At 46.1% G+C, this 71855-nt stretch overlaps 1 protein-coding gene and 2 long non-coding RNA genes across 3 annotated transcripts; 1 reads left to right on the top strand and 2 right to left on the bottom strand.

Moving 5' to 3' along the window:
* Nucleotides 1–12902: 12902 nt before the first annotated feature.
* Nucleotides 12903–15418, bottom strand: LOC109284616 (uncharacterized). The gene is made up of 2 exons (XR_002092153.2): nt 15249–15418; nt 12903–13682 (listed from the first exon to the last, which is right to left on the bottom strand). It is a non-coding gene; the product is annotated as an uncharacterized LOC109284616 (long non-coding RNA).
* A 59-nt stretch (nt 15419–15477) lies between these two features.
* EREG (epiregulin) lies at nt 15478–25520 on the top strand. The gene is made up of 5 exons (XM_014611564.3): nt 15478–15585; nt 22163–22246; nt 22816–22939; nt 23631–23777; nt 25036–25520. Exons 1-5 carry the CDS (start codon nt 15549–15551, stop codon nt 25121–25123), a joined length of 480 nt encoding a protein of 159 aa, XP_014467050.1. The 5' UTR covers nt 15478–15548; the 3' UTR covers nt 25124–25520.
* LOC132248640 (uncharacterized) lies at nt 15719–43690 on the bottom strand. The gene is made up of 4 exons (XR_009459953.1): nt 43538–43690; nt 24636–24711; nt 22814–22869; nt 15719–17722 (listed from the first exon to the last, which is right to left on the bottom strand). It is a non-coding gene; the product is annotated as an uncharacterized LOC132248640 (long non-coding RNA).
* Nucleotides 43691–71855: the final 28165 nt, after the last annotated feature.

Here is a 71855-nt window from a genome sequence, read left to right as displayed (position 1 = left end):
ACCCCCATTAAGCTGGAGCCCCAGGGGGAGAAGTTAGCTGAGCACCTGCAGGCCACACTGCCCCCTAGGGATTTCGGTAGGAAACTGCTCTGTAACTTTGCTGGTCGCTGGGCCAAATTTGCCCCCAGATGTATGTGTCCAACTCCCATTTAAGAGAATCAGTGAGTGCGTCTACATAAGATGCTTTATCATGCAAAAGCACAGTAAAGCGCCACCATCTCCATGTGTACAACAGTTACTGTGCAGCACATTAATTTAATGTGCTGTTTTTCAATACCTGTACAGGTACTAGAAACACGGTGCATTAACTAATGTGCCATACCACATGTGTAGATACTGACCAGTCAGCCTAGGCAGCAGGGAGCCATAGGGGGTGATGAGATCTGTCCTGGCTGCCAGGCAGCTGCCTCCCTGTCCCAGGGAGACCGGGATGGGCCCCAATCTCCATGTGACTGGGAAGCAGATGCTCAACCAGCTGGGACAGCTCCCCAACTCAACTTTCTAGGAGCCAGCCTGATCTCCCCCTAGCTGGTACAGCTTCCCTCCACCACACTCCAGCGCTTTGGGCTAAGCCCCCATGTCCCCTGCCAGGCTGGCACTGGCACCTGGGGGGCCTGGAGCTCCCCCTAGACTGGGCTGCTCCTATTGGGCTCAATTTGCTCCTGATGGAGGTGCAAGTGTAGACATGGGCTGGGGAGAGCTTTAATGTTCCTAAATTTTCTGCACAGAAAATTCAGGCATATTAACTGCATGTGTAAACCCATACAGTATTATTGAAGATGTGCATTTGCTTCTGCAAATTGGCAGTGTGTGTATCCAGGGCCTCTGCACACTCTCTTTTTTGTTAGCTTTACTGAAGACTACTCTCAGGTTAAATACATTTGTGAGTACTGACTAGGAACCCAGAAGTGGTTAGGGCATATAGAGACATTTGCTTCACCTAAAAATCTTACCTTTGAGCTACTTGGATAATGGTAGATTATGGAATGCTAACATGCTCCTAGTGATCCCAGCACAGGGCTATTTGCACTTGAATTAGAAGTGAGTGTTTAATTCTTCTGTCAACTATTTATATCACAGCATTTGCTATTGCTTCCAGACTGGAGACGCCTGTTGAGCACAGGCAAAAATATACTTCTTATTTCATTGAAAGTTAATTAATTTACAAATATATTGATTTTCTCAATTTGAATAAATTGACTATAGGCATATATTTTGATTATAGGCATAAAATCAGTGTTTTATGAGCAGATAGCACTTATCAACATTTGGGAGCTTTAGGTGGTCACTCAGGGTGCATCTACACATTGCCCTACAGTGACGTTGTTACTGTGACGTGCTTTAGTACTTACTTTTGGAAGTACTAAAGCATGGTGCAGTAACTGCCCATACTGCGCCATACGTGTGGCACATGGTTATTCCACCCTTGCAGCAGGGGGCCTGTACAATAGTTTAAAATACTGATTTCAAACCATGCATGGGCAGGAGGCAGGGTTGTTCCACGGCCACTCAGGGTACATCTACACTTTGCGCTACAGCAATGTTGTTACTGCACCGTGCTTTAGTACTTCCAAAAAGCCTTCAAAAGTAACCACCCGTACTGCACTGTACATACAGTGCAGTTATTTTTAGCAGCTACTTTGTCATAGCAGTGCACTATAACGAGGGAGCATGCTGCTATGGCAAAGTATCTGCTGGTTGTGTAGGCACCCGTGGATGCTATGCTGCCATTGCTTACTATGGCAATGTAGTGTCATGTGTATACACACCCTCAGTTTCTTAAAACGGAATGTGTACCATGCACTGTGCATTGTCTTTTAGTAAACACAACAGGGATTGGGCCCTAAAGAAACTTTTACCTTTCATTTGCCATAATAAACTGTTATGTCATAGTACAGTATGATGCATCACAGTAGATTGTGCCAATAACAAATATTTTAAAATTTCTTATAGATGAACGGGTTTATTTATAGGCAGATGTATGATTATCCAGCCCAATAAAAGTCTATGCTGCATTGTTGAAAAAGAGAAGACTGAGCGGGAATTTAATAGCAGCCTTCAACTACCTGAAGGGTAGTTCCAAAGAGGATGGAGCTAGACTGTTTTCAGTGACTGCAGATGATAGAACAAGGAGCAATGGTCTCAAGTTGCAGCAAGGAAGGTTTGAGTTAGATATTAAGAAAAAACTCTCTCACTAGGAGGGTAGTAAAACACTAGAACAGGTTACCCAGAGAGGTTGTTGGAATCTCCATCTTTGGCAGTTTTTAAGACCCAGCTAGACAAAGCTTTGGCTGGGATGATATATTTGGGGACAGTTCTGCTTTGAGCAGGGGTTGGACTAAATGACCTCCTGAGATTCCTTCCAACCTTAATTTTCTATTATTCTACGTTTTACAAGTCGTAGCAAATTCTTGGTAGGAAATGAGTTAATAGGTCACTACATTCATGTACATGGAAGTGAAGCTTATAAACATCTTAGATCAAGTAGGACAAAAATTAACTCAGCAAAGCACAATTCAGATGCTTTCTGTAGGTAGGGATGACCAGAAATGGACTACAACTATGCAAATCCTTAGTTGTGATGATGTACTATTTCAGTTAACAAATAAACCCATGACTTATATTCCCATTGCAACATTGGAAAAGTCCGTCCTGTGACGCACATCACAGCCAACCTGTGTAATTCATAAAATAAAGGTTGGAATATATAAAACTGGAACAGATGTCATTGTTAGCAAGGATTGTGCAACTTTACTAATGATTTTTTAATAATAGATAGGCTACCTACAAACTGGCATATTTCAGTCTAGTCTATTTTGAGACTACAGATTCACAGCTGGTAAGTTTCTAGCACAATATTTACAAATTGTAAATATCCTGTTTAGTTAAACTGTGTAAACTACAGAAGATCATTACCCAAGGGGTTCTGTGTTCTTTAGAGCCATATAAAGGATACTTCCAGTGTTTGCAATACCGATGTCAATTCAGATGGTATCTCATATAGCTAATGAATATTATAATCAAATGATGCCATGGTGTAACTAAAATAATACTGCAATTTATTTGTATTACATAAAACTTATGTATACTAGTATAAGCAAATATACTGAAAGATTTAATTTTAAGTTAATTAAACATTTGCACCCATTGAAATGATTCATTTGAAATAGAAGGAAATGAATCTTGGATACTTGGATCAGAAGAACATTGGTCACTTGGGAAGAGAATGGAACATTATGAAAAACAAGAAGGAAGTGTTAGGAGGATGGGACATGAGATAGGTCTGACAAAAGAGATCTCTGTTTCAAAGCATTCTGCAAGACTTCAGGTTGCAGAATCCCTACCATGTTCTATCCATCTACTGGCCAATCAACTTACTAAGTACAAGAGTTTTGTTTTGATTTGGACCAAGGTTGCCTGTGTGTTTAGTTACGTGTGTCTTGGGCAGGGTAGATTAATATGGGTGTGGAACTGGAACAAGAGTGCATTATGTATTTAGGGATGACCTCTGCACTCACACGCATATGCTGAAAGTTGGTGGCCAAAAATGTCTTACCTGAGTGCCTAGAGTTAGATGCCTAAATCCAATATTTGGTCTCCTGAATAAAAGTTACACCATTTGCAGTGGTGTGGGGCCCGCACTGAAGTCCTCAAGAGTGTGTACATGGGAAAGATTGCTCAGCACTACTGAAAAATCAGGCTGCTTTTACTTAGGAGTCTAAATGGTACTTTTCAAGGCATAACCTTATGCTGCTAGGTTTGACAATTTGGGATAACATTTCCCTAATACAAGGACTAGATATCCTTCCCCCCTCTCCACACATTATGCAGGACATTCCAATTTTTATTTTATTAGTTCCTCTTACTACCTTTGCAGCCCTGTGGACAGCATCTTTCATATGTATAAAGGAGGCAGTATGTGTCCCCAGGAGTGTTACCAGTTAGTTTGTCTGTCCTGAGTTAGCAAAACTCTTTATGTAACAACTAATGCAAATCTGGTTAAAGGCTGATTGCAACTGCTGTACAATAGTTTAAAATACTGATTGATGTATTTAAGTGGCTGTCCTATCACTAACTTACACGGAGGACAAAAGAAAGTTATAACCACAGTATGGATGGCTCCCTTTCTCCCTTTTTTTTTAACAGTACAGATTTTCTGAGCAGCCCCTGCTCTGCTAGCATTCTCCCCCTCTTTCTGTTTGGGAAATAATAAGCCTTGCCTCCCACTACTGGCATCCAAAAGGAAGTCCCTTCATGTTCTCTTACCATAGCCTGAGTGAGCAACTTCAGAAAGCAGGAGGTTATCCCTTCAGGTGATGCCAGTCAAGAGACAGCCCCACCAGAGGCCTCTGAGAACCAACCAGCAGGGCTGACGGCAAAAAGGTGGTGGCCAGGGACCTGTGACCACCCCTTCTTCTTCCCATATGCATATACAGCCACCCTGGGCACAGGTAGGCTGGTTGAGGATGATCAAACTGGTTTCTTAGGAGTGAGGATTTAGGAAGAAGAAACCCCCATGTCCCCTTCAGAATACTGCAGGGATGGTCTGCAGAAGCTGTCAACCTAAAACTTTGTAGCCTGCCAGGACAGTCCTGGAGAGAGCAGAGGAAACAAGCAGTTTATCCAGCTCATCCCTCCCTAGGCCTACTCCAAGTAAAGGATTTGTCTCTTTCGAAGACTTAAGGGCTGGAAGAAGAGACTTAGCCCTGCTTTGATCGATATGCTGTCCTGGTGGCAGGGAGCTGCACCACAGGCAAAGGTCAGGAGGAGGGAGAGAAGTGACTCAGGGTCAATGGAGCTGATCTCCATGTGTGATAAAATTGGCCATGATCTTCCCAGGCCCCCTGCTGCAAGGGTGTTTGGCTTTTCCTCAGGGCCCATGTCACTGTTTTGGCCCATGGCAGCTGGTTGATCTTGCTTTGTAGCTCTTGGTCAAGCTACTGCTTCTGCAGAAACTAGATACTGTATTCTATCCCCTGCTTGCCTGGAGGGGAATCTCAGGAGCCTGTCACTTCTTCTACCAGCTGTCCTGGAGGATTCTAACTTCAGCAAGATTCACAATAAAATCACAAGAGCTATCTGTATTGGGCTATTGGGGGAAACTGCAGAACAAAAACTGTTTGTTTTCTGACTTTTTTCGAGGCTCTGTAGATCCAAAACTGAAAGCATGGGGAAGAACATGGGGGGCTACTAAAGAACAATGCTAATAAGGATATTGCAGGAGATTGGAGACTATTTATTCAAAACAGTGACCCATATAGGACTGATTATACAAGTATGTGATTGCAAGGAAGATGCTAAGATATGTACAAAATGGGTGCTAGCCAAGACTAACCTGGCACAGCTCTAACCCTTGGGTGCCACCTGAATAGAAAGGATTAATAATAGTTACAGGAGCATTAGGAGTGTCCTATAATGCTACCGGATTGGGGAATTCCACTAATTGGTTGAGGCTGCTCCAATACCTTGCCACTAGTTACTAGGCAAAACAAATACAATGTGAAGATGGAACTTCATGTATTACATACGTTTCATTTCCTGCTAATAATATATGTTGGCTATGCTGTTTGGACCCTGTAGTTTCAGGTGCATTTTTCCCTCCACCTATCATAACCTACTCACAGTTTCTACAATGTCCAACAAGAGGTAACTAGGAAGATCATTTTGAATTGGATGTTCAGGAAGAGAACAGGCATGCAATACTGCTAAAATCTGCCTGCTACATAGTCATATGGTACCCAGAGTCAATGCTCGCCATAATTAGCATGCAGTGGTGTTGCCTCAAATGGACCTACATAATTCAAAGACCAAACAGTGTTCATTCAATGATATACACCAGATAGTCTACTGTTCTGACTTACGTGTGCATTCTGGTGGCTTCACTTGGACCCCCTGCTTGAGTCAGGATGTCAGGACAAGGCCTAGAATGTACAAAGTACCACCAAACGTTTTTATAACACACTTCTAGCAAGCTGGATGAAGGCCTAAAATTTTGATCTGACCCTCAGTCATGGCAGCCTAGTAGGATCCCAAGCAAGATAATTTTAATGTGCCAGGGTCTCATCAGCATTAGAGCCAGCTGTTGAGATAGGAGAAGAAATCAGTTTAGGAGCGGGAGGGAGGACTCAGCCAAGGCAATGGGTTGTGGTGAGAACCAGACAGCCGGAACCAAAGAAGCCACCTTCTACAGTGAATATCCCCTTAGTCACCTCAAAATCCTCTGGCTGCTGCTGCTGTCATTTCACTACAGGGGGCAGTGTCACTCTCAGGGCTGTACCTCCAGTTGTCAGTGCTGCTGTACATGGCCAGCAGACAGGAATGCTGTTGCACTTTTATGCAATGATGTTTGCTTGTTCTTAAAAATAAATATGTGTCAATCATAAAACATATAATTTTTTAAAAATGATTATAGCATGTATATCAAAGCACTTAATGCAACCATCAACTAGGGCTTACATCTCTAAAGGAAAAAAATCCAAATGGGTTGTACAAAAGACCCACTGAAGTCAACAGCAAGGATCTCATTGATTTCAGTGCTACAGAATCAAGCTCAGTAGCAGGGGTGTTCAAACTTTCTGAGACTTATGGTTATGTCAAATACTTGTGAGGAGTCAAAAACACTGCACCCACATTTATGCAGTGCAAACACACATAATGTAAAACTGTTATCAAATGTGGTTATATCTTCTGGATTTAAAAAACAAAATTTAGATGGATTCTAGATTCAAATCTTTCTAGACCGATTCAGCAAAGGTGTGATCTGGAGCTAGTAGAAAAGATTTTCCTTGATTTTCCAAGTTCCAGATTCTGGATTCCACATTGCCAGGAAGATACTAAAAGAATTCAGAGACAGTCTATGAGAAACAATCAGCAGTGGGAAGGATTCATTTCGGAGCAAAGACTCGAAGATATAATGGTGAACAGTTGCCAGGTCCAGGAGAAACTGTTGGACTGAGAATCAAGGGCCAGGGGCTCTAAGCTTAGCTTTAGCACAGAACTTCTGAATGAGTGGGCAAATTACTTCCTTCCTCCTGTGCCTTCTTACCTCTTTACATTATAATATCTTTGCAGTAGGGACAGTCTACATGTATCCACAATGCCTAGCATGATGGGATCCCAATTTCTATTAGGGCTTCTAGTGGCTAATACAATGTAAGTAATAATAATAGGCATAGTTCAGCAAAGCAACAACTAAAGGCAGAAGGACATAAGAACAATCTACAAGTAATGGAAAGATGCAAATCTCTGCATAGGAGAGAAATATTTTGGTGTGGGATAAAGAAGTATAAATAACTAGCTGCAATAGGATGAGATTAAAAAGAGGACACATTCTGTGGTATGATGAAAAGCTTCCTGTCAAGAAGAAATATTATACTATTGAAGAGTCATCCAAGGAAAAAAGAGAAGAGATTTGTCACAACCAGACAGCCCAAACTCTAGAAAATGTCCTGTAAGGAGGAATCTGGCCTGAACCAGCTGATCTATCTGCACTTTCCATCTCTTGTCATCTGTTTTTTTCTGGGATGTACAGAAAATTGGTTTATTTTTGGCTTAATTGTAGGTTTACGCTGAACCTTCAACTTGGCTAAGAAAGTGGTGCAAACTTTTTTAAAATGACAAAAATCCCTGGAGTTGAATAGTTTTGTCTTCACTCTGCATTTACAGGAAGAGGTCAGCCATAGGCCACATTTGAGCCCGGGGTCACTCTGAAATTTCTGATTTACAGCAAGGACTATTGACCTAAGAATACTTGGCCTAATTTATCCCTAGTGCATGTATATCACCTTGAAGTCAATAATTTTTACTTGGAATAAATTTGACCAAATATATTCAACTCATCCATTCTCTTCATCAAGCTACATAGCCCCTTCTCTGGAATTCACACATGCGAGCCAGATTCCCATTCCCACTGAAGCTTGTTTACCCCAAAATGGCTTTAACAATGGTTTCCACACATTGACCAAAAGCACTCTCAACTGAAATATACAATGGTGGGTCCAACCCTATTCTTGCAGAACCCACATCACGGCTTGTTAGTTTACACGGGCCTTATGCTAAATTAGATTAAATTTGCACATGCACATGTATATATACACACATCCACACTGAACCTGCTCAAAATATGCCAATTAATTTTCAGAGGAATGTATAAAGATTGTTCATATTATAAAATCCCTCTAAAAGTTAGGCTGTTGCATGAAACACCCAAAATGAATCATTTTCACTTTTCAAAAACTTTTTTGAGGAAAAAATGTTTATTTTCCATTAAAAATAATCAGTTTTCAAAAACAAAATCCTGAAAACTATCCAGATTTTTTAAATATTTGGGTTTGGGATTCTTATTAAGAAAATTTCAACCAAAACAATTATGTTTGTACTAAAATCTTTGTGTTGATTGAAAAGCATTATTTAATGCAAAACAAGTTTCAGTTAAAGTATATCAACCAGATCCAAGTAAAAGCCACATCTAGATTGATAAAGAAAGGCTCTCTTCTCCCACTATCTATATACTACATGTTTCAAAATTCTCACTGAGATTTTCTGAAAATAGGTTTTAATACACCATTGAGTAATTCAAAGGAAAGTGCTATTACTTAAATAATGTGAAACCTTTGTTTTGCCAATAACAAATATTGCACATCCCAGGGCCCAGTTATTGTGGAGATGTTGAATCTTGCATATAGAATGGAAAATAAGTAAAACGGCCCTGTCACTGGCTGAAAAAATCCATTTTACCCATGTTTTCCTTTCTAAAGGCCTGACCCGACTCCCCTTAAAATCTGTGGAAGTCTTTCCATTGGCTTCAAAGGGAGCTGGAATAGAAAACTCTGAGGTTAAAAAATAACAATGCTTTAAGTTTCATGTTGGCTTCAGTGAGAACTGTATCTTATTCAAGAACAAAGGGACAGATCTGAAATTAAATACACTTGTTGTTACATCTACATGTGCAAGTAATGCAAATAAATAAATTCCAGCACAATTGGTGCTAGAGTTTATTGCTCCCAGGCATTCCCTTTGCACAAGCGCCCGGAACGGCAGCACATTGAGCCAAGTCAAAGCAGCCCCAGCTGGCAGGGAGTCCAGGGGGTCAGCCTGCTAGCCTGGGGCTGCTCTGACTCTGTTCAATGTACTGTAGAGGGGCTGGCTGGTAGGGGTATGCGAAGTGGGCCCTATTCGATTTGTATTTGGCCCAAATTAGGGACAGTGATTCGATTTGTTGATTCTGATCTCTGTCCCTGATTCAGTTCGACCAAATCTGAATCTGAAGATTCAGTGCTGATTTGGAGAACCAGCGATTTGGACATAAACACAGCTTTAAATGTTTTTTCTACATAGCTCGAGGTACCAGTAAAGCTTGTTAAAGCTGCGATGCTGGGGCACATGGAGCATCCTAAAGGAGTGCGGGGGGCCCCTCCACGTGCTCGGTGGCAAACCCGGAAGTGGAATGGAAATATTTCTGGTCCACTTCTGGGTCTGCTGGAGAGCATGCGGGGGGGCACCCCCGTGCCCTCTAGGCTTGGTGATCAGCCATGGGGGGACCCTGGGTGCCCCCCCCCCCCCCCCCCAGGCCCAGGAGGCACCAGTCGCTGAGCCAAGGGGGTGTGGGGTGGCCCCCCGGCACGCTCCCTGCCGGACTTGGAAGTTGACTGGAAGTGCTTCTGGTCCACTTCTGGGTCTGCTGCCAAGCACATTGGGAAGCCCCCCGCACTTCTGTGGGACACTCCATGTGCCCCAGCATCGCAGCACTCATGAGCCCCTGCTACCTAGAGGCATGTAGAAAAAACATTTAAAGCTGTGTCTATGTCCAAATCTCTGAATCTTTCCAAATCTCTCCAAATTGATTTGAAGGGTTCCGATTCGATTTGGGGAGATTAAAGGGTCCTCTGATTCAATTTGGATTCAAAGATTCGGCCACCGAATCGAGCCGAATCTCCCCCAAACTGAATCAGGGACCAAAGCTTTGCACAACCCTACTGGCTGGGGCACAAGGGTACTCCAGTGTGGAGCTAGCCTGCAGGCAGCCCTGACTCTGAAACACCCTCATGCTCTAGCCAGCCCCATCAGCATCTACACGTGGGTTGCGTTGCACTAAATAACACTGCCATAGGATAGATCTTGTGTTTACTAATCTACAGTGAAGTTAATTAGTTTACTGCAGTCGAATACCACAATGTATAGATGCTGAGGCCTTACTGCAGAGCTAATTAGGCAACTCCAAAGTAAACCTCTCATGTAGATGTGCCCTGTCTTAACATAACATACAACTAAAATGCATGTTTGACAAGTGCCTGTATTGCATTTAGTTGCTAAAAGTTCTGACGCAGAGCACATGTTCATAACCATACACCATCATCAGTATTTCAACTCTGCTAGACTTGTACAAGAAACAAGCACAAGAAAAACTACTTTTGAATATTTACTGATATGAACCTCCCTGATCTCTCTAAAAAGACACAGGCACTGTAAGCAGGGACAAATGTCTAACCTCATCAAATCAGTAGAGAGTTCTGGGATAGAAATGTGAATAGACATGTTTAAATGTACACAAACTGTCATCGGCCAATATACTTTTGTTTGCAAGTTTTCTTTAAAGACAGCTAGTTTGTTGATAATTAGATTTTCTGTCAGAGAAAGCACTTTGCAGTAGGGATTTCACTATAATCGTTAACCATGTTATATCCCACTGTCTGAAATGGGAGAGAGGGGAGCATAGTCCAAATTCTTTAGGTATTTGTAAGCACAGCATGGTAACGCAAGAGAAATTATGAAGAGAAAGACCTCTATCTTAAAATTGGCACTAGAATGCAAGGAACACTGGTTCAACTGCTGCAAATCAGAGTAGTTCCACCACTGACTTCAGTGAAACGTACCCATTTAACCTAGTTGGACATCTAGGACAGTAGCAGACATACACCCACAGAGCCCTGTTACCCAACCAGTGCCCCCCTTACCCAAATTGAATTGCACGTTCCTTTGTAACCCAGTTCCCAAGATTCCAATGAATCCACTCAAGTAGCCTGGTACTACTCACTGTCAGCCAGGGTGCCACAACGGCACTCTTTAATATTAAACATTTAAATTAACTGAGGCATTGAAATGTATGGTTTACACAAGACTGACTAGTTTGCTCAAAGAGGCAAGCTCCATGTGCAGAAAGTGTGTTGTAACAGAAATAGCAGCTAGGAGGCCTGATGAAAAATTATATGCCACAAGAGAAAGATGATTACAAGGGCATGAGACAGCAATGTTTATATAGATAGTTATTTCCCTTATATTTAAATCTGAAAGAGGAAATTCCAGTGAATTGTTCCAATCATGTCAGCATTAAATAGTATCTGGACATCTATACAAGATGTATACTGTAATTAAATGCTCTCCTACCAACCATAACTCATACAAGACTTTAAGAGAGAAATTAATTATATGGCCACAGGTTTGTGCAAGTGTTGTGGTGACGGTGCTCTTTAGGTAGGCTTATAAATCCCCCTATGAATAAATGGGTTACTAATCAGTCATACTATGATACTTGAAAAAGTAGGCAGTAAAACACTTAATAAAGGGGATCAACCCTATTCAGTATGTTCAACCAGAAACAGCAATGTGGCATCAGAAAAACTGCCATCTAGTAACAACAAAGCAGAAATTTGATCTTACTGGGATATGCAAGGTATCAAATTATGGGGAAGTGCAGTCACACTAGAGGATAGGCTGGCAATTCAGGCCAATCTGGGCAGGCTCACGAGGTGGGCGGATCAAAACCTGATGACATTCAATACAGAGAAATGCAAGGTGCTCCACCTCAGGTGAAAAAACCCACACCATGCTTATAGGCTCGGTAGTGCTACACTCACTAGCACCATGACCAAAAGAGATGTGGGGGTCATGACTGACCACAACATGAACATGAGCCACCAATGTGATGCAGCAGCTGGCAAAGCAAATAAAATTCTGGCTTGCATCTGCCAATGCATCTCAAGCAAGACCCAGGAAGTCATCCTCCTGCTTTACTCAGCCTTGGTGAAGCTGCAGCTGTAGTACTGCATCCAATTCTGGGCTCCACACTTTAGAAAGGATGTGGAGAAGCTTGGTAGAGTCCAGAGGAGAGTCACACGCATTATTAGAGGTCAAGAGAACAGGTCTTATGAGAAGAGGCTGAGAGGCATGGGACTCTTCCACCTAGAGAAGCAAAGGCTCAGGGATTACTTGGTGGCACCCTGTAAGTATATAAGGGATGTGCATCAGGATTTGGGAGAACATCAGTTCACCAGGGCACCCCAAGGGAAGACAGGGTCTAACAGTCACAAACTGTTGGAAGACTGTTTCAGACTGGACATAAGGAAAAACTTCTTTATCGTATGAGTCTCCAGTCTGGAATAGATGCCCTCCCCTCTTCCCTCCCGAGAAGTGGTGCAAGCACCTACTCTGGATACCTTTAAGAAACACTTGGATGCTTATCTTGGGCAAGGGGCTAGACCCAATGATCTCGCAAGGTCCCTTCCAGCCCTAATGTCTATGCAATCTATGTGATTACCCCAATGATGGCAAATAGAACACTTGGAGAAACTACCAGTCCCTATAATATCCCATTAACACAAATAGCATCTACTAGTGAATGATCTGTCTGATTAAAATAAATCCTATTAACATGATGAATGTTTGCCATGTTGCTCTCCCTAACCTCGCACAACTTTGATGAATAATAAACTTAGATGACATCAATGCTTGCAATGACACACTGCTTTTGCCTAATATCAACAGTCACTCTTCCTTACAGCTTTCCCACTTGGGGAAATTATTCTGCCATAAAGTACCGTGTGGATTTAAAGTACAATACCTATTCCAGAAAAGTGCCCTCTGCAAACACTCTTGCTTTGGAGTAACCACCCATGGAACTATTCTGGGCCAGCCATGGTTGAATACTTTACTTTGCAATTGTTATGGAAGTAGATTTCACTTGTGAAGACAACCCCTTACAAAATGGAGAAATCATCTAAGAATATTTGAATGATCTTCTATTCTGTTTTACTTTGCTGTCACCAATTCAAACTATCTCACACAGTGAGATAGGTTTATTGGATGTTCTGGATTAAACCAAGTGTGTCTTTTTCTGGTTAATGCACAAAGCAAACCAAAAAAAAGGCTTTTTTTCTCCCTGAAGTGGCAGCTGCTGCTGATGTGTAAAAGCACATTCTAATTTCTTAAAAAGTGCGGCATTTAAACAAATCCTTTGAATAGGAATTGCTCCAGATCTATACTGGTGAAAGTGAGAGAATGAGTACTACTCTGACTGGGAGGGCTTAGGGACTGCTAACAGAATTCAGTCTTTTAGTTCATGACTCAGTGCATTGTAGCCCAGTTCAGTAGTGATGGTAAAGTGCAGTCATCTCATGGCTGCTCAGTGGTATCATCATCTGAAGGTCTGGTTGGTACCTTGTTGATTGCCATCCACAGCATGAAACGTAGGCACTGGAACTAGTTATCAACTCCTCCCAACAGTCTTTGTACAGGACTGAAGAAACAGAGGCAGACCGAACTACCCTTTCTCCTTGAAAGGCAGTTCAACCCAGCAGAGAAGAGGGCATAAGGGCAGTTTAGTTGGCATTCCTCCCATCTGCGCTGTAATGTAACAGGGCTTTTGATGTTCACAGCTGACATTCTCTGGCATCTAGATACTCATGGAACTGTTGAGAACGGAGATAATCAAAGATTAGATGAGACAGCTCCCAGTCCAGCAATGTGCACTGCATTCTTTTCAAAATCATGTTTTATGCATGAGAAGTGCTTTTGGCAACCCTGGAGCCAAACAGCACCACCTCCATTGGTAGGTACCAGCAGTGAGCATCTGTTGGCCCTTCCTGCTTGAATGAGGTCTCATGCCATTAAGTTCAAGGAAGGCAAACTTAGAACAAATAAAAGGAAACCTTCACAGCAGCGCTCAGTCTGTCCCTGCAGTTTACTGCTGTGGGAAGCTGTGAGGATGAGGACTGTGACTGGGTGTCCTTAAAAGGTTGGAAAGTTTTATGATCCCCCATAACATTTAAAATAATGTGAGCTAAAAAAAATAAATAAAAGTTCATTCACCCACAGGCTTGCAGGCATCCTAGCAAGCAGGAAGGGCTTGGTTCTGCATTGCCCCTGCACACCAATGCCCGCTGTACAGGGTTTGGGCTGACCCCCGCAACAGGCAAGATCCCACTAGGAGTGGCAAGAGAATACGCAGGCCAGAAACAGCACTCCTGAAGGGCTCGTCCTTACTGGGACAAGGCAACCTCCAGGGGCAGGGGCTTCTCTGTCTATACATAGGGGCTGGCCTGCAGCCAGCCTTAAATGCTGGAGACTGCACCTGAGAGAAAAACAGTGGGACACCCTCCTTGTTCATATGCTGCTTGCTCTCCCTTTCAGCACCTGCTCTGGCCATGTGTGACACACAGCACTGGGCAACACAACCCTAGGGCCCAACCCAGTCAGCTGCAGATCCTAGGTCCGGAAGCGCAGGGTGCAGGCTGCTTGGCACCAGCTCCCCATGCCACAGCCCTGCCCCTACGGGCACTGGGGGCTTGCCTGCCCAGCCGCCCTCCAGCATTGCCGGGTCTTAAATATGAAATTATCATATTGGAAGTTAAAAATGATCGTAATTTGTGAAAAGCTATCGTACACTGAAAAAAAGTCTGCAAATAAGGACACTTAAGTGCCCAGTGGGCGAGTGAGAACTGGGTCATCAAAGCTGAAGCATTTCTTTATTTTAAACCACAAGGAAGTAGGGTGGCCATCACTGGCGACGCGTAGGGGGTGCACATGGGTGCGCGTGCACCCCCTGAGATTGGCCATGCACCCCTTGGAAATGCCAGCCGCGAAACTGGATGTGCCGGCAGCAGTGCACCGCTGGTGATTCTGGGCTCAGCGATCGGTGGGTCTCTAGGGGACCCCCGCTGGTGATCTGGTGCTCCCCCAGACGCGGGCGGCACCAGTCCCCCCTAGGGTGGCCATCACAGAGGACATGCCGGTTTTCTGCAACTCTGCCCTTTATTGATACGAAACCCCACGCCTTTATGCCCTCTGTTTTTCCCTTCAAGAGAAAACTAGAGGACATAAAGGCGCGGGGTTTCGCAGGGACAGAGGACAACCGGCCTGTCCTCCGCGGTGGCCCCTACCGGAAAGTGCTGCCGGCACACCCAAAGGCCACTCCCTGCGGGTGCCTGGGGTTTGACCAGCGCTGCCTCCATGAACTGCCTCAAAAAGCATCTTACATTTCGAGCACCTGTTGTCGCCGGGCTGGGCTTGTCCTGCCAGCGCAGGAGCTCTCGTGCACCCGCCTCCTCCGGCCCGGCGCCGGGCCACGGGCCAACGCGCCCCCCGGCGGGCCGGCCGGCCGGATGCGGGCTCCCCCGGGGTGGGGGTGGGGGTGGGGTGCGGGCCGCCCCGGGTTTCATCAGCGGGGAATTCCCGCCGCCCCGCCCCGCCGGCTCCTATAAGAGGCGCGACCCGCGCTGTCCTGGCCACAGGTCTCCCGTGACCAGGTCCTCCGCACCAGCGCCCGCCTCCCCGCCATGGACACCTGCCGGCCGAGGATCCTGCTGCTCCTGGGTAAGCGCCCGAGCTGCGCCCCTGGGCCACGGGGCGAGCGAGCGAGCGCGGCGGCCGCCTGCGGCTCCCGCCACCTCCGCGCCGGCGGGCTCCCCTGGGGCTGTGGCATCGCCCTGCCCTGCGGAGCCGCCGCCTCTAGCTCTTCCCCCGGGGAAGAAACCTGCGGTGGGGGACAGGCTGATCCCTGCCTCGTAACAGCCAGCTCATGGGCTTCATGCAGCACGAGGCTCCCCCCTGCTCGGGGCGACACTGTCTTTAAGAGGTTCCCTGCAGATGACCTGAGTCTGGCAGAGTCCTGGGAGCCCCAAGCGCACAGCCTGCTGCGCTGTGTGTAGTCCCCAAGCAGGGCCTGGTTAACAGGGATAGGGTGCAGAAGGGTGCAGGGGTGCTTATTTTACATGAGTGACGGGGGCCGCCTGAATCTGGAGGGGCACCCGCTGAGGGTGGCGGCCCTGTCAGCAGGGGCACCAGCCCTGCTGACAGCTTCAGTGTCGGCTGTCAGACCCCGGACCAGTCGCTTATGTTATTTTACATCGTTTTTTTCACTCCATTTTAATAACTTAAGTATACAGTATTAAGTAGGGGCCCATGAGTTTGTTTGCCTCGGGCTCACTGAAGGGTTAACGCAGCCCTGTCCCCGGGGACCAAGCAGACATTGATGTGGCAGTAAGAACTTCTTGCATGGCTCCTTCACTGGGCAGTGGTAACAATGGGAAATTGTTGCTGTAAACCGGCCCCAGAGGAAGGTGAGTTTCTCTTCCTATGAGATTGGGCCCAGTTCCCTCAGATACACAGGCAGGACTGCATTTCAGCCTGAATCCAAAGTGTGTGATTATAATTCACTGGTTTGATTTGCAATGCCAAGCGGACTGTGTCTGCCATGGGTTCTTAAATGAGCCCTGGAATAACACAAGGATTATATTATTTCCACATGCTTAGTGCTTGGGACCTTCTGTGCCAAATAAACCTTAATTGCGGTGCTTAATTACAGGACAGTCAGTGGTGTCATTACCTCCCTAGCCCATTTCAACACTAACTCACTGGGTTGTTTCCCTGTCCGCTCAGGTATTTCCATACTGTTGTAAATTCCAGTCACAGTATAAAAACCTGAAGTGCCAACAGCCTGGAAAAAAAAGAAAGCTATGACCTTTGGAGTCTCTTGAGGAACTCTCCTTATAGTACAAGGGTGACTTTGAAATGCGTTGGTGCAGCTGCCTGTAAATCTATTGTAGATGCACTCTTTGGGAAGGTGGGAAACGTGCCTAAGATCTACTAACTAAGGGCTAGATTCTGTTCCCCTTCTCTTGTGCTAGAAAGAAGGTGTATGTTGGTGGAGGTACAGGTAAGGTGCTTTTGCCTTTGTTTGGTTTAACCAGTTCTGATCACAGTGTAGAAGTGGCAAAGGAATCTTTCTGGATAATTTGGAGCACAAACATAAAGGGGAAAAGTTGTGTTACAGAAGTTAGGCTTGGGGAAAGAGTCTTGAGCTGCCTGGGCAGGGCTAAATCAAGGGCCTATTTCTAGCTGCAGTTGCCAGTGAGTTAAACTTTATTGCAAGGTCTGCCCTAGTTCTGATACAGGCCCAGCCACAGGAGTTGCTTCACAGCACAAGTGTATTGCCAGTTCCCCTTTACTATAGGACCTTGGGACTAATGCAGTTCAAATACGGGTGTGTTCCAATTCAGCAAAGCCTACAGCCAGTGTAGTCTCAGAGTAGCTGAGAAGCCCCAGGAGAAAGTAGACATGATTTGCTGCGATCTCTGATGCAGACACTCCACAAAGAAGAGCAGACCATGTTCCCAGAGCCTGCCCTTTGAGGGGACAAGTATTCCCTGTAGCTTAAGCTCTCTAGCCTGGTACAGGGAGAGGTAAAGGATGCCACCATCTGTCAGATTTATGGACAAATGGGGTTTTTATTTTCGTCCAGAAAGGACACGGAACTAGAAGGTCTTGACAACACAGTGGATGGATCTATCCTTGAGCTCTCGGTAACAGAGATGGCGTAATGCTAATACAATGTCAGGAAGCTTGTCAAAATGTCAACTGCCCCTCTTCACCATCGGGGGCATGCAGGAATATTCAGGTGGAGCATCCAGTGAAATGCAGGTGGAATAACTGATGCACAGTACGCCTCCTCCTAGAGGATGCAGTAATGAGATGAATGACTTGTATCCCCTCTGAAAGCATCTACTTGCATAAGCTTGGGAACACATCCCCAGGAAGTGACACTTAGAGTTCAGGTCAGTTTGTAACAACTTAAAAGTATGTTAATAGTTTGTGATAAAGAGTGAGGTTTTCTAGACTTCCCAGGATCACAAACCTCAATGAGCAGGTGCTTAAACAAAGGTATTATGTGATGTCAGCTGAAATAACTAAACATGTTAGGAAAATCTTCTGTGTTCTCTTAAAAATAAACAAATTTTTTAGATTAACTTTTACAAAAGGAGCCTGTTCTATGTATAGTGGGTAGAGCAAGGTACCTGGAATCTAACTATGATGAATATGCAGTTTTTAGTCTTCAGTTACAGCAATGCTGAGATCTAGGAATAGGTGTGGCAAACAGCAGAAAGTGAAAGCTCTTATTTGGGCACTGGTTCTGTATCTTAGCAAAGAATACCATGAAAACTTTTCTACTGCTTTTATGTCCAAATCCAAATCTGCACTGAACTACTTTTTTTTTCTAGCTAAAAAAAATTTAGTGAGGTTTTTTTTTTTCTGCTTAATGTTGAAAGCTCTCTATTGTCTTATGTCTCTTGGCTCTACCAGCAAGATGCAAAGCTGCTCACTGAGAACTTCATCCCTATTAATGTAAATTTCCACAGTACTCAAAGATGTGCTGTGTGCTTACAACACTACCCATAATCTGATGGTCAGTAAGGCAAATTTAGGTGCACTGCAATAAAATATTAGGATTCTCTCCACTGCCCACCTAGGGGCAAATGTAAGGGCATGTGAATGGCAATTAACACACTGTAGTATAAACTGTTTCTGCGGGGAAGAAGTCAGTGTTCAAAATGTTGACATGATCAACTATAGGGTTACTCTTGTGTACCACAGGAGCATACATAAATAGTAGACTTACACATGAACTTCTGGAACCTGCACACAGCATTAATGTGCCTCCCTTTAATACCGTGGCACCAATGTATGCTATATGGGGATGTTAATGTGCTGACCCGGGTTGGCAGTCTTCCTCCATGCTGAATTATGATGATCTTTCTTTACAATGAAAGAAAACTCTGCCAAGCTGAAACTGACCAAACTACATCTAAGAAACTACTTTGCTAAACAAAAGGTCACCCTATATTTTCATTTTGGTAAGGGCTTTTTCTGTGTGGTTTCTTTTTTTTTTTTTTTTTTTTTTTTTAGTTTTTTTCCTTGCCCTGTCTAGAAATGTAAAAGTTCCTTAAAGTTGCAAGGGGGTTAATTACATAAATGCTAGTTGCCATTGTACACTGTCCTTGTATTACAGATACTAAGGAAATTCACTGGCATTCAGCCCTTTGTCCAAGATTCTCTTTTTTTTTTTTCTCCCTGTTGTTGTTCAACTGTCCCTTTACAGCATTAACATTCCAGTAAGGCAGGCTCCACTGTGACAATGTTAACCTTCCTGTAAAGCAGGTACCAGTGTTGCATTAATATTCAGCAATGAAGCAATACATATACTATGAACATTCCAGCGAGGCAATAATATCCACCATCTCATTACACTGCAAGGTACAAGATAACAGTATTTGCTTAATGATCAAGGTATTTATATTAATGCAAACATAACCCCACCTTTCCCAGATCTTGCACTCGGTGCACACACAAACACAATAGCAATGAGAGGTGCATACGTATGGTGAAATTACGACACCAACATGTTACAGGAAAGGCTCATCCAGTCAATGCAAATTCCTTATCCACATTCTGGATATCCTTTTCATACGTAATTCACATCACCTGGAAACTATATACATGCAAGAAAAGTGCAGAATAAGCAGCAAAGATCCATGGTGCAGACCAGGGAGGGAAATTTTCTTCTAATGGCAGAAGATACTGTGGGGGTATATAAAGTCAATCCAAGAGCAAATGTGGCAGGCCGTAGACTTATTTTTTTTTATCTTTTCCACATGTCTGCAGTCAACTAAAGAAGCATATCTGTTGTGTTGCAGGGTAGAATGTGTCAAATCTTGGTCTTTGCTCCAAATGAGGTGACTTTACTTCATCTCTGTCTGTGTATTTGAACGTTTCATTAATCTCTGTACTAGGTGATAGGCTAGTTGGAATGGGTATATTGTTGGGATACTTAGTGCATTATTCAGGACTACAGAAATTAGCAGCTTGCTCTTTTAAATTTTTTAAATGCATGCACAGGCTAGACTCTGCTTTCACTTCCTCTAGTGTAAATCCAGCGTGAGTCTGGTGTAAAGGGGACCAAAATAATACCTATTAATTTTCCTGGCTCTTCACAGACTGCATCCTATTAATCTGCACTTTAAAAAGGTCTTGGTCTATTCCTTCTTTAGAGACATCCCAAAACAGAGTCTGTAGAACAGGTGACACTGTTCTCATTAATTTGCAGAACTAACAGGCATGCAAGCAAGAAGAAACTTGGGCCCTGCAGAAAGGGAGGATATCTTTGAAGTTACTGGGCTCAACACTACCACGTTACAGTCATTTGAGCAGAATTTCCCCCAAAAAGTCACTACAGACTTCAGGGGAAATGAAGTTAATCCAACATTGAGCACTTCTGAAGGTTCCATCCAATAAGGAAGCCAAAAGTTAACACAAGTTTTCTGTGAACAGGCACTGCCATACTCTTATCCAACCAGGTGTTAATATGAAGAATTAACCTCTTGTCCCAAGTAAAACTCCAAGGAAAGGGGATGAGATTAACATAACTTTATTGTAATAAATGTGGCTAGCCTGACTGACAGCTGATGACCTAGGGCTTGTTAGCTTGTTTGTTTTTAATGGAAATAGATGTTATTTAGAAATTGGCTTTCCAAAAGTGCTCCACATAAGCCTGACTTGGCTTTGCTGAAATGCATGGTACTTTCATTGAAGTCAACGCCACCCTTCAGCACTTTGAAAAATCTCTTCCTGAGAGTAAATTCACTCAAGTTCCTTTGAGTCATACTGCAGTGAAAAGTTGAACAACAATGGCAAGATTGGACTGTCGCTGACTTGCACTTTTTATGTGATTCTTAAAAAAAAGGGGGGGGGCTTGTTTTAGTGGGGGGTTTTCCCTCCCCCTCCTCCAGACATCATGATCTTTACTATGTTTTTCCTTAGAAAATAGGACTCTTTCTTCTTTCTCCACTTACACTAGCTATACGTGATAAAGATGTGAAGTGAATAACCAATCTGTTTTCTTGTTTTTTAATTAAAATGTTAGTTCTCAAAATGGGAAAAACTTACCAAGAGCTATGACTTTAATATGAGCCTTAGATTAATAATCGGCTCTTTCCTTCACACATTTTGGCTGGATTTTTTTTTGTTTTTTTAACAGACATGCATTCAAAATGGAGGGTTATTAGCAATATTAAAACAATGAATTTCAAGAAGTCTACAATTTAATTTAGATCTGACATTGCTGAAAAGTAGCAAATCTCTCTAATAACTGAAGATTTAATTAAAAGGATGGTCCAAAAAAATTCTGAAGGCACATTTCCTTCATTGAGCTTCATGACCAAACATGTCTACAAGTGCTAACAGCCAAAAGGCAAAAGACAGAATTATGGACTTTGGGAAAGGGTTGATATTTAAACTGTTCATGAGCTGGTGAGCTTATGACAACAGCAAAAGAACTAGCCTACAGGATTCCATGACTAGTCAGGGCAAAGACTGATTATTCATGAGATGGCAGTTCTACTTTGAATATTTGCAAGGATTAAGTTTAAAATCCTGTGCTGAGATGCAGAATGCCTGAAAGCTGTATGTGTGCAGTACCTGGTAATAGTGTCAAGTTCCTTTAATAACCCTGTATTTAGGGCACTTGTATAGGCTTACTTCTGGTTGTTTGTGATGCGTTTTTCTCATTTTTAGGTGAAAATGTTTGACAAACATGTCGACCAAAATGTTTAAGATGCTATAAATGTACTGACACCAATTAGATTTAGGCCTGTGCTTAAAAACTAAGTACAGTATAGTCCAGACCCAGTTAGTGAGGTGAGCCTAGGCTAAATCATGCTCCCCTTACTCTTTCAGATAATTCCAATTATACAAAGCATGTAAACACAAACTTAATCCCTATGTGGTACAGAATAACACTTAAATTTAAGTGCTTAAACATGATCCAGTGCTTTGCTGAAGCGAGGCTGTAGACTTTGGAAATGGATGGGTTTTATGTTTTGATTTTGTTATTCCTTTAGCCTACTCTTGATTCTTTGTAATCTGGAGATATACCTGTTTTAAAACCTGACACTTATTTGAAGTCCAGAAATAGGTTTTCTTGAATTATCTCAAGGTTTGTCACCTCCATACCTTCACTGGAAGAACTATTCACTTCCCCACTACCCCACCCCCAACATTGTTTGTTCTACTTTGGAACATCACTGATAGGAAGCTGTCACTATTTTTTGTCTTATAGGTTACCTCTTGCAAGTTGTCATTGGAACAACAGTGATCCCATCATGTGGACCAAATGACGTGAACAACTGTACCACAGCATTAAGTAAGTATGTGGTATCTTAACACTGCCTCTTCAAAACTGTGGGCTTTTCTTTTGCAAAAATCTCGATCTCATGCTAATTCCCATTCTCAATGGGAGTTACAAGATGCTTAGCTTTTTCTCCGAGTCCTTCACTTGAGAAATTTCTGAAAATGTCTCATACTTTCTCAGACAAAATAAGCTAATTTTTAGGGCCTGAATGCTGTAGAGCATCAGGGTGTGTGGGGATCAAGCATCTTCTCTATACTACCTTTATTAAACTGGAAATGGTACTAAATAGTTATTCCACATGAAGTAATTTTATTATGCTGCAATATGCATTGAAGTAGGTTCTATTCAGAACTCCCCATGAGGAAACACCAAGGGTACATTTTTAGGATGGCAATTTCCAAGCAGCCTAAATGTTTCAAAGCCTAGAAATTCAAGGGAATTGGCTTTACTCTGACAAAAACTAAAGGTTCATTTTTGCAAACTTATTCCTCAGCACTATTCAGGGTTCATATAGATGACTGAAAGTTAAAAATAGTGAGTGGAAGAAAAACTAACAAACCAGTAACTGAATCTACTTACAGTTCAGACGGAGCATAGTCCACGGGTGGCTCAAGTGGCAATAACGCAATGCAAGCCTGAAATGAAAGACTTCTGTTTTCATGGACAGTGCATGTACCTTGTGGACTTGGATGAACACTATTGCAGGTGAGAGGAAAGTCATATAGTATCGTTTTGCATTTCTTCCTGAGGTCAAATGTACAAGTGAGATCATACGCATGAACTGGCTTTGATTTCACCTTTCACCTGCTTTTAGAATCTATGGTGCCAAAATGATTTTGGCGCCAGTTTTTTAAAGCCTTGATGCAGAGGCAGCAGAGCCCTACTACCAGGAGTGGTAGATCTGCAAAGAGGATCTGATTCTACAAGCCTTTCCTGGCATGATGGCTCACTGTAGTATAAGCCAGGCCTAAAGTTTTTCTGCTAGCCTAGCTATATTGGTGAGAGGTACCAAAAAATCATTATCCCTCTAGCCAAGGTAAATCTGGATGTTGTCTACGAGGGCTTCTGTAAGTAGAGCACCTGTCTCAGAGGTGTTATAGTTAAACTGGGTGAAGCCCTTTCTGTCCTCATATGCTGGATCTTTGAAAGACATTGATCATGTTCCCACAGAATCTGCTACAGGGGGTTTATTTTAGAACTATGTTTGGTTCTAGTGATCAGAAATGGAAATGATCTAGGCTACCTGGTCTATCTTTGCTACTGCATGATTGTTCTTTATGATTGTTACTTTTCTGGCACTTCCCTGTCAGGGCAGATGCTTTTAATATTCACCTGTGTTTTGTAACAGCACAATTAAGGTGTCAGCAATAACCCCAACTATCTCTGTCCTTTTCAGATGTGATGTGGGCTACTCTGGGGTCCGCTGTGTGCATTCAGAGCTAGTCACACAGCCTTTGAGCAAAGAATACGTGGCACTGACAGTTACTGTAATCCTGTTTTTACTCATTGCTATCTCAGTTGCAAGTTACTACTTCTACAGATGGTAAGGCACATTCTCATTTTCTATTGTATGCACTTGAACTATGACTCATTTTCTCCAAGCAGGGAGAGAGAAGCTTTCTCATATTAATGGCTGAATAGTTCATTCAGAAGTTAGATCAAAATGCTTATTTTTGGTTTGCTCACATGCTTGTTAGCCTGCATTTATCTAATGAACTTAAAAATGGTGGTTTAATTAAATTTGATGTGGCTACATAGTTGCAAATACAAAAGTAGCACAAATGTTTATCAGACCTTTTAGCATAAAGAATAACAATAGTCAGGCCAGTATATTAGTACTTTTGAGGCGTGTCTGCTCACCCAGAAGCGGAGAAATGCTAAAATGGAAACGATTTAAGGTCAGTTACAGAATCTTGTAGGTTTCTGCTCTGGTACATGAAGGGAAGCTGCCTGAGGAGATTAAGGGCCTGAAGGTGATATTGTACATACTGCATGTCCCACCGCTTGGATATCGTTTGCCACAATGGAGTTACCTTGGCTTATACCCATGGCTTGGGGCTGGGGGGGAGGGGAAGAAAAGATGAAGTTCTGCATAATGCATCCTAAAATTATATTAGTATTAAACATTATCCTTGTTGACTGTAAAGCATAGCCCTGTCCACAAGGGAGAGAGGAAGTGCCTCTGCACTCTTGCTTATGAAATGACCACCCTAGCTGGCTGATTTTTATTCTTCTAAAATCCACTTTGCTGCCTGTAGCTAATGAAGTGGAGTAACTTGCTTGAAATACATCCTCTTACCATCTAGACAAGGAGCATACCATGGAAGAAGCATAGGGTTACTGAAGTAGCAGTTCTATACAACTACCACTAAGGGTATTGGAGCCAATCTCTGTTACTTACCCCTTCACTGGATCTTGCCATGTGAGGAAGAAACCACATAAGCGTCCACTGTACATCTTGCTTAATCTTAAAGAAACTAAATGGAGCAAAACATAAACACAAACATTTTAAATGAAAGAAACTTGGATAATATCAAAGCAGAGGATGTTTTCAGTGTTTAATGCTAGTTGTCCAGAGGCTGCTTGCAGATGGGTAGCACTCTATGGGGTTTCGGAATAGCATCTGCTGAAATGGGGAGCTTTGCCCCACCTCTTTTCAAATTAAGCTTCCATTATGTTTGTATGTGCTAGGACTGCTGTATAGTATTTTATTTTTGGAACAGTTCTGCATTGGTGTGTTTTGTACCTTCTCCTCCCTCTCTAGAGAGCTCTAACTTTTTTTTCTCTCTAAATACATTCAGGTACCAAAACAAGCAGAGACAAATCAACCTTGCATTCTCTATAGAAGCTGATGAACAGGAGAAGAAGTCAAAGCTGCTTCACGTATGAATGAAGAAACAGAAACACACAGACCAGCTACTTATTGATTTGTCTCTATTTAATATGAAAAATGTTATTTTTATTAATAATATTTATATGCTGAACAAACCAGTTTCAAATGTCTATTAATTTTAATTGATAATACAGGTCAAAATGGATTTTTGTATAAATGTTTTTATTTTATTTTTTTTTATTTTATTGAATACTTAATACTATGGAAAAATAGATCCTACACTTGTGCATCTGTGGGATTATATATAGAGAGAGAGAAAGAGAGAGAGAGAGAGAGAGATAACTATATTTTTGTAAGAAGCTTTTAATCTTGTTGCCGGTACTTTGTCTTGAAATGCATGTTTATTCATTTTCTTCACATGAACAAATAAAGTTGTGTTACTTTTTACAAAGACCTGCCTCAGTCAAGAAGATGTTAATACTGTGATCTTTTTTTTTTTTTCCCTTTACTGAAAAGTGAATGACATGCAGTCTGTGTGGTTCATATGCAGACATATTTAAAATCTGACATAAACATATGGAAAATAGTTGGCCTTAAAAAAAAACAACCCTTATTCTCAGAGAGGCTTTGATTTACAGTCTTGAGGGTGTGGTAGAATTCTCATGTTTGCATTGTATCCTGATATAACTATTTGGGATCACATTAGCCAAAAAATACAAAAAGGAAAATATTGTGAACTTTTGTGATATCTCTTATTATGATATTTCAGGCACAATTTTGAGTCCAGGTTCTTACCCTGGAAGGGGAATAAGGATTTACAATAAACTGCCTCACTTCCTTTTGCAGGCTCCTTGTATCATAGCCTACATGGGTGCGTTCACACATGCACTTGCAGCCGCACAAATTTGGTACTGGATATTTGTGTCTTGGCACACGTGCCTAAACATACACTCTGGTTTGGAGCAAGTTGTGTCACTTGGGGCAAAATGACCCTGCCCACCTCCTCCCAGATCTGCAGCCAGGGGGAGCTGAAGGCTGGGGCCAGCACCTGTGTTGGCCCCAGTACAATAAATCATAGAGGTGCACTGACACATCGGTTCAATATTGGATTGGCACTGATATAAAGCAAATTGTATCAGAAATCGGTGAAGAGCACAGCTTGGAGAGCTGTGTCCAGATGGTAAGTCTGTGGGGGAAGGGGAGGGGGGGAAAGATCAAGGCCCCCACAGTGAGGGAAGGAGTGGAGCTAGGTCAGGGGCTGTGACAGGCACTGCCCAGCCGGGGCGGGGAAAGGGATGGAGCCACAGCTCATCAAGGAGTGTGTGGGGAACAGCTCCTACTGCTGCATGCAGCCTGGAAGGGTAAGTGAAAGAGCATGTGCCCCTGGATCTGCACAGGAGGGCAGCTGCCACTGTGGGCTGGGGCCAGGACTGCACCAGGCTCTTCCCAACGGGATCTGGGCCAAGCTGCAGTGCTGGGAGGAGGGGTTGGGGTGGCTACAGCAAACTTTGGGGTGACTGCAGCTCCCACCCCCTATAGCCCCACTCCTAGTGCTACCACTGCCCACCCAAGCACAGCCTGGCCCAGCTCCCACCGGGAAGAGCCCAATACCACCCCAGCCTGTACCTGCAGCCCACCCAGAGCATGCCCCACCCCCTGTGCCCTCCTGGGGTGTGTGCAGCAGCGTGAGCCACACCCCCCACACCTCCAAGATGAGCCACAGCTGTGTCCTGTGCCCTGCCTCTCCCCAGTTGGGCAGTGCCTGCCCCAGCCCCACTTCCTCCCTCATCACGGGGGCCTCAATCTGCCCTACCCCACAACAGACTTACCAGCTACATGCAGCTTTTCAAGCTGCTGGGCTGCATATCAGAAATCGGATCGGTATCGGGCGATATGTCTCCTTAAAAAATCAGCTATCAGTATCAGCGCCCAAAGTTGTCTTGGTGAGCAGCTCAGGGCTACCTGCCCTCAGGAGCTTCTCAGGCCTGGCCAGTTGGTATGTGGGGACCCTAAGCCCCTGTGCCAGCTGGGCTGCTGCTGCAGCAGCCCTGACCTAGCATGGCCCCTGCACCCGCTACCTACTGCAGCAGGGGCTGCTGTCTGGATGTGATCTGCTGCCACCTGTGACAGTATCCACCTCTTTAGACATCTCTGGTGTAGGCACTGCAGCAGAGCTGTCTGCACCTCTGGGCCAGCTCTTCAGGCTGCACAGTTGGTCTTTGGGCAGCCTTGCTGCCATGTGTGCCTCCACCCTGCCATCTGGGCAGTTATCACCTGGAAGATGTGCTCAGTGTGGTGGCCTGCTTTGAACTATCACAGTGTGTCCTCCTAGCCCAAATGGGTCTTAAACTGCTTTGAGATCCCAGCATCGCAGTATTCACAAGCCATGCCTCCAACCTCAAGGTATGTAAAAAAACCTTTTAAAGCTGTGTCTGTGTCTGAATGGCTGATTCTCTAAATCAGCATCAATCTTCAGTTTCGGATTCAGCCGAATTGAATCAGGGACAGTGATCCAAATGAATCGAATGAATGGAATCACTGTCTGTGATTCGGGCTGAATTGGGCCTGCTTCACACACCGCTAATAGTGGGCATGTCTACACTTTAATTAATGCACAGCATTTAGTTTAGTACTTCCTTAATGTAGTACTAACTGAATGCACAGTAACTATTTTTACTGCACAGTAGCGCTGGTGCATGATTTTTTGTGAGGTTTACTGCACAGTGGCCTAATAACACCGTGTAGTAGCCTATTAAAAATTTTTTTGACTGGCATGCTACTTCATAGTGTTATTAGGCTACCATGCAGTATGCATCTTGTGTAGACACACTGGGCATGTCTACACATTCATTAATGTGCCGTAATGACTGCATTGAGCTTAGTACCTGTAATAACAGGTACTAAATGCACTAATCAGTGCTACTGTGCATTAGGGCTGTGCGAAGCTTTGGTAGCTGATTTGATTTGGAGAAGATTTGGCCCGATTTGGTGGCCAAATCTCTGAATCCAAATAGAATCAGGAGACCCGTTTAAAGGTCCAAATCAATTTGGAAGCCTCCACTCGCCTGCCATGACTTTCATAGACTCGATCTTCTTTTCTTCAGTGGTAGGGCTCCTCCTCACGGATTCTCGGAGGCCAGGTACTGCCCTTAGCGGGCGTTATTGAGGCTTCACATCCCCTACACCCCAGCCATGCGCCAGCCCTCAAGACAGCTGAATGATGGGTCACCAGCCTGTCCCTTTGATGTTCACGCCTGGTCTCTTCTCTCCTTGCCCATCCCTCAGCGCCCCTTTATCCTGGATGACTGTGGGGCATGGGACCGTCCTCATCACTGGGTCTGCTCTCCCTGAGGCCTAGTGGACCTCTTGACCTGGGGTCACTTGGAGACTCCTTCCCCAATCCGGGCTCTGTGTGCCCTCTGAAATAACAGATAAAAGAAAAGAGAAGCAAGGAATAGTTGGTATGGGGCCTCAGCCCACCCCACTCATGCATCCAGCATCTGTGGCCCTTGTGATACTTCGGCGCCATCCTCCTTGGCCCGGCTGCCCTCCTGAGCCGGGTGGATACTTCTTTTAATGGAGCCGGGACCCCTCCTGTGGGTCCCCCTCTAGCTCCCTGCCGAGCTGCCAACACCACCGATGTGTAGCCTGGGGAGAAGCTTCACCTTCTGGCTCCAGCGTTGCTGCCCCCGCTTTCATTTCCCCACTGCCAGCTTTTAAATCAGCTGGGCGGCAGTTTTTGATGACATCATCTGCCGGCGCCATTCCCAGATGACAATAAAAGTGGCTGATGAACTGTGCCAGTGGTCCTTGTAACAGAGTCATGGTTGCAACTCTGTTACTAAAGAAGGACGACAGCGGAGGATGATTACCATGGCAGGGCCACACACAAGAGAGCCAATGAGACTCTGAAAGGATGAATAAGAAGGTGAGGAAGCCGGAAGGAATTTGCCTTCGGGCACCTCTACACTGAGAGAGAAGTGGGCGAGGAGCCTGGAGACCGAGGATCCGTGGGAAGGTCAAGAGATCGGGACTCACCCGCAGACAGCAAACAGTGGATCGGCGTCCTTTGAGTTACGGTCAGCCCAAATAAACAACTGTTGTGGTGAGTCCCGGGGAAACAGAGTGGCGACGTGGTGAAAGCCACGGCTCCGAGTCAGGGTGCAGCAGGACTTCTCGGGAGAGAAGGGTGTGGGGAAGAAACGCCCTATCCTGTCCGGGAAAAGCAGGAACCCGATCCCTCATCCTGAGAGAGAGAGAGAGAGAAAGGAAAAGGGAAAAAAGAAAAGAAAAGGGAGAACAAACAAGCAATACACAAGCCGACACAGAACGATGCTGGGGAAGCCCAGTATCAGCGTTAATCAGCCGCTAGTGAGGCAATTAGCAGCTGATCACTGAAACCGCCTCTGATATTTGACAGCTGAGCCAGATCATCCATGCTCCAGATAAGTCCCTGGGCGGGGGTCTGGCAACTGCTCTTTTTCATTTTCAAACTCATGCTCCCAGAGAGAGAGAGAGGGGAGAACCCATTAAGAGTAATAAAGCACCTAAATCAGAATTCGAGCATGCATGGTCATTAGCGTGGGTACCTGCAGTACTAACACCACCTCCTTCACCCCAATTTTTGTTAAAGATCAAAGTCGTGGCAGGCGAGAATAGCGGGGTACAGGGGTACCCAACTTGAACCCTCTGACAGTCCTTCTCGGCGTGGCTTTGCCTCTCCTAAAAATGGTAAGTGTGCCCTCTTTTCAGGGCTTTTCATTTCTCTCTTTGGGTCCATCAGCCCTGCCTCAGGTCCCGCCATGGGAGGGTGCTTTAGGGCCTCTGCTTGTGTCCCTCTGGGATGTGGGAGATTGGGATCAGTGGCCCCCTTAACAAAATGGAGTGAGATACCATCTCCCAGGTCTTGGTGTTCCCCAAGCCGTTCCTCAAGGCCACAAAGAGCCACAGTGCTGGCAACGCCTTCCTTAGTCAGGTGGTCCCCATAGTGAAGGCACTTGAAAATCAAATGGAGAAGTTCCAAGGGATCAATGTTCCTGGCTGGGGCAAGTTACTTTCATCAGAGGTGCAGGCACTGGTGAAGCGGCTGAAGGAGAGCATAAAAAAATGACTGGATCTGTTGCAGTCCAGTACAGTATACTGAGGGTGAAGGGGAGCATCTGCAGCAGCAAAACCCTTGATCACTGGATGGAGGTGCTGGTGAACAAGTCAGGGAGTCAGAAGGGCAGAGGCAGAAGGACATGGATGAGGGGGATCTACTTTCCCGTGCCAGCACTCCAACCACCAGCCAATCTCCTCCACCACAGTGGCTGCCAATGTGGGCCAAGGGCATGGCTTCAATGTTGGGGTCCAAAGGCACCAGACACCACCGTCCAGCAAGTAGTGTGGAGGCCTCAGTGGCTACCTATCTCAACGACAACGTGGAACCATTGCTGTGCAATCCCTTGGCCTACCTGAACATCCTGCAACACAAAATCATGCAGGATGTGGAGACTCAGTGGAACTCCACATACTTGATGCTCGAGATGCTGGTGGAGCAACAGAAGGCCATCCATGAGATGGACTTGCTCAGGGAGATTGGGATCAGTGGCCCCCTTACCAGAGCTGAGTGGCATACCATTCCTCTGATCTTGGTGGTCCTCAAGCCCTTCCTCGAGGCCACCGAGATCCTCAGCGCTGTTGATGCCCTCCTTAGCCAGGTTACCCGTGCAGTAAGGGAACTTCAGAGCCAAATGGAGAGCTTCCAGGGGATCAATGTTCCTGGCTGGGGCATGCCGCTGTCACTAGATGTGCAGGCACTGGTAAGGCGGCTGAAAGAGGGCATCAGGAAATGGCTTGAACCCTTGCAGTCCAGTACGGTCCATGTGCTGGCTGTCATGTGTGACCTGAGGGTGAAGGGCAGCATATTCAGCAGCCAGAGCCTGAATCAGTGGATGGAGGTGCTGGTGAAGATAGTCAGAGAGGCAGAACGGCGGAGGCTGGGGGATGTGAAAGAGGAAGATCCACTCTCCCATGCTAGCACACCATCCACCAGCCAGTCTCCTCCTCCACCACAGGTGCTGCCAGTGTGGGCCAAGGGCATGGTTTCCATAGTGGGGCCCAAGGGCACCAGACACCACTATCAGGCAGGTAGCGCTCAGGCCTTGGTGGCTGCTTATCTCGCTGATGTGGAGCCATTGCTGTGCTACCCCTTGGCCTATAGGGCAGCCAGGTGTGGCAGGATCTGGCCACGGTTGCCTGCAAACACCTGTCCTGTGCACCGACCAGTGTTCCAAGCGAGAGGGTGTTCAGCATTGCTGGTGATGTAGTGATACCTCACTGCACCTCCTTGGATCCTGGTTTGGTGGAGCAGCTGGTGTTCCTGAAGATAAGCCTACTGCTGTTGGGGTTCCCCAAGCTCTACATGCAGACTAAGTGAGTGCCATGCTCCTCACTCTGCACCTATTTCCTTTTGTTTGTTGCTTACACAACCATTTAATGCCCCGCTCTCAGAGCTGGAGGTGGCAGTTTAGTTTTTCACCAGCCAGCAGGGGAAGAACATCTCTCTGCTGAGCTCTCATGCCAGGATGAACTTGGAGGTATGGACTGGGACTATGGGAAAGGAGGAGACCCCAGGTCCTGGGCATGACCTAAAACTGCACCCTGACAAGGTAGGGAGGCCTGGTGGGACTGCTGGTGGTGTGGCAGCCCCAGAAAATGCCAGGACTGTGAACTTCTCTGGTGAAAGATGGGTAGGGGGTGCCTGATAACCTCCAACCACCACACGCACGCACAGTCCTGGCTGGGAAAAGCCCAGACCTGTAAAATCTCTGAGAGGCCTGAGGCTTACTGGTTGCAGTGGAGTTGTGAGGATGAGAACAGGCAGGCAGCTCAGATCTGACCTGGAGGAACCCCTAAACTGGTCTGTGCTGGGGCCAGGACCCAAAGGGGGGGTCAAAGGGCCAGGGGCCCACCACAAGGAACGCCCAGAGCAAGAGGCTCAGGATTCCAACTGGCCTGAAGGCAGGGCCAGGGCCTAAGGGTAAGCCAAAGGTCCCAGAGACAGGACCACAGCCAGAGGGGCTGAAGGATGCAATCTGTGAGGCATGGGCCACAGTGTAGGAAAAGTATGGAGCTGCAGAATGGATGCCACCCCTAGACACCAGGGGCCTAAATGGGCAGCCTCCCACCTGGGTAATATATGAATCAGTTTTCCATCAAGGCGTGGCAGAAAAAAAGAGGGGTGGGCAGTTGGCTCAGAAACAGGTGGACTAGCCAAGATCTAACCGGCACCAGGAAGGCCCCCTGTTACAGGCTACCATCCCTGCTGCATTCATCCCACTCTGCCTTAACATACACAAGGCAGACAAGGTTCTTTGGGTCAATCTGATATTTTTTTATTAGACCAACTGAATAGCTGGAGAAATAGATCTTAGCAAGCTTTCGGATTTAAAAACCCTTTGTCAGGCTGAGGAAGCATCTGCAGATGGTGTGTGTTCTTCCTGGATGGAATGAATAGTAAAGAAGCCAGAGGCTCGTATGCATGCAAGAAAGCCAGTCAGTGAAAATGTAAATTGAGGCATCAGAGGGTGAGAGACAGTCTGGGAGGTGGGGAGGAGGAAAGCGGACTAACTTACTGTGCATTAACATGGTTTTTGCCAGCCACGCTAATGCACAGTAGAATTAGTCCAATGGGCATTAAGCATCTCATGTAGACATGCCCACTGTCCTTGAATTAGGTCAGGGTATAAATTAACAAGTTGCTACTATAGTCAAAAAAGTATTTACATGCCCAAAGGCAATGCTTTGCTTAAGCTGCATTTATCATAGTATCATAGTACTTAGGGTTGGAAGGGATCTAAACAGATCATCAGGTCCGAAACCCTGCCCCAGGCAGGAAAAGGTGCCGGGATCATATCATCCCAGCCAAACATCTGTCCAGCCTCCTCTTGAAGACCCCCAAGGTAGGAGAGAGTACCACCTCACTTGGGAGCCCATTACAGAGCCTGGCAGCCCTAACTGTAAACTAATGTCTCCTGATGTCCAGCCCGAACCTTCTCTCTAACAATTTGTGGCTGTTAGTCCTAGTAAACCCATGTGGTACCCAGGGGAACAGAGCCTCCCCCAATTCTTGCTGGTCCCCCCTGGTGAGTTTGTAAATAGCCACCAGGTCCCCTCTCAGCCTTCTCTTGTGGAGGCTGAATAGGTTCAGGCCCTTTAGCATCTCTTCATAGGGCCTACCCCTCTGCCCCTTGACCATGCGAGTGGCCCTCCTCTGGACCTTCTCAATGCTAGCCACATTCCTCTTGAAGTGTGGCGCCCAGAGCTGGATGCAGTACTCCAACTGTGGCCTGACCAATGCCACATAGAGGGGAAGGATCACCTCCCTGGACCTGCTTGTGATGCATCTGTAGATGCACAACAAGGTGCGGTTAGCCTTACTGACTGCTTCCTCGCATTGGTGGCTCATGTTCATCCTGGAGTCAACAATAGCTGCAAGATCCCTTTCTGCCACCATGTTGACAAGAAGGATGTTCCCCAGCCTATAGGTATGTTGCTGGTTTCTTCTCCCTAGATGCAGTACCTTGCATTTGTCTGTGTTATGTAGCAGCATTCCTTAATAAGGGAATATCTCTTATGTTTCATAGATTTCATAGACATTAGGGCTGGAAGGGACCTTGGGAGATCAAGTCCAGCCCCCTGCCCCAAGGGCAGGAATTCAGCTAGGGTCAAAGGATCCCAGCAAGATAAGCGTCCAAACGCTTCTTAAAGGAATCCAGAGTAGGTGCTTGCACCACCAGATGTTCCCCCAGATCCTGATGCACACCCTTGATGTACTTATAGGCTGCCACCAAGTTACCTCTGAGCCTGCGCTTTTCTAGGCTGAAGAGTCCCATGGCTCTCAGCCTTTCTTCATAAGGCCTATTCTCCTGTCCTCTGATCATACACGTGGCTCTCCTCTGGACTCTCTCAAGCTTCTCCACATCCTTCTTTAATTGTGGAGCTCAGAAGTGGATGCAGTACTCCAGCTGCAGCCTCACCAAGGCTGAGTACAGCGGGAGGATGACATCCTGGAATTTACTTGAGAAGCATCTGTGGATGCAAGCCAGAACTTGGTTTGCTTTACCAGCTGTGAAATTACATTGGTGGCTCATGTTCATCTTGTGGTCAGTCATGATCCCCAAGTCTCTTTCAGCCTTGGTGCTAGTGAGCGCAGAACTGCCGAGTCTATAAGTATGCTGCAGGGTTTTTTTCCCAAGGTGGGGTACCTTACATTTGTTGGTATTGAACATTATCAAGTTTGCATAAACTCACTTTTTCAGCCTATCCAAGTCAACCTGGATCACTAGCCTATCCTCAGGTGTGGATTCTCTACCCCAAAGTTTTGAGTCATCGGCAAACTTAGCCAGTCTACTTCTAACATCAGTATCCACGTCATTGATAAATACGATAAAAAGAACAGGTCCAAGGACATAGGTTTGGGGGACACCACTGGTCATGGAGCACCATGATGATTCACTTCTGTCAACCACCACCCTCTGAGTCTGGCCTCGGAGCCAATTCCCCAGCCATTAGACTGTGATGTAGCTGAGGCCATAGTTGGTCAATTTTTCCAAAAGGAGATCATGGGACACCAGATCAAAGGCTTTTTTAAAGTCCAGATATATGACGTCAATCTCTTCTTCCTTGCCCAGGTGATATGTCACATTGTCATAGAAGGAGATAAGATTGGTCAGGCAAGACCTACCTGCAACAAACCCGTGCTGGCTGTCCCTCAGGATGTTGCCATCAGCCAGCTTGTCAAGAATGGTGTCTTTGAGGATTTTTTTCTAGAATCTTTCCAGGGATTGAGGTCAAGTTGATTGGCCTGTAGTTCCCTGGATCTACTTTCCTCCCTTTCTTGAAGATGGGCACCACGCTGGCCTTTTTCCAATCTTCAGGTACTTCACCTGAGTGCCAAGAGTTTTTGAAAATCTTTGCCAGTATCTGGGCTATGACTCCTGCCAGCTCCTTAAGTACTCTGGGGTGTAATCTGTCAGGACCTGCTGACTTGAAGGTATCCAGCCTCTCAAGGTGTTCCTTTATAAGGTCTACACCAATGCTGGGTGTAATTTCACCCTTACCCTGGTTGTCCTGCATCTTGCTAGGCAGGGTGGTCCCTTTGGGTTGATGAAAAACCGATGTGAAGTACTCATTAAGCAGGTAAGCTTTTTCCTGGGTGTCAGTTGTCAGTTTTCCCATTTGGTTAAGCAGGGGTCCAATGTTACCCTTGCTTTTCTTCTGACTCTCCACATATCTAAAAAGGACTTTTTATTATCCTTGATACGTGTAGCCAGGTGGAGTTTGGTTGCAGCCTTGGCTTTCCTTGTTCACTTCCTACAGGTATAGACCAGTGCAGAGTAATCCTCCTTTGTGATGATTCCTATCTTCCATCCTTTATAAGCCTCTCTTTTTTGGCATAGGAGGTCCATGAGTTACCTGCTGAGCCAAGGGCGTTGCTGTGCCCTTTTGCTACCTTTCCTCCGAGATGGGATGGACATCCCTCGTGCTTCCAGGATCACTCCCTTAAGGAATGACCACTCCTCTTGGACTCCTCTACCTGTCAAGTCACGGTCCCTTGGGGCCTCAATAACAAGCCTCCTGAGCTTATCAAAGTCAGCTTTCCTAAAGTCAAAGACTTCTGCATTGCTGACTGACTTGCCAGTGTTGCAATGGATAGTAAAAGTAATCAGCTTGTGGACACTGTCTCCCAGCTTTCCTTCAATTTTTAAGTTGCTGACTAGATCATTCCCTTTAGCCAGTACCAGGTCCAGCAGTGCTTTATCTCTTGTTGGTCCATAGACTTCTTGGGTCATGTAGAGCTCGTCCACGCATGTGAGGAAGCTTTGCGACCGTTCGGATTTGGCTGGATTTCCCATGAGATGTCCAAGTAGTTGAAGTCTCCCATAACAACCATACACTGAGAGAGTGTAGTCTCAGCCAGTTACCCCATTCACATTTTAGAACAGGTATGCAACTCATCTGTTGATCTGTCTTTAAATACATAGCAAGGGTTAAGAAATTCTTACACCAGGATGCCTTGATAATTTAATCCTAAAAAGATATAACTTATACCAGCAAAATAATTCTTACAGCAACATAATTTATGCCAATTTACCAAATGAAACATGCTATTGTTTTTAAGTGGGATACTTTTGCCAATATACCTGTAGGCATGCTCAGCTTTTTCCGTTTTAGCTGTATGTTGTCAAAACTTCGAAAGGCTGGTTTCCACTTAAAACTGCAGTTAGAAGGGAGTTCAGGGATTATCTGAGCCATCCTCCCTGCACAGAGATGCAGAGTATTCTCTTCCTAAATCAGCATAGATGGAGTCCTATCCAGTCTTTTAGTTAGTTTGATCTATTCATGATTACAGTCGTCTCTGATTATTGCCCAGTGAATTCTAACCATGCTGACCAAGCTAAACATGATACAAAGAATTCTTCCTAATGACATTGAGGGATATGTGAAATGGCAATGAGAGCAATGGGAGGTGGGTCTGAACTGCTATAATTTAGGTACCTGTAGTCAGTCCAGGGGTAATCCTACTGATATGAATAAGACTATATGTTGCTTATCTAGTACACAAGACTTTTTCCTGAAATACAGTTAGCTTAACAACAGAAGGGAAGAGACCCCTCTTCTTACTAGTTAAATCAAAACCAATAAGATACATAGATTTCATAGATTTCATAGACATTAGAACTGGAAGGGACCTCGGAAGATCATCGAGTCCAGCCCCCCGCCCAAAGGGCAGGACGTCAGCTGGGGTCATAGGATCCCAGCAAGATAAGCATCCAGTTTCATCTTGAAGGTGTTCAATGAAGACGCTTGAACAACCTCCGGCGGCAGGCTGTTCCAGACCTTGGGGGCTCGGACAGTAAAGAAATTCTTCCTTATGTCCAGCCTGAAATGATCTTGCAGTAGTTTGTGACCATTCGTCCTCGTCATCCCTTGGGGCGCTCTGGTGAACAAACGTTCAGGATTGTGTAGGTTGCATCAGTGTAGAAACCAGTTTTTCAATTATTTCTCTCCTGCTAAGTGTCAGCGTTGCCATATGACACAAAATACCAAAAGATCTAAAATTCAGGCCTTGTAGATATTAGAATAGTAAACAGAATTGTTCTTGGCTTTCGTATGCATTGATGAGAGAATAATTTTTAAAAAGCTGAAAGAATACAAATACAGATGAGTAAGAAGTGAATGTGAAACTATAGGGGTGATTAGGTCTTTGATTATGTCAAGGATGGAAGAGAATCAGGAGAAACTAAGGCACCCGATTCTTGCCCCATGCATGGGGAAGTCAAACTACATCTTCAAAATCACCTCTTTTCTATCCAAAGTTTTTCATATTTTCAAGCATATCCATTGGGTTTTTTTAAAAAAAAGAAAATGCCATCAAAACTGACAGAAAATGGAAGTGACTATGGGGCCATGTTAAGCTGACCTCCCTCTCAAAGCAAATTGGACCGTGGTATGGGATACAAGATCTGCTATCCCCTTGCTTGCTCAGAAGACCTCTGAGAAAGTACCTTGGGGTAGAGCAGGCTGGAATTGCAACTTGAAAGGTACAGGAAAATGCCAGAGAAGGTGTGTTCCCTTTGGGCCATCCAAGTCACCAAGGAAGGTTGATGCTACTACTGTCCTGAGGCCACTCCAAAGGAGGGAGTGGACCAAGTCTCCACAAGTTACACCAGTTTGATTAGCCAAGCACCGGAAGAAGCTAGCTAGCATGAGGTACCAACCCACTGAACTGCAGTCCTGACTCCTGGGCTTCCCAAACCTGCCTCAGAAATGTATTTCTTTTGGCATTTTGTTATAGCAGGGGTGCCTGGCTATTTGTTACTAATTTTTTCTATAACTTCTTTGGCATGTGAATGATTGCATGTGTTTTTTTAAAGAATTGCTGGCAACTGTCCAAAATAAGCAGATGCTCCCTTAAATCATCTAGCACCATCTGGGCTGCGTGTACAATGAATATGCTAGAGGAAGAAAACAGAGAAAAAAAGTAAACTGTTCTGTATCAGAGTATGATGGGCATACAAAGGGTTAACTGCATAACTTATTCAATCAAGATGCCTCAGAGGCCTGGAAAGCAGGATATGCCCTTTTGGTTTCTGGGCTGAGTGTTTCATAAGAGTCAGTCACATATTACGTAACTCTATGATCTGGATCTTGCGTATGTTCATTTGATGATCAGCTGCTGGCTTTGTTCCCTCTTAATGCTAATTAATTCACCGGATCTTATGTGCAAGATCAAGCCATGTGCAGTCTTAGGCCCATGTCGGGTTGGGCTGGTGAATTGGGTACGTGGGATAGGGCCAGTGTGAGGTCAGATTCTGACTTAAGAATCCTAGAAAAATAGGGTTGGTGGGGTCCTCAGGATGTCCATTTAGTCCAACCCCTTGCTCAAGACAGAATTATCCCTGTCTAAACCAGTGTTATCCAACCTGCTGTCCATGTGAGTCAGAGGAGTGGCATGGGGCTGGCACATGGCCAGTTCCAGCATGCAGCATTGCACCTGTGCAATGCTACCAGGCACCCCAGGTACAGGATCTGGCCCAAAGACCAGCCCCATGCCACTCCTGTGGCCCTCATGGCCAGAAGGTTGAGTACCACATCAGATTCAGTCATGCACTGTCCTGACCCCATGCCTCAGATCTAGCTGTGGAGAAAGCCCAGGCACTGGCCCTACCATGGTTCACTATGGATTTCTCAGCAGCCTGGCTGCACAGGTCCTACTCCTTACTATGCACAAGGTGGATATGTTTCTTTCCTCTTTCCTTAGTCTTTATGCCTTCAGGATGGGGCCTTGCCTGCCCGTTTTTCTCTAGGCTAAGTAATTCCAAGATGGGTGGCGCACCCATACCAGCTTTTTTGTTTTTACGTTAACTTCAGACTGATGGCCTGAATTTCACAAATTTCCCAGCTCTGGTGCTGTCTTCCTCAGGAAGGGGGCTCCAATCCACCCATCTCCCCTCTAGCACAGGCCAGGCAAACCCCAGCCCAACCTCCCTTTCCTTCCATTCTCCCCCTCCTCCCATCCTGCAGACAACACCAGGGGTAGGGGTGGGCTGCATCAGCCCAGCCACCCAAACAGACAGAAGTTAATGAAGGTGCTCTGCTTTGTTGTGCCTTCATCTGAACCCTTATATAATAAGGGTTAATTTGTCATGCAACTTGGGACTTTTAAAACATTCTGTAGTCATGCTCTTCTGGTAGGGAATGGCTATAGAGCACTTTCAAGGGGCCGGTCGCATGACAAATGTATTCTGTGTGCACCCCTAGAGCTCTGGGTAACAGTGTACATGCATACTTTACAAAATTGTGGTGTGATTGTAGCATGTGCTCTCGTCCCTATGTTAGCTTAACCTAGCCATCAAGGGTAGCTTCAACAGTGAAGGCATGGCTGTCTGAGCATTGGCAGATGCTTAATGGTCCAAGAGGGCCTTTCAGTCCCGTGTTTCTATGTGCTCATGTTCAGAATATAAGCTCTCCAGGAACCCTTGATAAGCACGCTAAAGCCAACATGATTGTATTGACACTGCTGTTGTTGCTTTACTGAATCTAGCTAGCAGTCTGATTAGCATAGGCACAGAAATGTTCGTCCATGCTCCAACTGCCCCTTCATTTTGCTCTGTGTGCACCCAATGTATGTATATCCAAGAGTCCTGAATACAACTTTAAGTCCAGACTCACAAATATAGCTGTTGTTGATATTGTCTTACTTTGTCAATGGTCTTTAAGTAACAAAAGAAACAAGGTACACATTTTCTCAAGGAAGGCAAGTCAAAGCTCATTCCTCACAAGCTCTGAAATAAAATGTGTACCTTCCCAGAGAAAATGTGCCAGGCTTAATATGCCAGCTCAGTGCCATAGGCTTGCATGATTTACTATGTATTGTGATTCTCCATTACTAGATTCAGATATCTCTGTTCCATATGAAGCTTCACTTTAATGTCCCACAACATCTACAGCCACTTTTAAAATAAGAAGAGGTTTATTTCTATGGACATTGCTAACTGGCAGCCTACTCATTAACCATTGTGCTCACATTCCAATACCAGCCTGGCAATATTTCACTCATGTCTGGACAAAACAGTTCACATCCAAACACGCCCTGGTCCTTTTGTACCCCTAGTTTCCAGCAAGTGGAAGACTGCTGGCTATCTCTATTCATTGCTCCCTGTGGCACCAGGCTATCATTAGCTGCTGTATAGCTTTGCACTCATGTACCAACTTCTCCTGTTACCCAATCTCTCAACAGCAACCTGTTCTTCCAGATGCCCTATGATGGCCCACTTGCAATGCTTATTAGCAATTTTTCTCCAATGGGCTAAGAAAAAAAATCAGTTTTTAGAACCTCCTCAAACTTCTCCCTTGCCCCAGTTAAGGGATATGGCTCCTTCTGCACAATCCTGCCAAGGAACTTCTGTCCTGTCCCTACCCTTCTCCATCAACCTTTCCTGTGCCTTTCCTTCCACAGTCAGACCAAAAGAGCTGCCACCACCATCACGCTTCAGGTGGATTTGTGCTCTGAATTTCAGTCATCTCTCCCTCAGACCTTCTCAGAAGAGAGGTCTTTCTCAAAATCCATCTTTTAGCAACCTTAACACTTGGTTTATTGAGCCCATATTAGCAGTCCTGTTAGTGGAGTAGTGGCACTAGGCAACATCTTTGTGACCTTGAGCCCCTCTTGGCTCACTATGGATTTCTCAGCAGCCTGGTCCCACAGGTCCTACTCCTTACTATGCACAAGGTGGATGTTTCTTTCCTCTGCAGCAGATAGCTTTCATCTGATCATTCACGGTCTTTATGACTGCAGCAATGGCAACTGCATGGGGCCTTGCCAGCCCCTTTTCCTCTGGGCTAAGTAATTCCAAGATGGGTGGCTCAGCTCTGGGCCATAGAGATAGCCAGCTTTTCTGTTTTTACTTTGACTTCAGGCTGATGGCCTGAATTTCACCAGGCCACCTTTCAGACATTGCATTTTTCCCCTCCCTCGTATGATTGAGCAACCAAAAAGGCCTGTGGCCACATACCAGTTTGCCACCTCAGCAGTATGCTAGATGGACTTGGATTTTCAGGCCACCAACAACACTCCCAGGTTCTTGTGACACAACCCAGTAAATTGCTCCCTCATTCTTTCCATGGTTTCCTTAGGCACCGCCTCCATCCATTTGCCAGAACTCTTCACCGTGGATACACCCATTTCAGAATAACCCTTGGCTGCCTCTTTTCATGCTGACAGAAGTGCCTGCAGCATGCTTCCAAGGTTAGACTAGATCTTAAGCATAAAAGTGGCCTCAACTTATGGATAGGCTTTTACAACCTTTCTGGCTTATATGGAGGAAATTCTCTAGTGGCTTTTCTTGGCCAAGTCCAAACAACCAGTGGTGTCTATGGGGGCAGGGGGTGGTGGGAAGGTGTCACACTGCAAGGTGGTATTGGAGCTAGCCATATGGCACATTTTCACCATCAGTCCTCAAGCCCCCTGGGGAGGGAGATCTCAAGAGGGTCCCAGAGGATGCTTTCCACCCAATTTCCCAGTTTGGAGCGTGTGAAGCAGGAGCTGGTAGATGGGGCTTATTTTCTGGTAGCAGGCTGGAGAGTGGCGCAGAGCTAATGTTGATATATCATAAGCACATTTCCTTTATTTGTATCTTCTCTTTAGCCCATTTCTCCCTATCATTTTTAAACCTGTTAGCTCCCTAGGCCTGTGTGGAGGACATTCCCATCCTGTGTCCCTTCAGCATACAGATTTTTTCTGAAATCCACTGCAGCCTCACAGGATTCAGGAGTTTAGCTCTCAATTATTCCAAGTCACTGACATAAGAATCACTCTTTACCTTGTGCTCTACACTCCTTAACTGTCAAAAATGTTTGATGTTAATTCTCTGAAATAGGATTCTCATCGGCCCATATCATTCAGTCCAAACATTTCCTTCACATTCAATATCTCTGACACTTTTTCTTATGAAGAAAGAAATGGAAGATAAGTTTTTTTTTTTAAATCGTATCCCACAACCAAATTAGAAAGACACCCTGATGGAAATAGAGAGACTGTTTGAAACCACGTGTCTCATTGCTGGGGTGAAACATTGCCTGTACCTAGCTACTCAATATATAAACTTTGCCAGTACGTATGTGCCTGGTGACACGGTAGCAATCTGCTAGCTCAAGAAGCCTTGAAGCAGCCTGCTCACACAAGGCTGTAGCAGTTTGCATGCAGGCTTGCAGGGCCTACAACCCAGCTGCAGGCAGTCACAAGTGATTACAGGTGGCCTGAGAGGACTGGCCCAGCCGAGGGATATAATTAGCTGGCAACAGGAAGCTAAATAAAAGTAGATGGCCAGTGTGACGGGCAAGCTCCAAGGCCCGATCTCAATATCGGCCTGCCTCCTGTCTATGGGCAAACCACTCAACTCGCTCTCCTTGTTGTAATTTAATTATGATGTATTTATATTTATACTTCGAGTGCCCAACTGTATCACGAGCAGCACGTACATGTTCAGACCTTTCTCTACATGCGTCCCATGTCTCACAGATGTCTCTCTGTGTGTTACATCTCCGGCTCAAGACCGGGCCAAACTGGGCACACAGTTAGGTCTCTTACACACTGCCCTCTTGGGACACACACACACTGACCCCTCTCACTGGGGCCTCTCCCACTCCGCCTGCTCTCACCAGGCGTCTTTCACACATGCCCCCTTTGGGCCTCAATCATTCTGCCCTGCTCCTTAGAGCGGCTCCCACAGGCCATCAGGCTTTTCTCTCCTCTCTTTGGCCAGTCCTAGCTTTTTCAGTCTCTCTCATGACCCTCATCTGAACTAGGCTGGGCAATTAACCAAACTATGGGCCAAATTCGTCCCTAGCCCCTCACCGGGCCACTTTGCCCCTTCCTCAAGCCAACACTCCGCCCCTATGCCTAAGCCTAGAGTCTTTCACCCCTACAGGCTCAGGCGCTCTTCTCTAAACATACCTGGTCCCACTCCCTCCTCTCACTAGGTCCTAGGGTCATACACCTCTGTGGGCTCTTACACCGCTGTGGGCTCAGGTGCTCTGTGAGTGTGCCTGGCCTCAACTCTGCCCTCTTGCTAGGGCTCAGGCTTTTACACCCCTGCAGACTCAGGTGCTCCTCTCTGAGCAGACCTGGCCCCACTCCACCCTTTCACTATGGCACAGGGTCTTACACCCATATGGGCTCAGGTGCCTCTTGTTAGGAGTATCTGGTCCCACTACTCCCCTCCAGTAACCTACCGGATGATAGGGGCTAGGGTTATTGAGGCACCCTGACCTGCCTTTCACTGGAGAGGTTAGCGGTCCTGGTATTTATATGGGGATGCCATGCCACCAGCAGTCCCACCAGGCTTTCCTTCCCCAACAGGGTGCAGTTTTTGGTTATGCCCAGGACTAGGGGTCTCCTCCTTCTCCTTAGCCCCTTCCCTTACCTCTGAGATGTTCCTAGAGCATTAGCTGAGCCAGGTGATGTTTCTCCCTTGCTGGCTGGCAGTAAACTCCTGCCCCAGCCTTGAGAGCTGGGCATTAAAATGGCCACCCTAATCAGGCACCTGCTGGCTGCCTGCTCTAGCCCTTAAAGTGGGAGAGCGCTGAAGCTGTTCTGTCGCAGGCAGAATATTGAACTTTGGATTGAGAAAGGTAAACATTCCTCTAAGTGTGGTGGCTTGTAGTACTGAGAGTTACTATGCTAGCCTCTTCCAAAGGGAGGCCTAAATTAAAATCCAAAGCTATATGGCACATGACAGAGCAGTTAGAAAATTTATTCTAGCCACCACTCACAAAAATTTCAAAGCAGTCACAACATTTGGCTCGTCTCTTTTCTGCTCAAGAGAGGGCCTGGTTTGGAGAAGTAAGGGTGTTATGGTATGATGACAAGCACTGGACAAACTTCAGAAAGAAAAAGGGCTAGGCAAGTACTAATTGTGCCTCCCTTTAATGACCACTGAAGAAAAAAAAGTCTTCCTCAGTAAATAGGAAGAGTTTGGTCTTGCACAAATAGTCATAATTAATTTAATAAAGCTGGTACCAAACCCAAATTACCCAAGCACTCCTATTATATCATTCCATTCTATATGATTAAAAGCTTTCTCAGCAAACAGGGAGATCAAGACAAAATGGTGGTGGATATTCATAGCATAAAAATTTCACAAAAAATATACTGAGAAATCTCTGAAGTGATACCAGTCTGATCTTGTTGACCCATTGATCAGAGGACACTGGCCTCTTGTAAAAGATGCCAGAATTAATTTTACAGTCCAGAATGAACAGAGAATAAGCAGCAGTTTGTCTTGGTTCCACAAGCTACGTGCTCATAGATTCATAGATGTTAGGGTCGGAAGGGACCTCAATAGATCATCGAGTCTGACCCCCAATGTAGGGATCCAATGATAAACATCCAAACACCTTTTGAATGAGTTCAGAGTAGATGCTTGCACCACCTCTAGGGGGAATCTGTGCCAGAACTTGGACACTTGGACTGTAAAGAAGTTTTTCCTTATACTGAGTCTGATTTTTACTTTGTTCAAAATATATTCAGGGCTGGCCAGCAGGGCAGCACTTTTATCCACAACTGTGTCTTGAGTCATTTTATTTCTGGATTAACTTGGACACATACAACACCAACCATCCTCCTCTCCCAACCGACTATAGATGGTTCAGATCTGTATGCTGCAGCTCAGTTCCATTTCTAATGATAAATCCTTCATATCCAGTTTTGAAACAGGAAGAGAATATCTTAATGGATTCCTAATCCTGACCTGGTCATCAGTTATACCTCTTAATTTCTTTAGCAGAGAGGGAAATGCCAAACTCCCTACAATCGCTGGTGGAATAAAGCTATTTAGACCATCAGATCTCTCACTACCTTTATTGGGTTTCTATTTCTCTATTTCCCTTGGATGCTGTTTCTAATTCTGCCTGTGTCACGGTTACTGATATCCCTACTCCAGTGGCTTTGTGCTGACTCACTGCATTCCACCTCTACAGCTGCCCTAGCATATATATCACATCTTCATTTTATGACACAATTGCTCCACCTAGTCAAGGTTGTGGCTCTCCTTGCATAGATGCAGGACCTCCCATTGTGAACTGAAATGAACTGTTTCACGTGGCACCATCCATTTGATCTGAATGGGAAAATTTCAGTTTTTCAATTGACCCAAGTTATTTTGGTAAACATGAAACTGTATTTCCCTGTGGCAAGGAACTTTAGAAAGTTTGTAAATATATCCCTTACTCTTGCCTAGGGGCAAGACCCCTCAGAGGATTTCATCCTCCATATTGCAATGTGGCATATCTGTTGTATGTTGCATCATGGATCTCACATGATTATAGGTGCATTATGGGAGCTATAGTCTAGTTAGAGAGTTTGTCATATGGAGGTTGCAACAGCCTCTCCTGAAGGCAATGATCCATAAAGAAATACATTTAAACATTGAACTGACATGGAAGGAATCAGAGTCCTTTCAATTAACTGAAAAAAACTGATTTGATTTGAGGCATGCTGAAACAGTTCATTTTGATCAAGAATATGGAAATAAAATGTTTCAATGTTTCCAAGTCAGCATTTCTTGGAATTTTTCCTCTGTGGATAATTTTGAAATTTAAACATTTTGTTCCCCATCAGGATGATATCTGATGTTGAAAACCTTGAACTTCTCATGGAATTCCTATTTATTCTCAGTATACAATAGTTACAGGATGATCTTAGCATCCATTGTACATAATACCCCTGAGTTAATTACAACTATCTGTGCAAGGCCAAACATTTCTATGTTATCTATCAGTTTTTTTATCCTTTCTTTCATTCTTTTTTTCAGTCCACATATTGGACCCAAATCAATGAACTAGTATCTGCTTAAATAGGTGTCATACAAACCACTTAAATACTCTTACATGTCCTGATACCAAAACCACTGCTACCTCAAACTTGGTCCTTTCTTCAGTGTGACAGGAGCATGTTCAGGGCCCACCCACCTGTCTTAAAGGCACAATCCACCCAGTCTCACCTGCCATGACTTTGCTGTTCCCATAACTGGTGGAAAATGCGGGAGACTTACCCATTACAGGCCCTGATGCCAGGGGGTGCTATCCCCTGCTCCAAACCTCCCCTACATGGCCCATGCCTTGCAGATGACATCATAAGTTCTTGCTATATACCCAGCCGAAAGCCAGACCAAACTTAGCCCTCATTGTCAGGCATCATTCACATACACATTCACACCTCCCTCCTCTCACTAAGGCCTCTCGCACTCCACCCCCTCTCACAGGGTTTCTTTCTCGCATCGACAACTTGTTCCACCCTGCTCCCTCTTGGAGTGGCTCCCATAGGCCTTGGGGCTTTATCCAGATCACACCTTGGGTGGCAGACCTACAGTCTCTTGGGTCTCTCCTGCGACCCTTGCCTGGCTAGTGGCCAGCCAAGTTCCTGATCTGGGCCAACCTTGCCCTGGCCCCTCTCAGGGAAACTCTACATAAATACACACACACACACACACTGGGCCCCTGGCCCCACCTACTGGGCTCCCAGCCCTTGGTTCCCCCCTCACTGGGGATCCACACTGCACACTTCTCCGGGGCTATCTCTATGCCCCCTCATGGGTTTGGGGTCTCACATGCCCAGGGGCTCAGGTGCCTTTCCTTCAGCATGCCTGACCCCATAATTTGTATATTTTCCACTGTATAGTGGGACTGAGGTTTTAAGGTGCCCCTACCCACCTTTCACTGGAACTGGCCTGGCATTTTCTGGAGCTCCCATGCCACTAGGAGCCACACCAGGCCACCCTTTCCTGGCAGGGTGCAGTTTCAAGTCCTCCAAACCATCCCCCATAGCCTCTACCCTTACCTCTGAATGTTCCAGGAGCAGCTCAGCCTAATATTGCTTCCTTTGCTGCTCCACCCAGACTGTTGCCTTCCTGGCCTAAGTTTGAAAATGGCTGCTATAATTAGCCACCTGGTGGCTGCCTGCTCCAGCCCTTAAAGTGACAGAGCACTAAAGTTGCTCCATCACATTCAGCAGAGGCTGGAAACTGTGCCAGATACTATGAATGATATTATTCACCCTAGATCCACCTTCCTGCAAGCTCACCAATTTCAGAACCATCTGCTAGAGCTCATTGTCTGAGAATGCAAGCGTCACCATGTGCTCTTGGAACAACATCAGCTATGAAACATTTAGCATGACAGCTTATTGGCATGTGCCGAGAACAGCAAGATCTGGGTCTGGTACTACGGTAATATTGTGGCCTTACTGGTTGGGGAATCAGCAAAAGGCAGTTTGTAGCAATCCTGAGTTCTGGGAACTGAGCTATTAGAGAGAAAGAGATCTTTTTGGGTTTTTTTGTTTTATTCTTTTTTTATGCATTATTTCCTTTGCTTGCTCATTCACCCATTTGCTCATTCATTTCTTTGTTCGCTTATTCTGAAAATGCATTGTGTGGGAGAGACAGGCTGATTAATAGCTCTAATATCACTGATGTTTGTTTGGAAGAATCCTGAGAGAGTTTCTTATCCCTATGAGCAGAGGTAACACATGATGCCTGTGAACTTCATGGCCACTGTGCAGCTCCTCTCTCAGATTAAGAAAACAGCCATGGCAAGATCACCATTTGCCTTGTTACCACACATTTGCACTGTGATGTAGCGATATATAGTAAATGACCCATATTACCCATCCTGAGTACAAGTAGCACTGTGCCCACAAGGTTTTTGTCCAGAGGAGATTCTCTATGTGTTAATCTCAGCCACCACCACATCACTATCCCTAGTTCACTCACTGAGGAGAAAGCCCCTTTATGGATGGGACAGAGGTCAATCTGCAAAGGCAGGAGAGCAGGTGGGACTAGGACACATCAGGACTTCTCCAGCCCCACTGATTTACACAGGAAGTATTATACTATTGTAGGAGGCTGTACCTTGGACATGTCTCAAAAAACCCTGTTTTTCCCTTTTGCTTATTCCGTTTTACTTTGTGTGTCTCCCTTATCACCAGGGATCCTGGTTTTCTCTGATTAACAAAAAATCTCCATTTTTTGGATATAAAAAAGTAACCCAAAATTTGTATTTTCCTGTGACTAGAATGAAACATCACTACACACACACACACACTAGTGGCGTTTCATTATAATCATGGAAAAATGTGAATTTTGAGTTACATTTTTATATCTGAAAAAGTTTGTTCATTTTTCTTATCCGAGAAAACAAGGATGTCTGCTTATCACTCACTCATCTGCCATGCCTTGAAGTTAGAAATCTAGAAAAGAGAAAAACGGGAGGTGAGATTTTCTTAGTTACTGTTTGTGATTGGGATTAGAGTGGAGTCTTTCTTCACAGGGCTCCTCCTTCCTTACACCTTGAACTTACCACACATGCAAAGCACTGAACTCAGTCCTTTGGAGCTTTGCCCTCACACTAAGCATGATGTGGTGCTTGATTGACAACCAATCATACCAGTCTCCTATTCACTGTTAAACAACAGTTTGTAACAGGGGGCCTTCCCGCCCACCTGTTTCTGGGCTGCCTGCCTCTCCCACCTGCCATGCCTTGCTGATACATAATTATGGTGTTAATTAGGTGGTAGGATGCCAATTTTTGCACCCCGATGCCAGGGGGCGCTATCTGCAGCTCCAAACTCACCCTACACTGCAGCCCATGCCTCACAGATGGCATCTAAGCTCTTAACATCTCCGGCCCCACACTGGGCCCCATAACCCTCCAGTCTAGACCCAAACTAGATCCCTCCTAAACAGGTGGCCTACTCTGCCCTCATACTGGGCTGCCTAGCTCCCTGCACTCTTCCCCCTCTCAGGTGTGGCCCCCCTGGGACCTTTGGCCATGCAGGCCCTGGCCTCACCTACTTGGCCAGTCGGAACCCTAGGCCCTCAGCTCTGGGTGTTCCTCATGGAGGGCCCTTAGCCCTTCTGACCCTTGTGGTTCTGGCCCCAGTATTCAGATGAGGGTGCCTCAAGTCAGGCTTCTGAGCAACTAGCCCACACTCTATCACATGGGTCTGCCTCCTACAGGGTTACCCAACCAGTTGTGGGGGCTGGGGTTATTAAGGCACCCTGACCTGCCTTTCACATGGGGTGGTAACTGGCCTGGCATTTCCTGGGGCTTCCCATGCCACCAGGAACCCCACCAGGCCACCCATCCCCAGCAGGGTACAGTTTTAGGTCATGCCCAGAACCAAGAGCCTCCTCCATCCCCATAGCCCCAGCCCATAAGTCTTTAAGCTGTTCCTGAGCCTCAGCTCCACTGGCTGATGTCTCTCTCACGGCTGCTGGCAACAAACTGCTGCTTCACCCTATATATATCCTGGGTCTCAAAAATGGCTGCCGTCCTCAAGCACCTGGCTGCTGCTTGCTCCAGCCCTTAAAGTGGCAGGCACCAACAGTGCCCTGCCACACCACCCTGTGCGGGCCGGGAGCGGTCCAAGGCCCTCGGGGGGTTTTCTTCGCGTGGCAGGCTGTGGCCAGCAGCCCAGACACGCCGGGTTGGGGAAGGCAGGCGGCACACTAGAATTAGGCACGGATGCTTAGTGATTGATTTAAGATTATTTTACTTACACCGAAGATGTTCGCGGTGCAGGCAGGAAAACTTGCTTGAGTTGCAGTTACAAAACATAACAAAACTCGAACCTGCAGAACATGAGGGTACGTCGCAATGGGGTTTCGGCGACGGAAAGATGAACAAAAACCTCGAGAGTACTTCGCAATGGGGTTTCGGCGATGGGAAGATAAACCTGCAGGACTCAAACCCTGGTAGAGCTCTGGATTCACTCACACGAAGTTTGCTAGGCTCCGTGGAACTTGCGCACAGGGAAGGGTACGTCGAGGGATCAGGCGGCGACGGGGAGAGGCAAGAGGTTGATCAGACCCCTATAGCCTTCTTGAGATACATACTGGGTCCGATAGGCTCCGCAGCGCTTAGAGATCTTCACGAGACATGACGTTCTCCTCCTCCTGATAGTCATGGAGTCCTCCAACTTGGGCGGAAACCGCTCAAGCCTCTTATACGGCTAGCAAGCCAATCGCTAGCAACCACGTGGGAATAATTTAGAACTGGCCAATAGTGGGGCACAAATTTGAATACAAATGGCGGGAACTCCTTGCAGCGTGCATTTCCTTTCTGCAGCTCAGAAATGCACCCTGCAAAGAAAGCTACGAGTGGCGGGAAATAATTTAGCCATGCCGAAGCACACACAAACAAAAATCACACCCTTGGGTTGTGACACATCCATGGTACAACACTTGTGGGTTCAACACTCCTGCTAATACTGCACCACATTTGCTAGTAAGTCCAGTGCAAAAGAATATCCCAATATTGGGTCCTTATCTATACTCTGCCACTGGTTATGTATCAGTCACTCAATTTATTAGTTTTTTCTTCTCACTTTCCTCAATTAATGAGCTTACCTAAATTTGATTCCTATCCTTATTTCCGCTCCATTAATTAGTAAGCAGTGCCCATTAATTAATTCACCCTGGTAGTCACTCAATTAATGGGCTGGTCATTCTTATATACAATCCATCAAATAACAGGGCAGCCTGTATTCATTTGATCAGTTTCTCAGGCATTTCATCCAGGTTAGCAGTTTAGTTAACAAGCCTGCCAGCATTTGCTTTAAATAATTCTTTGGCACCTCAGTCAAGTGTCTAAATTAGTCTTGAGCCTGATTCTTATTTTTATCTAATAGTGAGGATATCCCTCCAGTCTCAGGCTCCCCAATCACTTAGCTCAGTCCTTCATTTCTAGGAAGAACCTTCTTTTATTTTTCTTAGATTCACTGGTCCAAGTAGTCTTCTCTTTTTACCCAGTTCTGGGTCTGCCTCCAGCTTGGTGTCCTGGCTTCACTTCTCCATGCCAGGCCTGCATAAGCTCTAACCCTCTCATGCATTCCCTTCCTGAGGGATTGCAATTATGCTGGCAGCCCATTTTGGCTTCCAGTGGAACTCCCACTGGCCAGTGGGAGCTGTCTTCAGCTGTGCGTGGTCCCATGCAGCTCCTCCAGGATGTTGGTGCTGCTGCTCTTCCTTGGGCAGCAGGATACAAGGCTCCCAGGATCAAACCAACACTTCAGATTCCCTTGGTAAGTTTACCTGTCTGGCAGGACAGCCAGACCCATAACAGGGACTGGAGATGATACCCTGTTACAACTATGCATAGCTTTGTCATCTTCTTCATGGAGCATGGAGCTGCCTGTGATCTGGGATCCTGCTTTAAGGAATGACTTGGATGATCTTATATCCTGGCTCATTTTAGGCTACCCTACCAGTGCAAAAGGAATCCCCTGGCATGCAGAACTACAGAAGGGACTTTGGTACTTAATTCAGGCAGCCCATTCCCTGGAGGTGGATCCGTGGCCTGTCCCATAAGAAGAGAAAACCTAAGCCCCTGACAACCAAGTTGGAGAATCTAGTGAGGTTGAATTCCTTCCTCGAGACACCTTCCTGCCATGGCAAGGGCAATCTGGCCCTGTGTTTCATCACAGCCTTCTGGTTAAATATTTACTTTTTGTTTAATGGCAACCACTGTAGGTCACCCAACTGCTATCTCTTGAGGTATTTGTTCCTTTCTATGGTTTAGGGAGCTGATCCTTGACCTACTGGCCCAGAGTTTGAGATCAACTTGCTTGCCATTTCTTGTCTCTCAGATTAAACTAGAGAATCAGTACACAGATTAGTTCAAAAGAAACAGTGCTGCAGTTCTTAGCTACGGGTACGTTTCCTTCTCTGAATTTTTGTTACTGAGTTTTTTATTGCAACTGATGATTTTTTTTTTTTAGGTAACTGTCTTGGTCGGGCTCAGCCGATTCGAGGTGATGTAAAAACTGCTCGTTCGTCAGGGCGGGCTGGTGAATGGAGAGGCTGACAAGGCTTAATGGTTGTAAAAAACTTTACTTACGTCGCGGGTGGCTGCGACGGAAACGGTTCAGTCATCTGGACAACAATGTGAGTTGCTCCAGCTGGCGAGGCCAATGCCAGTAAATCCGTCCGTAACTCAAGCTGGCGGGAAAAGGGTACGTCTGGGATTGCGTTTGGTGACGGGAAGAAGGATCGATAGGTGATCAGTCTATTGACCAGCTAGCCGCAAGTCGGATCTCTTTCAAGGCACTCTGCAGCGTGCTCAAAGCTCTTTGACTTGGGCAGAAGTCGCACTAGTTTTTAAACGGCCAGCAAGCCAATTACCAGCCGCCATGTGTGAATAATTTAGCACTAGCCAATTGCGGGGCACAAATTTACATCCGAATGGCGGGAACTCTTTGCACCGTGCACTTCTGTGCTGCAAAGAGAAAATGCATCCTGCAAAGACAGCTGCAGATTGGCGGGAACACTCTCCTGCACGCAGGTTCTCTATGCAGCAAAACCCTCGCTGTGCAAGAGGCTCTCAGGTAACAAGAAAATTCCATAGTGCCGAGGCACCAAACTCACTGGGTTACGACATGCCCCCTTGCCGACGGCACAACTGGAATTTTTGACACATGAGCACATCATACGGCATCTTTGTTAGAGGATTCACTGACTTGGCAAAGCCTTCACAACCATTATATATACATAAACAAATAACTTGACAAATCGGTCTTTTCAACAAGTTACGAAATACAATAACTTTGAACGTATAGCAACAATTGTTGATCATCGTCTGATTGGAGAACAGCTGCTTCAGTCCATCTTCTCCTATAACAGACAATGTCAGTAAACACTTAACACATGAAAATAGTGTCATAACAAGTCCTGAGCCAATGGGTTCTTTGCTGTCTCAGTGCCTCCCTCGCAACTATCACTCTTTGGCTTCGAATGGACTGCAGTCTGATCCCACAATCAGGTGGTTGTGAACTACCGTTTTTGCTGGGGTCAAACCTGTGAAGAAAGCAAAATAACAAGACAAAACAAAACAAGAAAGAATCATAACTGGCTTCACTGCAAGGATACTGGGTGAACGTCGAAACGGCGAGTCATCCAGTTGTGATGAACAATAATAGGAGGACAATCAGGCTTCTCTTCCAATTGGATAGAATAGGTATTGGGATATTGTCCTGACCGTTGAACTGTCCCTTTGTGCACTTGTGGATGAGACTGATGAGGGTGAGGTATTGAAATCCACACTAACTCGTCAGGTTGGAACTTGGGCTCCCAAGGTGGGGGTTTTTGGACATTAGCTTCATCCCATAATGGTTTAGCAGTGTTTAGTGAAATAAGGACATTGTGATTAAATTTAGTCCAATTTTTAAATGTCCCTTCTCCTCTAAGGCGAAGCTGCTCCTTGTATAGACCTATGTGTCTCGCCACAACGTTAGACTGCGGGTGGTACGGCAGATGAAGATGCCATGCCACATTGTGAAGACGAGCAAATTTATCCAGAGCATTAGAGTTAAACGGAGGTCGTCCATCAGATTGGATTTCATGAGGGGGTTGCCAGGTGGCAAACACAGCAGTTAAGGCAGCAATAACAGCAGTGGCATTGCTTTTTCGTAAAGGAATAACCTGTAACTGTCTGGTCCCCAAATCAACCACAACTAATCTTTTGTTTGGCAGTTTAGACCCTGGCAGGGGTCCCAGTAAATCTACCTGCCAAACTTTTCCTGCCTGAAACTGTGAAGAATCAAAAGCTCCGATCTGATGCTTGGTTTTATGACACTTTTCTTTAGCACACGTTTCACAGGCCTGAGCTACCTTTTCCCAATCCCGCCTGGCTCCATATGAGGCCGGCTCTGTAATGGTTCGGCACCAACATTGATGACAAGCCCGTGGTCCTGGGTGACCCCAATTTTCGTGAAGCCACGCGAGGAATGGATTTGCTTCAGGATCAGTGGTAGATGTGACAGGCAAGGCTATGTCGGTCTGGAGTGGATCCTCCAAGAGCTTATCAATTACCTCATGCACTGGATCAGTATCTGAACGATGGGACTTAGTGTGCCTAATCAACGGAAGGCGTACAAATCTAGTTAACGTCCTCCAGATGTCTCGCCAATCCTTCAAATTTTCGGAGGGAAAAGCTATGCCTGTAAGAATTTTATAGATATACTGCGAATCAATTGCGATGATCGGAACTGGGAGTGTATCGTTATGATACATCAAACAATGTTCTAGTACCTTCAGGAATCCTAGTAATTCACATTTTTGGGACGAATTATCATCTGGGTCAGCTTGGAAAATTCCCTTATCATGACAAGCTTTATAGTAGTATCCATAGCCTCCTTCATGTCGGGAGGTTCCATCCGAGGCCATCCACGCTGGGGCTGAAGTTCCATACTGTGTAGGAACCTTTTCCTCATCTTCTGGGCTTGGATCAGGTACCATGTCCTCCAACCTCCAACAATGCCAATTATAATGGTGGGTTAGTACTAGCGTATTCCAGGTCTTAGACTCCCCTTGAAAATGTGGGTCGATTCTTCCCGCGTCCAGCAAGGGTAACAATGTGGCACCAGGAGCGCGTAATGTCCCATGCCCCCTTGCTAATGGCTCCACCAGTTGTTCAGCTAGGAGAATCTTTCCTATAGCTCCATATCGATGTTGCGCCGCTTGAAGCGTCTTATGGGCCGTATATACCAACTCATCGCGGGGGTTATGCACGACAGCCCACACGTGGTTGGTGGTGAATCCAAGGGTTACGGTTAGTGACTCACCCATATCGATGGCATGGAGTTGTGTACCTTTAACCGTGGTTAGCAGGCGAAGCAGATTCTGCTGATCCTTTTCCGTCCAAGGCGTGGATTTTCGGGACTTATCACGAATCTGTCGCTGTAATTTAGCGAGGAGTGCCAAATCACTGGGTTCAACATAATGTCGATACCAATTTAAATGACCCAAAAGCTGTTGAAAATGCCTCTTAGTGACAGGGTGGAATGTTTTTAGCGGATCGATGTTAGGACCCTCATGCGATACTCCGTGGCGGATGGAACCGGTGTATCGAGTGCCAAGGAACATAATGTCATCTACAGGATGAAGGCTTGACTTTTCCTCGTTGATTGCCCATCCCTCACTTTGAAGGTGAGCAACTAGTTGGTTTACTACACTGGCAACTACAGAGCTATTGCGACCCATGATGGCAATATCATCAACATAACTCCAAATTTTTAATTCTTTTTCTGGGGGAAGAGAGCACAAGGCTCGAAATTTCTTCAGGGTGTTATTCATGGCACCAGTGGCTAATGATGGAGCGTTGCGATATCCTTGCGGACAAACTGTCCACCTGTACATGATGCCATCGATACACATATTCAGTATTCCTTCTGGGTCAGTTATTGGGATAGAAAAGAACATATTTTTCAAATCTAATGTAACTCCGACCCATGGACTTTGCTGGAACTGTGCCATCTCAAACATACACTGTGGCAAAGTAGACGGATTAGGTTGTTGAAGTACTTGGCATCTTTTGTTGACTTCTCGATAGTCCATGACCAACCGGGCTTCATTAGGCTTCCCAGGTTTCACAACTCCCCATCCTGATGATAGGTAGGTGCTGGCTGTTACGGTCTTAATACAGCCTCGTTGCTCGAGTCGCTGCAGAAGGTTAGTAAGGGACTGTTTTAGAGAATCCTTAGTTGGGATTGGCCGATATCACCAGGTGGAAGTGTCATGAAGCGTTGGTCGATGCCAGTCCTGCTCTGGGATAATTATGGGTAATGCCTGTAGCACTTGTTCCTTAAGGTCAAGCATTTTTATCCCCGGGATTCCTAAAATGTTGATGCCCCCTAGAACGGCCTGTAGGGGATATCGGTGGTCCTGAACCCAAAACTTGACGTTCGTTGTGACGGCGATAGCATTAAGCCCTTGTACCTTGATTGTCTTGGTGGTCTTTTGATGAGGTATCATTGAGGTAATCACATTGGTCTGAGCTCCAGTATCGAGAAGGAAGGATACCTATTGTTTGTCATCCGGATCGGTAGGGTTGTAAACAGTGAGTTCAGCGTATGGTCGAGAATCAGTAGGATCAGGTCTGAGTTGAGGAAGGCCGCCGGCGGAGCCGACGGCCATTACTCGTTTTTTGACGGATCCTCAAAATTAAATCCCAATGCTTCAGCCATACTGGTCTGGGCCTTGTCTCCCAAAAGTCTCAGTTGAGCCTTTGATAGTCCGGAGTGAGCGAGAAGAAATCTGAACATAGTTCTTTCCTTCAGAGTTCTTTCTTTTGGGGTCCTTGGAGGCGACCCCCATGGCTCTCACCGAGGGGTATACCCTTGATGCCTAGGCCTCAATGTTGCAGCCAGGTACGCTGAAGGTCGATCCCTTGTATCATTAGAAGCTTCCTCACCTTGCTTCATAAGTGCCTGCAATTGTGGGAGATGGCCTAAAAGATTTCCCACTGGTTGACCTGCCATCGGGTTCAAGAAAAGTCGGACTGTAACAGCATTCGCTCCTCCGTACACCTCCACTCAGGCATCTATAGCTTCCAAGGGTGTTGGAATTGCCCCGGGATCCGATAGGTGACGATGAGCCCATCTCTCTTTACGCTGGACTGCTGTTAGTCCCATTGGATTTGTTCTTGGGCTCCATGAGAGATATGACACTCCAACTATAGCCAGGAGAAGTTGTTCTGCTATAGCCTTCTTTGGGCAACCCTCATGCCAGGTGTGAAATTTGTGGGTTACCTGTCCTACCACAAGCGCCGGGAGCGGGATGGGCCAGTGGGCACTGTCCGTGACCACATTCAAATCAGTAGCGCGCCCTCCGCTCCACGCCATTTGTCGTGTCAGGGCACTCGCTTCTTCTTTATCCAGAGTGTCAGATCCAAATTCTACTATCAGTCTTCCTAACTACATGGCCAAGGTTTTTTCCGGCCTTATTTTAGATTCTTTGCAAAGCTCTTGTATCTCTGGTCTGGTGCGTGTGCGAGAGATAACAGTGGTACGCGTGGTACCTTCTTCATCCTCAACATGCTTTGTCACAGCTATCGGGTAAGCTGCGGCAGAGAGAGGGTTAAATTCTGTATCTGGGAGCGTTGAGTATATCCCTCCTCCCATTGCCCCCTCCCCGTGGTAAAGAGGCGTGATTGCAGGGAATGACGTCACCTCAGGAGGTGGAGTCACCAGGGGAATCCCGGCCGGGTCTTCCAAAACTCCTCCCCTCCTTTCCGGGTTCCCCGGGTAGCTCGCGCTTCTTTCGGCGCCATTTTCTGCTAATAGCATCATGCGGCTGGCACTGTTAACAAACGCTGCTCCGGAGCCCCTTGCTGTCCGCTCCAGCGACTCTTTACCCGCAGTATGCATTTGAGCCTCCAGATTCGCGTATTCCCTCAGTAGGCCCGGTACTGCATGGAACAGCACATTTATCATTTTTCCCTTTTTCCATTTAATTAGACCCCACTTCAGCTTGTGACAGCCCTTAGTTTCCAAATCCTCCCGTAGCTGAATGAGGAGCTCATGGCCCCACGACTCAGGCACCAAATCCGGACAGTTGAACCAGTCCGTGGGGGTGGGTTCCCCCCCCTCCTTCAAGTATCGGGTGCATTGGGCAAACTCCTGAGCGGGGGTCAGCTTTTCTGCCTTCCGCGCTTTCACCCCGGCTAGGGATATTGTTGATGTTTCCTCCGGGGGCCGATAGTAAACCCGGTTGCTCCCCATTATGCATCCGAACTCCCCAAGGGATAGCTTTGTTCTCCATTCTTTCACTACGGCCTCTTCTCTTTTTACAGAGAAGTAACCATCAATACTTCTTTCCTCACCTTCTACCGCCTGGTGGTAAGCGATATGCGCCCATAGACCATTAGCGTTCTCTATGTGGCGGTTCCCGGTGCACCAGGGGCAGCACCTAATTAAGTTCTTCTCCATCACCGTGCCCTTTAATCCCATCCTCGTCGCCATGTCTCGGCCAGGCTGAGCCGACTCGAGGTGATTTAAAAACTGCTCGTTCGTCAGGGCGGGCTGGTGAATGGAGAGGCTGACAAGGCTTAATGGTTGTAAAAATCTTTACTTACATCGCAGGTGGCTGCGACGGAAACGGTTCGGTCATCTGGACAACAACGTGAGTTGCTCCAGCTGGCGAGGCCAATGCCAGTAAATCCGTCCGTAACTCAAGCCGGCGGGAAAAGGGTACGTCTGGGATTGCGTTCGGCGACGGGAAGAAGGATCGATAGGTGATCAGTCTATCGACCAGCTAGCCGCAAGTCGGATCTCTTTCGAGGCACTCTGCAGCGTGCTCAAAGCTCTTCAACTTGGGCGGAAGTCGCACTAGTTTTTAAACGGCCAGCAAGCCAATTACCAGCCGCCACATGTGAATAATTTAGCACTAGCCAATTGCGGGGCACAAATTTACATCCGAATGGTGGGAACTCTTTGCACTGTGCACTTCTGTGCTGCAAAGAGAAAATGCATCCTGCAAAGACAGCTGCAAATTGGCGGGAACACTCTCCTGCACGCAGGTTCTCTATGCAGCAAAACCCTCGCTGTGCAAGAGGCTCTCAGGTGACAAGAAAATTCCATAGTGCCGAGGCACCAAAGTCACTGGGTTACGACAGTAACAACAGTGAATATACCCAAAGAATATGTGGGTGCATGAATGTGCCTAAGTGCTAACATTTTGGTTATGAGAAATGTGCTTGCAGATGCACTTTTGAAGCCAAGTCTGTGATCCATTCATAGTTATGGCTCTTTTACTGTGCTTTATTGCTGATGTCCTCTGCATGTAGTTGGAAGCAACTGGTGGGGCTTACTTTGTTGCTGGGTGTCTCAGGATTGGGAGGGAGGCCATAACCCTTGAGACATTTTTTGGGTGTCTGCTTTTCAAAAATGCTGAAAGCCAGACTCCCTTACTGTCTCTCAGGTTGGGCAAATAAAATCACTAGTCACTTCTGAAAGCCATGCCCTGGACCCATTAAGGTTTGAAAGTGGAATTTTTTTAAAGCATTGGATTAATTCTACTTACAGTGTCCCACTGAAGCCAATGGTACAAATCCTGTTGACTGGCGTGAGAGCTGAATTTGATGACTGGTGAGTGCTGCTGAAAATCTCACCCATAAGGCACAGTAATGAATGCAGACCCATACTTTTCAGGCTACCAGCTATGTCTTACATAGGGTGATATCATTCCATAGTGAGGATCCTGCCTCACTTGCATCTCTTTCAAAGTAAAGCCACATCTTTGTGTAACACCTGTCCACTCAGTGTGGCTCTTTGCTCCTCCCCTAGTGCTGGCTGCTCTGCAGATTGACATTGGTATTGTGGCAACTTGCTCTCATGTACAGGTAAGATGACTTCTCCTTATGCTTCTCCTGTGGTGTATCCCATCCTTACTCCTCTTCTTAGCACTGAAAAATTGGTTCCTTAAGAACACAGCTAGAACAGCAGTTGCAGGCTACCATGGAGACCAGCATCAGGCTCTGATGAGAAACTGCTGCAGGTGGCTGTAGAAGCATATAAACCTAAGGCTGGAGCTAGGCAGGGAGTCTGGCCCTGGAGATGGCCTAGGAAAGAGCTTCAGAACAGGTGAGATGTGGAGGAGCTTCTGAGAGACAAAGTTGCTACCTTGGGCAGGCAGACAGAATGCTGCTAGTTGGCAGTAGTGTAGGGCACAGGGTAGGGAAAAGTATTGCAACTCAGCAAAGGAGCCTATGAAAATGTGCGTTACGGCCTGAGGGTTTATTCTTGTTATAGTTAAACTGATGGACAGAGTTGGAACTAATTAGGGGAGGTGGAGGTCCCAGGAGTGCCAGAGGCATGTGAGGTTTGAGCCTGCTGGAGGCAGGGTGCAAGTTGCAAGGTTGCTTGAGAGGGCAAGAACCAGGGCCAGGGGCCCAGTGAGATAGAGAGAAAGAGACATAGGGCCAGAGGCCCAGCAGCCAAACAGGGAAAGAGACAATGGCCATGGGTCCAGAAGCCAAACAGGGGCAAAGATGAATGAGAGCATAGTAGCCTGAACAGGGGGAATGGTCAGGGGCCATTAAATTGAGTGGTAACACCTGCAAGGTATGGCTATGGCTACAGGGGAGGTCACAGACCATGAATAAGCCTCAGGTGGGGTCAGTTATTTATGCCTGTAGGTCACATAGGAAGTTCTGGGGAGCTGTTGTGAGCCAATCAGAACCCCACTCCCCTGTCCCCCACAACAGCTCAGAGGCAGCATGCCCTATGGCTCCTCCCCACCACCACCACCAGAGCCCAGCACCAGCTGAGCACACAGCCCCAGCATCAACCCAGCCCAACCCATGACCGCTTCAAACTCACTCCAGCTGCAGCAGACCAGCTCTGGACCAGTTGGAACCCACCCACACAGCCCTGCACAGCCCCGACCATGGGTAACTGGTGCCTCCTGATCCTGGAGGGGCACCAATGGCCAAAGTGCCAGAGGCAAACTGGAAGTGCTGGTGGCAAGCCCAGAAGTGCCACCAGCACTTCTTTCAGCGGTCCCACATTCTCGGGGGGGCACCAGCCATCGCCCCTCACTCCCTGGCTGGCAGAAGCTGCTTCTGCTAGGTGCAGGGGAAAATCAGCCATTTCCTTTCACTGCTGCTGGGCCCTTCTGGCTACAGTGGCCAGAAGTCCGCAGCCAAGCTGCCCTGTGGCTCCTCTCCACTGCCACCACTGCCCTGATGGGCAGCCTCCATTTTCTTGTGCAGGGACCGGGACTCCCCCACCGTGATTCAAGACAGACTCGAGGGGAACGCCTCCAGACCTAAGGTTGAGGAGGACTGGGTTAGAGTGCTTCTGGAGGGGCTGGATGTGTTCAGATCAGCAGGTCCAGATGCTCTCCACCCCAGGGTGTTGAGGGAGCTTGCAGGGGTTATTGCAGGGTCCTTGGCATGGCTTTATGAGCACTCATGGTACTCGGGCCAGGTGCCAGATGATTGGAAGATAGCCAATGTGGTCCCCATCTTTAAAAAAGGGAGGAGGGAGGACCCGGGCAACTATAGGCCCGTCAGTCTTACCTCAATCCTGTGGAAACTCTTTGAGAAGATGATCAAGGAGCCCATCTGTGATGGGCCAGCATCGGGAATGATGCTCAAGGGCAACCAGCATGGTTTCATTAGGGGCACGTCATGTCAGACCAACCTGATTGCCTTTTATGATCAGATCACAAAAGCATTGGATGCAGGTGTCACCGTGGATGTAGTCTTTCTGGACTTCAGCAAGGCCTTTGACACTGTCGACCACCCCATCCTCATTAAAAAACTAGGTGACTGTGGCATCGATGCCTTCACAGTCAGATGGATTGCGAATTGGCTGAAGGGTCGTACTCAGAGGGTGGTAGTGGATGGGTCATATTCGACCTGGGGGGAAGTGGGCAGCGAAGTCCCCTCAGGGCTCGGTCCTTGGGCCCACGCTGTTCAATTTCTTTATCAGCAATTTGGACGATGGGGTGAAAAGCAATCTGTTCAAATTTGCTGATGATACCAAAATTTGGGGTGAGGTGGGCACGTTAGCAGGGAGGGAGGGAAAGACTGCAGAAAGACCTGGATAGCTTGCAGGGGTGGGCTAACAAAAACAGGATGTGTTTCAATACGGACAAGTGCAGAGTGCTGCACTTGGGCAGTAGTAACTGGCAACACACTTATAAGATCAGAAACTCCCTTCCTAAGAGCATGGAGGCAGAAAGGGATCTTGGAGTCATCATTGATTCCAAGATGAATATGGGCGAACAATGCGAGGTCACGGTCGGCAGGGCTAACTGGACCTTATCGTGTATCCACAGGTGCATCTCAAGTAGGTCCAAGGAGATGATCCTCCCCCTCTACGCGACACTGGTCAGGCCACAGCTGGAGTACTGTGTCCAGTTCTGGGCACCCCACTTCAAGAGCGATGTGGACAACATTGAGAAGGTCCAGAGGAGGGCCACCCGCATGATCCAGGGACAGCAGGGCAGACCCTACAATGAGAGGCTACGGGACCTGAACCTGTTCAGCCTTCACAAGAGAAGGCTGAGGGGGCACCTGGTGACCATCTATAAACTCACTGGGGCGACCAGAAGGGTTTGGGGGAGACCTTGTTTCCCCTAGCGCCCCCCCAGGATAACAAGGAATAACGGCCACAAGTTGTTGGAGAGTAGGTTTAGATTAGACATCCATAAGAACTACTTCACAGTTAGGGTGGCTAGGATCTGGAACCAACTTCCAAGGGAAGTGGTGCTGGCTCCTACTCTGGGGGTCTTTAAGAAGCGGCTTGATGCCTACCTGGCTGGGGTCATTTGAGCCCAGTTTTCTTCCTGCCCAGGCAGGGGGTCGGACCTGAAGATATACAAGGTCCCTTCCGACTCTACTTCTATGATTCTATGATTCTATGAAGTGGTGATGGCGACAGAGAGGAGCAGCAGGGCAGCCCAGGCATGGGCTATGGGCAGCTGCAGAAAGAAGGCCCCTACAGTGGAAAGGGAGAGGGGCCACTTTCCCCTCATGCCTAGCAGCAGCTTCTGCCCAGTTGCTGCCACTACTCAGCGTGGGCAGGTGGCCCAGAGTGGGCACAGGGCAGGCCAGCATCAGAGCTGTGTACACGTATTCCAACTAGTCCAGAGCTGGTCCATTCAAGCTGAGGCAAGTCTGGAGAGGGCGCAGGATGGGCTGTGGTTGGGGCTGTACACACAGGTCCCCACCCATGGAGCTGGGGCCAGTGGCAGCAGCAGCTGGAAGGAGCTGACGCTGCCTGGGCTGCCTAGAAATGCAGTCCAACCATGGAGCTTCCCCAACCCTGCTATGCACCCAGGTGTGGCAGGACATATCACAGGTTGGAAAGTACCTGGGCCAGGCAGAACTAAGGGACTTACTGTGAGCCAGACAAAGTCTCTCTGTGGGCTGGATCCAGCCTGCAAGCCATATTTTGCCCACACCTGCCATAAGTCAACAGGTGCCTTGTGGGGAGGGGCTGACAAGGTTATTTGGGTAGATGTGATATCTTTTATTAGACAAACTAAATCATTGGAAATAATGTTCTTTGTAAGCTTTTGGGCACAAACACCCATCTTCAGGTATATAGAAAGTTTGCTGGTAAACTGGTGCTCTCCTAAGTAGAATAGAATCCAATATGCAAAATGCAGGTTTGTGAAAATGCAAATGCTGAACAGGGATGGGATCAGAGGGATGGGAGACAATACGTGTGAGACAGGTAGGTGGTGAGGAGAGAAGGGGAAATGTTGAACTCATGATAGAAGAATGTAGCTGGTAAAATGCAGATGGGTTACCTGGGGTTATCAGATGTTAGGCAGGTTATAATGTGCCATAAAACCAATGTCTATATTTAGTCCATGATTTTTTCTGTATCCAGTAGACTTATGAAGTGAAGTTTTTAGGCTTGTCTACAAAAGATGTTTTGTAAATTCCCTTTGAGGATTAGAACTGAGAGACTGGAGAGAGAGTGGCAGTCTTGTGAAAAGTGTGCACCCTCAAGTAATTGGGTATTTTTGTCTTTGATAGATTTTCAGTGTGTGTTCATTCTGTTATGCAGTTGTTGTTTGGTTTCTCCAACATATTTTCCATCAGGGCATTCAGTGCACTGAATGAGATATATTATATTTATGGAGATGCAAGTGCAAGATGCAAGAATGGTGATCGTTCTGTTGTGGGGTGTAGTTATTGTGGGAGTGGTAGAAATTAAGGCTGTGCAAAATTTCGACGCCCATTTCATTCCGACACTGCTTCAACCAATTTCAAGGTCGAAACAGCAAAATTGGAACAAAACAAAGGCCCTCGAAATAGCCTCAAAACAAAATGAGGCTGGTCGAAATGTTTCGAAAGTCGAAACATTTCAACCATAGGCTAGGGATGGGAAATCAGTCCAGCTGGGCTGACTTCCCATCCGCAGTGCAAGATCCGGCAGGGGGCAGGAGCCAGCCCAGCTGGGCTGCTTTCTAGTTCCCTGCACTACATCACAGTGGGGGCAGGAGGCAGCCCTCCTGGGCTGCTTCCTGGTCCCCCATGCTACATCGCACCGGGGATGGAAGGCAGCCTAGCTGGGCTGCTTTCTGGTCCCCCATGCTACATTGATCTAGCACCTCCCGGCCCGGTGCTGGGGGATGGGAAGTCAGCCCAGCTGGGCTGACTTTCCATCCCCAGCGAAACTTGAAACAGCATTGAAACAGCCTTTCTGTTTCAATGGAATGGAAAGGAACAGCTGTTTCAGCTCAAAATGAAATTCGATATGAAACACTGTTCCGTCAAACCGTCGAAACTCAAGGTGAAATGGAATGGTGTCTTTTCGCACAGTCCTAGTAGAGATGTGTCGGCGGGTTTTACATTTTTTGTCCCAGCATGGTTTGAATCCATTCAGTGTGCTTTGGGCCATAGGAAGTTTGCTTCTGGTGATGAAGTTGGCAAGGTTTGTTGCTTACTTCAAGGCTAGGATGGGTGGTTCTGAAAATATCTCTTCAAGAATTGGGTCTTCTTCTAGTATGGGTTGCACTTGTTTCAGGATTTTCTGTATAGGTTCTAGGGAAGGATGGTATGTCATAACTAATGGTGTGTGATTCATGGGGATTTTCTTTTTGTACTGCAGGAATTCTTCATGTGATATCCTGGTGGCTCTTCTAAAAGTATGATCTATCTGTCTGGAGGAGTGTCCTTGTCCTTGTTGGGTTTTGAGATTGGCCAGGTGAAGATCATGGGTATTCTCAGTGTAAATTTGATGGTATTGGAGGACTTGGCTGTATATTACAACTTTCTTGGTGTGTTTAAGGTAATTGCTGATTCTGTGTAGATATGCATGTTGGTCTGTTAGTATCTTGTATATGGTGATTTGTATTTTACCATTCTGAATATTGATCATAGTGTCTAAAAAGAAAACATTTGTGCTGGAATATTCAAGAGATAGTCTGATGGAGTCTGCTGGTTGTTGAATTTGTGATGGAAATCAATCAGAGACTGAAGGTTTTTAGTCCAAATGATGAAGTTATCAGCTGTATATCTCAGGTATAGCATGGGTGTGATGATGTAGGTCTTAAGGAATTTTTCTTCCAGGTGTGCCATAAAAAGGTTGACATATTGTGGGGCCATTTTGGTGCCCATAGCTGTGCCCATGCTCTGAAGGAAGTGTTGGTAATTGAAGGTGAAGTTGTTGTTTGTGAAGATGAAGTGTATAAGTTCAGTAATATCTTGAGGTCTGTACTCTAAGTTGTAATCTTCTTCTTGTAAATATGCAAGGCAGGCTTGGATGCCATATTGGTGTGGGATGTTGTTATATAAACTTGTGATCTCCATGGTGGTTAGGAGGGTATTGCTAGGAAGGTGGTATGTTTTTAAATTTTCATAGGAAGTCTATTGTGTCTTGGACAAAATTCAGTCTTTGGGTGACAAGAGATTTTAGGATGGATTTGATGAAGCCTGATATTTCCTCAGTTAGGCCTCCATGGTTGGATACTATAGATCTGTCTGGGTTTCTGTGTCTGTGGATTTTAAGGAGCATGTAAAAAGTCTCTGGACTTGGTAATGGGGAAATCAAGTTTTCTGGTTTTTCTTGTAGTTTAAATGGAAATGATGTGATAGTAGTTTTGAGTTTTAAGATGAAAAGGGGAGTTGGATCTTCCTCTAGTTTTGTAGTAAGTGTTGTCAGAGAGTTGTCTGTTGGCTTCTTTTATGTAGTCTTTATGGTTAAGGATAACTATAGCTCCTCCTTTATCTGCTGGTTTTATTCCTATTTGGTGGTTGGATCTTAGAGATTCTATGGTCCTTCTCTGAGAAGGAGAGGTTGTTAAAGTGGTGTTTCTTACTGATTATTTCATTCTTCATTCTTTCCCTGAAGCAGTCAATATAGCAGTTGAGGTTTGAATTTCGTCCACTGTGAGGTGTCCAATATGATTTTTTTTTTTTTGGTGTTAATCTTTTCTTTGATGTTGTCACAGGATGAAGTGTTGTTGAAAGTGAATTCATTTTGCTTGTAGAAATATTCCTTGAGACACTGGGAAAATTCTTCTAGAGCTCCACATTGTAATATCTTATTAGCAGGGATTCTGGTTTTCTCTGATATAAAAAAAATCCCCATTTTTCAGATATAAAAAAGTAACCCAATATCCACATGTTTCCATGACTAAAATGAAACACCACTATATTCATTGTAATGAATGAATATCCTAATGACTTGTGGGGGGTGGGGGCGGAGAGGGGTGTTTCATTTTAATCATGGAAAAATGTGGATTTGGGGTTACTTTTTATATCTAAAAATGGGGATTTTTTTTTTAATTAGGGAAAACCAGGATCCCTGCATATTAGGGTATTTTTTTCTGGACAGAAATTAAGGTCTTTAGAGAGGACAGATTTTTTGGCTTTGGTAAATGGAGAGATCGATAATATTATTTGAGGGTTCCTTCAGTTTCATCAGGTATGAGGTTGGAATGTTGTACAGTACTGGTGTTGTTTCTCTGATGGCTGTTTAGTGGTTGGGAAAGTTGTTCCTATAGTGATTCCATTTTTTCTTTTTATGTTGGATGAATGTTGTAAAAAATCTTTGGCAGTCTTTCTGTACACATTGTATAATGTTTGGGAAGATATCCAGATGTATCTCTTTTAAGTTGTTGTAGCATGTGTTGATTTCCTTCTTAAGCTGATCTCTTTTGGAGTAGATTATGTGAAGGACATGATTTCTAAGTTTTTCTGAGATTCTCCTGCATAGTTGTGAAGCATATTTGGAGTTCTATGTAGTAATCAGAGGACTGTACATGTTCAGTACGTCTGTACTGTACATGTTCTGGGAATGCTGTTGTGTTTCTTGCATAGACTTAGAAAATATATGTCTCTGTTGAGTTTTACTTCAAAGTACCAGGAGGGCCCACTTGACACGAAAACTAAATTTGGGATCAGCAGGGTCCAAGAGGAATCTGCTGTCAGGAAGACAGACTAAGGTTTGCCTCAGGGCCCTTGGGCATCCTCCCTTTCCAAAATTAATCAAAAACATCAAGGCATGGCAGGTAGGAGTAAAGGGAGGGTATCTGAGAGCCAGAAGCAAAGTAGGTGAGACCACAGCAGGAGCTGTGAGGTCACCGGGGGTGTCACAGCCACCCCAGAGCCATAGTCTTGTTATAGCAACTCACTCAGTCTCCTCCCCCCACCCCTGCAAATCATCAGAATGCTCTGTGCTTTCTGACATAATTTGCAGTGTTGTGAGGATGAATTTATTAAAGCATGCAAAATGCTCTAACACTAATATATAGCTGAATGGATATCCTATTTGTTTACACCAGTACCAGTGACATCTCGATCAGGCCCAGTACTGTATCATCATCACATCATTCGGAGTGCAATAACTGTTCATCAAGTGCATTTCGTTCTTCCCATTGGAATACCCATGTTGGATTTTCTTTCCCTGTGAAAGTAATTAAACCATTTAAGAAGCAATGACTCACCCAAAGAAGCCTAAAGCAAGCAAAAATTATTTTCCTCTCCGCCTTTGCCAAAACTAGATTTTTTAAAAGTGTATTACAGAAGTATTAAGTTCATTAGAACAAAGTTTGGGCAAGCCTTTTTATATGCCCTATGATTATGCAGATCTCACTGGATTTCATTTTTCCACAAGCTGTGAATAAATGATGAAACCCAAGACAGCATCATATTTTATGACCATGCATATTTGCTTTCTTGGAAATCTTGTTTGCTGGTTGTGTCTGCAGTACTTATACCACAGTCGCTCTCATGATATCAGTGCCTTTTAATTAATTGTGCCATGTTACTAGTGCAAGTACTCATGGAAAAGTAAAAGGTGTCATTGGAATAAATCATTAATGTCAATGTCATTAATGTCAGGCCCTGGGCTTTTATGTCTCTCTCTGGGTCATCTGGCCCACTACTTCCACCCCAGGCCTGTCAATCAGTGATGGTACTTTTCTGGACAAACCTGGGGTGGTGGGCCATTTTAACTAAGGTCCCTCTGCCACTATCAGTTTGTGTAGGAGGCTGGAGTCAGCCAACTGATCTCTGTATCCCCCTCCTTCAGTGACAGGGTAGGAACCCCATTATAGAGGTCCAGAGGTCATCCAGTCCAATCCCGTGCCTAAGGCAGAGTCATCCCTATCTAAAGTGTCCTATACAAACTCATTGTCTAATCCAGATGCAGGCAAAATACTACCGACAGACTGGATCTGGTCCAACAGGCTATTTCATCTGGCCCACGGCCAGGCACCTATCAATTAATTTTATCCTGCCCAGACCTTGGCTACCCCTGTTGCACTCTGCATGGGGCCAAGCCCTGCCCACTCCCGTCAGAGCAGTGTGCTGCACTCCCACCCTGACCCACAGGAGGGCCCCGACCCCGGACAACACACACAGCTTTTGGACTGGGCTGGGCTGCTGCTACAGCTGCTGCAGCCACCCAGGGATCTGCTCAGTTCCCCCAGCCTCCAGCAGTTCCTCCTCCTGTGCCTGCTGCAACATTCTGTGAGCTGTGGGGAGCCCCATGCGATGGTGCCAGTGGTCTGACCCCACTTTCAGCACCATGTACAGCTCTCAGGACTTGACCAGAGCCTCATGCCACCGGGGGGGCTCCACCTGCTGTGGGCCATAAGCACTCCAAGGGCCCACCACCTGCTGCTGCCACCGGCAACAGGAGTTGTGAGCTATGGGGGGAGACCGTGTGGCGGGGGGGCCACATGCACACCCCACCATGCCCACACACACACAAACCCCACACACACTCCACCCACCCACACACCCTTGTTCCACACACCCCCTGCACCTCTACACAAGCCCCATGCCCACCCACACCCCCCATACCCCCACACCCTGACATATATCTGGTTGTTGTATATTGTGTTTTTATGTGGGCAAGATGGCCCCTGTTGTTCTGGCTATGTTCTCAGCACATGGCAAGCTGGGGCCTGTATCTGGGCAAAGTATGTAAAACCCTCTGGCTTCACTGGGCAGAGGAAGCAGGGGATTCTTTAGGCAGATTAGCTGGGAGAGAGACTGTAGTGTGGTGTTCCCTGACTGGGCAAGGGCAGGGTGATGCCATGCAAAGCGATATAAGGTGAGCTAAGCTGGTTTGGGGGCGAAAACACTGCTAGCAGCTGCTGAACAGTGACACCTCCTCCAAGGGAGAAGGAGTTGTAGATACCGAAAAGGGAATCTCAGGTAGAGGGGAGAGAGGGAGAATTGTTCCAGTGTCTGGAAACTTTTCTCGCCTGCTTTTTTCCTCCTTATTCTTTTAAAGGTTTAAGGGATTAGTATTGGGGAAAAGAGTATTGGTTCTTGGGTTTGCTGGCCAGGAGTTAGGCCTAGCAGTTTAAACTGGTTGAAACCTGGGAGTTTCTAATCCTGCCAGTTTTGGGCCAGGGTTGAGGTTTATAACTTTCTGCTCCCCATGCAGCTGTGACCCAAACTACTTACAGTCCAGGCCTAGAGGGTACGCCTGATCTTTCCCCTTGTTTCTTTGATAGTCCTTTGCTCTAGTCAAGCTGTGTGTTTGGGCCAGCTATATTCATTAATCAACCTGGCTCCTTTTGGAGTTTTTCCTGAAGTTTGTTTCAGCAGGCCACATAAACTAGCCCAGAAGTTTTGGGATGCGTGCATGCTGTCTGGAGCCGCAGTCACTCTCCACATACACATGCAACCTCTCTGGGGGAGCCAAGATTGGCATGCTACCATTCCTACAAGAACAACAAGGAGCCCCTTGCCCCACAGAAGGACTCACAACCTCTAGCAGCTTCCCCTGGTGTAGCACAACCTATAGACTGTCTTGTAGTTAGTGGTGTTTTTATATTGCATTTGGTGTTTCCTTCTGTTTTCTGTAATACGTCTGTCTTTTGTGCGTACACTGCTTGCGAGAGGACGGGGGTTTGTTTATGCAAGACACCCTAGTAATTTATTTAGTGTTCCCAGATTTCCAGGTGGGGGCTTGACCCATGGGTATAATTTATGAGCCATGGGTATAATTGACCCATGGGTATAATTTACCCCAAAATGTGAACCCGGCCCTTGTGCTGCCAACTGGTGCCCAGCGGAAGGGTTACAATATGATTTGTTTTTTTTCCTATTCCAAGATGTTAATTCCCTCCTCTCCCAAAAGGAGTACTTTTGGGAGCAAGGGAAGGGATGTCCAGTGGAAAAAGTTAGGGGTTAGGGGTGGACTTTCCAGTTCCAAGAAGTGACCAGGGGGTGGGGCACCTGTCAAGAGGCAAAGCGACTCTTGCGGCCCTCAACAGGTAACCAAAACTCATTAAGTGACCCTCCAGCCAAGATAATTGCCCACCCCTAGTCTAACCTTTTAGCAAAATTACAAAGTCAACCCTGACACAACCACAAGATATAACAACCTAATCTGCGACTGACAAAGCAGAAGGACCTAGCCGCTGCAAAGGTTGCTAAAATATGCTCAAAAGAGTCAAGAAAGAGAGCTATGCTCCCTGCTACAGAGGAAGACAAAAAATCCAACAGTTTATACCCATCTGACCGTGGGGTAAAATTTCTTCCTGACTTCAGATATAGCGATCGGTCTGACAGTAAGCAGGGGGTAAGAATCTTCCACCAGATAGCTTCATGCTTCAGTCCCAGTAGAAGTGCTGGCACATCCCAGTCAAAATCCCCAGCTTTCGCTGCTGTCTATAGCTAATGCTTCTGAGGAAGATGGAAAATAAGAACACCCCCTACTGATCCCTCTACATAATACTGGATTCATTTGGATTCATTCATTCAGTGGTGGACCCATGGCCAGGAGAGAAGCCATTTAGACATTGTTCCCAACAGTTTCTAGTCATACAAATTACCCTTTGGCTACATTTTTTTTAATATAGCAGAATAAAAGATTTTTGCAGAACAGTTTTTGGATAAAAATTCATCAGAATTTCTATTTTTTTCCAGCTGCCCCATTAAAGAAAAAAAGCCTGAGGACCATCCTTTAGAGCCTGAAACAAAAGAATCCAGTGGGTGGAAGGAAAAGAGAATGAAAGGTGTGTGGTGAGGGAAGAATTATCGATAGGACCATCAGTAGTCATCCTATGCAGAACATCTGGGACAAAAAGAAAAGTTAAGGCTGTTTTTTGATGCTGGAAAGAAATGAATGAAAGTTGATTTCAGAGAGGAGTAAGTTTAAGGCTGTGAATGATTAAAGACAAAGCATGCTTGTATGCATGACAGGGGTTTAGTTCCCACATAAAAAATTTGGGGGCTTCCATCACCATCACCACCAGCAGCTCATAGCTTCCTCCCCTCTCCCCTCCCCCAGCTGCGGGCAGACTCCACCAGAAAAAAAAAGTGGTGAGAACGTCAATCGTTCTTCTTTTCTCATGGAGCCTGCCAACATCTCCTGCAACAGGGTGGGGGCAAGCTGCAGGTGAGCTCTGAGCTGCAGGGGGGGACAGTCTTTCCCTCTGCAGAGGCAGCGCCCCCTGGGCATCACCCACCTGCTAGCAGCCTGCTCGGGCAGCACCTGGGCTGCCACTGCCACAGAGGGAAAGACTGGGGCCTCCCGTAGCTCGCTTCCCTAGGCATAGAAGACACAGGCAGGCTCCATGAGGAACAAAAAAGTATCAGGCTCCTCGCTGCTTTTTTTTTCTCAGCAGAGCCTGCCCACATGAGCTGCTGCCGGGTCACGCAGCCCCTGAGCTGTGGGGGGCCTGGTCCTTCCAGAGCCCTGTGCATTGTCCCTGCCACCTTTCCACCACCTGGGATCACCTGGGAACAGGCTGGCTTGCCCCTGTGGCAGTGCAGGAAGGTGGCAGGAAGGCAGCTGAGTGTGCTGGTGCTGGAGAGAAGGTGGTGGGGATGGTGCAGGGGGTGGTGGAAGCCCGCCAAGCCGGAGCACTCCTGGACACGGGGAAGTGGCAGGAGATGTCTTGGAAGCCCAGGCAGCTCAGGGATGGATGTTTTGCTGCAGTTTGTTACATAACAAACTAAAATACGTTGGGTGTGCTT

Source organism: Alligator mississippiensis, chromosome 2 (genome assembly GCF_030867095.1).
Source record: "Alligator mississippiensis isolate rAllMis1 chromosome 2, rAllMis1, whole genome shotgun sequence".
Taxonomy (NCBI): domain Eukaryota; kingdom Metazoa; phylum Chordata; order Crocodylia; family Alligatoridae; genus Alligator; species Alligator mississippiensis.
Note: the sequence above shows the minus strand (reverse complement) of the source record. Positions and strands in the feature narration are given on the sequence as shown.

Coding starts and splice junctions, on each gene's coding strand:
- EREG (XM_014611564.3), top strand. CDS start 15,549: ATGGACACCTGCCGGCCGAGGATCCTGCTGCTCCTGG. Junction 15,586..22,162: donor GAGGATCCTGCTGCTCCTGG/GTAAGCGCCCGA, acceptor TTTGTCTTATAG/GTTACCTCTTGCAAGTTGTC. Junction 22,940..23,630: donor TTGGATGAACACTATTGCAG/GTGAGAGGAAAG, acceptor TGTCCTTTTCAG/ATGTGATGTGGGCTACTCTG.